The following is a 72,089-nucleotide window of genomic DNA, read 5'->3' as shown; positions in this document are numbered from 1 at the left end:
CGTCATCACCCTAGATTTCATTAAATTTCTACCTATCCACTTATGCTCTGTCTGATCATATATGAACCACAAATGTCAGAAATTTTGAAAAAAATGACATAACACACTATAGTTTAAATCAACATAACAGTGTGTTGCATAGCAATGGTTAATTACCAGATCACAGTCCTGAAAGACATCATCCTCACCATGATTACGAAATATAAGACAGAATATCGACACCAAGACATGTACGATATTCACTGTTAAAACAACGCACTAAACTTTGAACAGATTCAATGCCAAACTACTTTCTTCTCTGTTTCAATTCCTCATTTATCAAAGAAAACTCCTAACTAATAATCCACCTTCATTCAGACACGTTTTTGTATCCTATCTTGGATATTCATAGCGTCTGCATCTATACTCTCGTCATACACAATTAAAAGCAAATTACTACATTATGGTGGATATTATTATCCTTCCCCATGGACACTCTCGCCACGCGCTATTGGGCGACATTATTATATATACCCTATAATCCTCAAGACTGGCCCCTAAGTATGGGCGACATTATTATATACCCTACAGGGCACATAAATACTGCAGGATGATACCTACCTGCTCTTCTGTTCTTGGATACGGACACCAGCTCAGCTGCAATCGGCAGAAATGGTCGATAATTTGGGTTCTTATGACGAGAGGATCATGGGGAACTCAATACTACATTAAACTACGAAATGAGGAACACTTTCGCTGTGATCAGAATTTTGAGCATAAGTTTGTATTCACAACACAAGTTAATTACAAGGATTGCACCTGTAGTGCCAAATTACGTGCGCCGAAGGCTCACATCTACAAGTTAAAAAGACAATAAAGCAAATACAATCTGGATGATGACGTTATGCTGAGATTTGTCGATCTGTGAACCAAGAAAAAAAACCGGATGTGTTCTCCCACATGGAAACTACATCCCTATGTCTGCGACATAAAATGATATAATGGTAGAATTAAGGATACCTGCAGAGATTACCGCTATTATGAAAGTTTCCTCCCATACCGGGATATTTACATACACAAAGATTAGCAGCACAATAGGTAAATAAAAATAAACTAAGATAACCTACTCTAGCGCCCTCAATTACATATTTACACGGACGTGAACCCACGTCCACCAGGCAGAAACTTGTGCCAACAGGGCAATCATACCAGTAGCATAGTGCCAAGATCACATTAGTAGAATACACAACCCTAAGAACGCGAATCAAACAAGAAAGGAATACAAGGTAAAATGGATAACAATATATGACGCATAGTTTTGCAAAAGACTCCCTGCCAAAGGAGAATGACCGACCTCCAGAGCAATTTAAAAATGGCCGAGCTCACCCCAATACGGAGCAGGCGAACATTGACCTGCAGTCGGGTCTGGAGCCCCCTCCCACATCAAAAAAAACACTTGTAAACAAACCACCGCTAGACGTCTTATCCTACATTCTTTCACAAAGGGACTTTCAAGCTTCTACACATAGCAGCAAATGGCATAAAATAAGTGAGGAAAAACACATCTCACATCACGCTCCTGACTTCAATTAACCACCCACTCGGGTCGCAGTTGAATCACATAAAGTGTTCTACTATTCAATCATATCAAACCATCACTGCCAATATGCGGCGCGACAACAGTAACCTTGGGAGTCAGAGGTTCAAACCCAACGTTTGGCAGAGTAGCACAGAGTCGAATAACGTTAAAACCTGCGCCTCCGCTATAGTTTACGCCCGTCTAAGGCACGTAAATAGAGCCCCTTAACTAAATAAATACCATCAGCCTGCCTACCTTACATTACGCAGGTATATCTGCCCTTCCCCTGGAGTATAATGGGAATTACACATAGTGCTTAATCCTACAAGTAAAATGCATTTCGCGACCGACCCAAAGGAAAAATATCCGGTCTATCGTACTCAAACAAATATGTATCGCTAGGCACACTACCTCTTGCCTCGATAACAAATATTACCACATTGTCCGCTTTACATAAAGATACAAGAAATAAATCTAACTACTCTTACCCTTAGATATATCAAACACTCTTAATATGCAGCCTGATGGTCCACCATCAAATCCTATATGAATATTTACACGTTTAATTCTACTATCTCTGCGTGATACCTTAACTCTACCATATGTCTAATAATTCATTGGTCCACTTATCTTAATTAGTCTCCTCGTCTCTCCCTCCGGGTAGGCTAGCATGATTTAGCCCATCATGATAGATGTCTCAGCCAGGTTCGATTCTTGGAGTCCAGTCTTCCAGCCCCGCTGGTTCATGGTGTCGCCTTCTTCTTGAGGGATGCCTCGTTCAAGGTAGCGTCTTCGAAGCCACGTTCTGAAGTCCTTGCACCTCACTCCCCTCGGCTATATCTCGACTTGTTACTACAATGAAATATTCACTTTAAACACACCGCCACATTCTGGATATATATTTAGATTGAGCTAGCACAGATCGCTAACACTTTGCAATACACACTCCTCGTCCTCCACTCTCGTATAACTGCACACTCGCTAGCTTGTGCACTGTGCCATAAACTATTTCCTGCTCTATAAACTATCCACTCGGTTATTGTGTTTTTATGCCCGCTTAACTTGGATTCAACAGTCTATCAGAGGATAAATGTAGACCTCCTTAGCCTATTGTCCACACTTCCTCGGCACCTCGGGAGCTTCGCCCCTACCGCTATTTATCTGAGTCTACAAGTACGGCTTTCTATTGTTACTGATACCATTAAGCACACGCGATCTCATTGATAGGTATTTGAACATCGCGCCACTTACACATCCACCACCTGTAACTCCGTAAGTCTCTTATCCACTGGATCAAAGTTATCGCACTGTAATAATTACACACTGTCTTTGTTCTGAACAAAGGATTTCTGGCGCAATCTAAGCAGACGTGCGACGCGTGCCGGCAGCACTATGATAGTCAACTGGATGATCTCCCCCCATATCACTTGGCTTTTATATGTGGCAGCACCCCAAAGGACGCCAGGGGAAGTCCCGAGAAACAACTTGAGTCTGGAATGTGGCCACTACAGAGCTTCCCACGGTGGTACTGCTTGGAACATATTTATTGATCTAATCATATGTTAATAAACCTAGAGGTATCTACCGCTTCGTAAAATTCTAGTAACCATTTCCATCTTTTTATTTTCTTGAAAAACCTTCAATTACGGGAATTACGGCTCAATTTCCGTAATGTGGTGGGCCTGTCTGCTCCCGCTAAAAATCTCTGTTAAGATGGCATGTCTCTCCCCCAGACAAAATCCCATCTCTCTTTCTCTCTTCCTCACATATTCTTTCTTCGTCACACCTGACCACGCCTTGCCTCGGGAAATCACCTTCTCGATTCCCGCGTTCTGTATAGCATCACGCCCTCACAAACGGCGCCCTACTGCATAATTATCACTGCGTTAAATATCCATACTTGCGGTCATATATAATGGTACAATATCTGTTGTTGGTCTTAATGATATTAAACATAATTTTCATGCTCAACAGGAAAATTTTATTCAGACCACTGGAAGAGTCATGAAAACTACGTACACGGAGTCTAACCTGAGGCCAGTACATGAAACATATTCCTTCTTCTGAAGTGACTGTAATTGAATGGCTTCCTCCAATGGCATGCTACTTAAGGATTTCTGTGTAATAATCCAAGGGGTAAAATACCTTGCGTATCCCGCTAAGGAATTGACTAATTTGACCTGGAAATATGTGTACTTACCTTTCTGTGTAGTTAAGAAGAGAAGACGTGAAATTCTCACTCCTAAATAAAGAAGAGGATTATAACCCACTTCTCTCCAGAGCTGTTTCATAAGACTGAATTCAACCCCATACAGTCTTACAAATCATACTTAAGTTTGTGACAGAGCACAGAATCAAACCATGACCATTCAGAGAGTAGACCACCACCGCTAAATCCTCCATTACGATGCGGGGGGGGCGGGGGGATGCGAACTTTATGCCTCTAGTAACTACTGCATTGAGTATGTCACTTGAAGAACTGTGTGACTGACACACTTCAATTTTACGTTAACAATAATAATAATAACCCGTCAAGACATGTCCTTCAATGGGATGAATATTTATTGAAGGATTTCCTTACATACGTAATTCTTTCTACCTTATTTTCTCACAAATTTCATAAAATTTGCTTTACATCACACCGACATACATAGGTCTTATGGCGACGATAGGATAGGAGTGGGAAGGAGGTGGCCGTAGCCTTCATTTAGGCACAGCCCCAGTGTTTTTCTGGTGTGAAAACAGGAAACCACGGAAAACCATCTTCAGGGCAGCCAACAGTGGGGTTCGAACCCACCATCTCCCGAATGCAACCTGATAGCTACGTGACCCAAACCACGCAGCCACTGGCTTGTACAATTACATTCTGGCACTATTGCAACTTAAAAATATCACTCTCTTGACACTGCAACATTTAACTGGCCATGAATTAAAATTGGCTGAGGTAAACATAAACCTTCACGTCCCTTGAGTTCTATTGATCGTGATACAAAATGCCAAGCGAATTGGAAATGAATGCCTCTTGAAAGAAAATGGAAGTGTTTTATCAGATGTGGTTGAGTCAATTCGAGGGATTAGAACTCTCTCTCCAGCTTTATCTCCACTTATTATTTACGAATAAAAAAATTTTCGTGCATACTTCTTACAATTAGGCCCTAATCTGGTTCCGTTTAGGAGCCGTTGTGAAACGTTCAGATTTTCTAAGGAGCATAACTATGGCTCCAACTTTTAGAATAAAAATATATGGAGGCAAACCATAAATTCCATGGAATTCATGAATTATGTAGGAAGAAGAAGTAGTTAGTTTTCTTCTTCAGTATTAATCTGTTGACGTTAGTGTATGGTTTTGAACTACCGGGTGTAAGCCCAGTAACTTTCAAATTAATTAATTAGTTAAGAATGCCAACTTTCTAGAAAATGATTGCATATTTTGTAAACATGAAGGTTTTGCTTTAAATGACAATCACGATATCAAGATGTGCAAACATTCACCCTGGTATTTCAATAATATTTGACGCGTTAAATCTACAGAGCAGTAGTCGTCGTTACCGATTTCTTACACAACTCATCGAATTCCATTTCTTATGGTTTTGCCTGCATATTTTATGTAGGCAACGTGCTTTGAACAAGGGTAAAAGAGGAGAGTATTTAAATCATTTTTAAATAAGTAATTGTTCGGCGATAAGCATGTGCCAAAAAGGCAAAACCTTCAAGAAGTCTCCCCCAAGAAAAATAATTTTCGCACAAGAAGGAATGAAATATCACCTGTGATATATTTTAGAGGACGATTCACACACAGTAATGAATGACTCTATGCCATTGGTGCGTTGTACCATATTGAGCTGCGCTAATCGAACGTCGCCAGCCGGTTTGGAATTTAATTTTCATCCAGACCCGAACTCCCGTGTAAATTTGGAGGAATTGTTAATGTAATGTGCGCTGTTCAACCACTGGACAGCAAAACAGCGACTATTCCTTCCCACGTTAGTGATATAACATGAGGTCCTAAGTTGAAGCACATTTGTATCATATATCCTTAAAAAAATTCTAGTGCCTCCGGGATGGTCGATAAAAATGCATTCTCGACATTTGTGTTGTTTGGTTGGAGCACGTCAACGATTTCATTAACAATTGTAAGTTATTGTTGGTTTGTTGTGAGTACCATGTCGACCAAATCAAAATTGAAAATAGCACATTAGTATGATACGGAGGATCGATTCACGTCACTAACTACCGGACTGAAAGAAGTTCACAGCCTCAATATTAGAACTTCTCTGAAATCACTCAACCTAACAAATATATGGAGAGACGACATGGAGAAGGAAATGTTTAAATTTACCCTAAATATAGGGTCATATGGCGACGACGGGACAGGAGAGGGCTTGGAGTGGGAAGGAAGCATCCGTGGCCTTAATGAGGTACCCCCAAAAACCCCATGGCACTACAGCCCTTGAAGCGCCTTGGCCTACCAAGCAACAGTTGCTCAGCCCGCAGGCCTGCAGATTACGAGGTGTCGTATGGTCAGCACGACGAATCCTCTCGGCCGTTATTCTTGGCTTTCTAGACCGGGGCCGCTATCTCACCGTCAGATAGCTCCTCAATTCTAATCACGTAGGCTGAGTGAACCTCGAACCGGCCCTCAGGTCCATTTAAAAATCCCTACACCACGGGGCCGGCCTTAATGAGGTACAGACCCCGTAATTGGCCTGGCGTGAATATGGGAAACCAAGGAAAATCAATTTTAGGGCTGCCGACAGTGGGGTTCGAACCCACTATCTCCCGAATACTGGATACTGGCCGCATTTAAGGGTTGGTTTCTCCCTCGCACTCAGCGAGGGATCCCACCACTACCGCCTCAAGGGCAGTGTCCTGGAGCGTGAGGCATTAGGTCGGGGGATAAAACTGGGGAGAATGACCAGTACCTCGCCCAGGCGGCCTCACCTGCTATGCTGAACAGGGGTCTTGCAGAGGGATAGGAGGCTTGGAAGGGATATACAATGAAGAGGGAAGGAAGCGGCCGTGGCCTTAAGTTAGGTACCATCCCGGCCTTTACCTTGAGTAGAAGTGGGAAACCTCGGAAAACCACTTCGAGGATGGCTGAGGTGGGAATCGAACCCACCTCTGCTCATTCAACCTCCCGAGGCTGAGTGGAGCCCGTTCCAGCCCTCGTACCACTTTTCAAATTTCGTAGCAGAGTCGGGAATCGAACCCGGGCCTCCGGGGGTGGCAGCTAATCACACTAACCACTACACCACAGAGGCGGACATCTACCTAATTACGAATTTAAATTAACAAGTTAATTAAATTTCATGGAAAAAATGGAATTAAGAACTTAAAAATTTATTTTGATAAAACTGTTAGTCTAATTGTATATGAAAGCGTTGTTCATGATATTCCCACAAAGTTTCGTGAAAATCCATGCATTAGCTAAACATAGTGTTGCTACATTCGATGTTGTCACTTCTCCACATTCTGGAACATAATGTGATCTGGATGCCTGTACCTGGATATTTCTCTTCATAAAGTGCAACTGCTTATCGTTTATTGCTCTACCCAAATATAAGAAGCGTACCCACAAGTTCGTAATCCGCATAACCCGGACGTTTTGTTCTAGTGCGATTCACTAGACGGAATGTTTACGCGTTAGAGATGTTTCTACCCTGAGCAATGCATAGCATTCTCACGTGGTGTTTCAGAAAATTGAAATCCTATTTAGTCTGCAACCCCTACAATATTCGTTAACATCCATGATTTAACGTTCTTGCGTGTAGCCATTTAGTGAGTCACAATGAAAGCTCCTACAACAGACTTGTCAGACCACCCACTCTTCTGCGGTGTATGTACCTGATGCATCCAGCTATCACTTTTTGGACTAAAATACCGTACCTAACTACATATTGTATCATTTTATTCAGGTTTTCTTTTAAATATTGCATTTTTAACATCAGTGCGTTTATTTTCAGGCTGTTCGTCCGTAGGCAGTAATTTGCAGCAGCTTCGGGTTCCAGTGCAGTACTGACTGCAGAAGTATCGGTTACTGTATACCATCGACTTCTGGTGGATATCAATGGAGAAATTCTTCTTACTGTGGTAATCAGTACTGTGATCTCAACAGTCAAGAATGTTCCGAGAATCAAAGTGCTTGTGCAGGACCCAACACGCAAGTAAACATTTTCTGTGGTACTTTAGGTTCCTATCACCCTGATCCATCCGATTGTCGTAAATCATACTATTGTGATTCTGATGGCACAGCAATATTGGAGATGGCATATTCTTCTCACTACGGGTACAATGCCTGTACAAAGACATGTGATATTACCAACAACCAGTGTAATAGCAGAGGGAATGCATGTAGCAGAGCAGGAGAAGTTCACTTAGTAGCAAATAACAATCAGCTGTTTTATGTCTGCAGTGCAAACAGCCAGGGGACACTCACGCCTCTAATGATGAGTTGTTGGGACCATGAAGTGTTCGATACAACAAGACAACTGTGTGATCCAAGGACTGGTGCAGGATGGACATCGGATGGAGGAGAAACATCGTGTTCTGTGACGTGTACCACATCAGGGGTTATTGCAAATCCTTGTAACTGCGGAGGGTACTATTATTGTAGATCTGATCTCACTTCGATCGCTGTAAATTGCACGTCTGGTTACCATTTTGATTCCACCAACGCTGGATGCACCGTTGGTGACCGCACCATTACGTAAACGTTCCCCTGAATGTCTCTAATAATTATTTAGATGTAATACGTAAACCTTTGTACTGCTGTATATGAAACAACTGGACAATAAAGACTATTATAATATATATTATTATTTGTTGAATAAAAATAAGAATTTATGTGGAGCCATTGTGTCGGTGAATTCAGTGTATTTCAACAAGTAATCTCGATAAGTATAACGTACAGCTGCACACAGAAATATACTTCGTTTTATCTTCGACTACGCACTGCTAACAAATGTAAGTCCAAATTTACATTAAATATCGCATGATAATTAATGTACAATGCTGAATCAAATTCTTGATTGGGTCCAAACCACAATTTTAACAAATGAAGACAAAATATCCGTAGATTATGTCACATTGTACAAAATGATAAATATTGATGAGCGATATAGTTAACGGAGATGAAACTGGTGGAGTTTCTGGACTGATCCGGCCGTGGCATGGAGTCACCCCTTGTGCATTAATAATACACAGATACTTACAAAGGTACATTATATTAACGTGTATATACACGGGCTAAAATTTGATTGACTTCACACGATTGTCTTTTGTTAATCATTGTATCCTCACGCTGGGGATACGCCCGATTAATAGAAGATCTCATGTCTAGGAACTTCCTCGCAGTGCGGGTATTTTTCAAGAGAAAATCCTTTTGAAGCTCTATGCAAGTCCATGGATGTAGACTGAGTGTGGATAATGCCATGTGGAGAATATAGGGAATGACATCAAAACTGTTGGAAGGATTGTTACAGAACAATGTTTCCGCTTTGCTTGCGCGGGGTGGGGTTGAAGGTTGCATTGTCACTGGCTTCTCACCGAATTCACTCTGTGGTTCGAACAGCAGACAGTGAACGTTGGATATTGAAATAAAATAGCTTGTCCCGATAGTTCGGAGTCTGCGTAAAACCTGGAGGTCGTCTGGCTATAATCACGATATCAACAGTCACTCCATGTACAGAAGGTCATTGGGGAGCTCTGCGGACGATGCTCGAAGGGCAATTAGCTTATGAAAAGCCGTATCTCCCCCAGCGATCATGCTCATTTGGAAAACCAACCTTGTAAATTGGTGTTAAAACTTATTTTTGATAGTATGTAGAGGTCACCTTCACATTATTAGCGACACGGCGAATGGTTATCTTGCCAACGTAGCACTATAGAGCAATGATCATGAAACCCTTGAAAAACATTCCTGACATTCTTTATACAATGTTTGATTTTTTAAATGTCTCTAGGGCGGTAGTAAATCGAGTGCGGCTCGTTACAGTCACTAAGGTACATACATGCTTAGTCTAATGTCACCACATTTTTCCATCGGTCCGCTGCCAGATAACCCCCATAACGCTTTCTTGCCTTAGCGCGACGTTCCGAAATGTGACGACGCAGCAGCTAGTGAACTCGACGCTTATGCCGCTTTCCTAAAATTCGAGGGTTTTTTTATTATGGTGTTAACTGTTGAAACTGACATCTCCAACTTGCGTGCGATGGTACTTGTGAGGCACTTTCCTCACCACGTGGAGTACTGCAAGTGGCTGGTAGTGGATTTGCCCGTTTTCCCCTCTCGAATTAAGCCCAGTCGGCCATTGCTTATTTTATTCAATACAGCATTGATCCCGTTCCTTGATATCAAGAAATCAAGCTTCTTGCACAATCCTTGGATTACAGAATAGCTATATTTAGCATCGGAAAGGGCTGTTATGTACCACTCCCAGTTAGGGTGAACCCGATTCGGCATCGTTACAGGTAATGTCACTATACATTACACACACATTCTCAGTACAGACGTGAATCACCACTTCCCATTCTGACGTCGTCAAGTTGATGACAGCGCCGCAAGCGGCCGTCGAGCTCGTCACCAGAGATCCCGAACTACCTTCTGTATTATGATATCGTCGCTTCACCGGTAAAAGGTTGTAATCCACAAAGCTCTTCCTATCCATTATTCTCCTTAAGACTGGTCACGTCTCCCAGCCACATATGGATATGCAGTCCATCAGAACAATGTCCGTTGAGTTCGTTTTCCTATGCCGACGAGTAACCGAAAATGAACCTAACATGCATTATACAATAGGAGTGCGTAAATGCGTAATGCAAGCATACATTCGTATAGTACGGTACAGTAAGGTTAAGTTTCCTTTACACATGGGCATAGGAAAATGAACACAACAAAATTTGTTCTGATGGACTGCATAACCATATGTGGCAGGGAGGCGTGACCAGTCTTAAGGAGAATAATCGGTAGGAAGAGCTTTGTGGATTACAACCTTTTACCGGTGAAGCGACGATATTTTAGCTGCTATAGGGTAGGTTAAATACACTGACTGACAGAGCCAATGCAACACCAAGAAGGAGTGGTTCGAAAGGGATGAAAGTTGGAGAATAAACAGAGACGGCACGGACGAATAATTGATGTTTATTTCAAACCGATATGCAGGTTACACAATGCGCACGGCATCGACTCAGTAGGATGTAGGACCACCGCGAGCGGCGATGCACGCAGAAACACGTCGAGGTACAGAGTCAATAAGAGTGCGGATGGTGTCCTGAGGGATGGTTCTCCATTCTCTGTCAACCATTTGCCACAGTTGGTCGTCCGTACGAGGCTGGGACAGAGTTTGCAAACGGCGTTCAATGAGATTCCACACGTGTTCGACTGGTGAGAGATCCGGAGAGTACGCTGGCCACGGAAGCATCTGTACTCCTCGTAGAGCCTGTTGGGAGATGCGAGCAGTGTGTGGGTGGGCATTATCCTGCTGAAACAGGGCATTGGGCAGCCCCTGAAGGTACGGGAGTGCCACCGGCCGCAGCACATGCTGCACGTAGCGGTGGGCATTTAACGTGCCTTGAATACGCACTAGAGGTGACGTGGAATCATACGCAATAGCGCCCCAAACCATGATGCCGCGTTGTCTAGCGGTAGGGCGCTCCACAGTTACTGCCGGATTTGACCTTTCTCCACGCCGACCACACTCGTCTGCGGTGACTGTCACTGACAGAACACAAGCGTGACTCATCGGAGAACACGACGTTCCGCCATTCCCTCATCCAAGTCGCTCTAGCCCGGCACCATGCCAGGCGTGCACGTCTATGCTGTGGAGTCAATGGTAGTCTTCTGAGCGGACGCCGGGAGTGCAGGCCTCCTTCAACCAATCGACGGGAAATTGTTCTGGTCGATATTGGAACAGCCAGGGTGTCTTGCACATGCTGAAGAATGGCGGTTGACGTGGCGTGCGGGGCTGCCACCGCTTGGCGGCGGATGCGCCGATCCTCGCGTGCTGACGTCACTCGGGCTGCGCCTGGACCCCTTGCACGTGCCACATGTCCCTGCGCCAACCATCTTCGCCACAGGCGCTGCACCGTGGACACATCCCTATGGGTATCGGCTGCGATTTGACGAAGCGACAAACCTGCCCTTCTCAGCCCGATCACCATACCCCTCGTAAAGTCGTCTGTCTGCTGGAAATGCCTCCGTTGACGGCGGCCTGGCATTCTTAGCTATACACGTGTCCTGTGGCACACGACAACACGTTCTACAATGACTGTCGGCTGAGAAATCACGGTACGAAGTGGGCCATTCGCCAACGCCGTGTCCCATTTATCGTTCGCTACGTGCGCAGCACAGCGGCGCATTTCACATCATGAGCATACCTCAGTGACGTCAGTCTACCCTGCAATTGGCATAAAGTTCTGACCACTCCTTCTTGGTGTTGCATTTGCTCTGTCAGTCAGTGTACTTTGGGTAGGGCATCTACATGAGAAATGCAGTCTTCCAGTCTTATCGACAAATAGGTCATTTTGATTATTATTATTATTATTATTATTATTATTATTATTATTATTATTATTATTATTATTATTATTATTATTATTATTATTATTATTATTATTACAATTCTCCACTTTTAGGATCGGCTTAGCTGCATGACTGGCTAGACGCCCATTTGCCGTACAAGAGTCTATGAGATGAAATCCAGGGCAATCGATTGTGTATTTAAGAATGGTTAAGGGCGAGAGACCCCCGTCAATAGATGTACTTAAACCCTATCGGACGACCTTCTATGGTGAACTTCCATTAAATGCCAATTATGTGCCATACATTGGATGCGGGTGTGGGCTACATTGAATGTTATAATGTACTGTATACCCATGATTATAAAAGTTGCAACACCATGAAGTGAGGTTGAAACCCATGTAAAGCTCACAGCAATAAAAACAGGGTATTAAAAGCAAGTGCTTAGAATTTTGGAGTGCCGAGCAAGTGGCCTTGCGGTTAGGGTCGCTCAGCGCTGAGCTTGCATTCGGGAGATAGTGTGTTCGAATACCGCTCTCAGCAGCCCTGACGATGGTTTTCCGTGGTTTCCCATTATCGCACCTGGCAAATGGGGCTGTACCATAATTAAGGCCACGGCCACTTCTTTCTCTCTCGTAGCTCTAGCCTATCACATCGTCGCCCCAAGACCTATCTGTCTCGGTGCGACGTCAAGCAAATTGCAAAGAAGAGAAAAAAGGTGTAGAGTAATTACTCATCTCTGGGCCCAGCAGCACCCTCTGGAATGTCTCTGCTGGCTGTGGACTTGCCATGCAGTAAGCTTATCAGAGTAAAGAGGCTGTTAACTTTTCTCCAAGAGTCAGATTAAACAAACAACACAATTTCGACGGAGACGAATGATTGGTCTGTGCGAAGGGAGATTTTCTTCCTGTGATATATCACCTCGTATGGGATACCGTACCACATCCTTGACTGAGTAGTCAGCGTCACGATTTATTTATTCAGAAAGTGACGTGTTCGATTCCCAACCACATCAGAAATGTTAATCACGCTGTGCGTTTATAATTCACATTTGAGGTGGTTAGAAGCAAAAAGGGAGCACGTGCCAAAATGAAGAAGAAATGTTAGTATGCGGCAAGTGTAAAGGAAGAACCCATCCCTTTGGCGGCAAAACAGTGCAAGTTCTATCACTGATAGGTGCTGCAATGCAGCATGTTGCTTCATAACCACTTCACCAAACTTTTATATTGTCTGGTGGTAGAGGGAGACAGTGACACTTGTACCTCATTGCCTCCAAACTGCTCACCTGGAGTAAACCTAAGAACTGGCTGAATGCAGTTGCAAAGGCGCATATCGAGTTTCAGGTAATCAGAATGACTACTGAAGATTTTCATTCAACTAAAAATATGAACAAGTCCCTAAAACATACTGTTGTGGTGATCAGCAATTTTCAATGGTTCCGTTTAAAGAAGGATTGCCCATTTACATTTTACTAGGTCGGTGGGTGCAGAGTAGGTTCCGGCCTACAAGTAGCGACGGCTGGTCCGTAGTCCGACAGCTCCACATTCCGACCGACCAACCGAGCAGACGAGGAGTGGCCCCGGCTCTACCACGGCTCCATGCATTAACATTCAGGAGAGGGAGAGGGGCTGGTTCTCACCATTGGCTGTCCTGAAAAAGGTTTTTCGTGGTTTTTCATTCCCCTGTAATAACGCAAAAGCCGGGACAGTTCCTAGCATAGGTCACGGCCGGCAACCCCTCACATTCTCCACACATCTCCATCACCACCACAAATCTCCTGGCATGAGAGACGGCGTCACTGCCTCTTGAAGTGTAGTAGTGGTACAAGTGCTCGCTCGTTGACATTGTGGAGTTTGAAACGTGTGACATGAAAATACGTAAGGTTGGGTGGGCAACAACGAGTGCATTACCTTTAACCCCTTTGTATGAATTACCTCCAGAAATCACCACTGTAAAATACTGCTAGAATCATTTCTACAATATTTTCCTCCAACTCACAACAAATTAAAAAACACACAAGCGTGCCTGACAGAAGGAAAAAGGTCTCTGCTGCAATGGCGTCTTCTTCGACAACAGTGGAGGACAATGATGATGACCTCATGGAATACTTCTGGGATTCAGACTAATAATCATTCACACCTAACATATGAAGTTTACTTTCTGTTGATACTTAATATTACTGGTTTTAATAATTTAACATTTTGTAATTTTGTGACAATAAAAATACTATGCATAACAAATTGTTTTATTATCTTATAACATTAACCAAAACATGAAAGGGTACAAGTGACTGAGTTGGAAGTAAAAGGGTGCAAGTGATTGCAGGCTTGCGCTTAAAAATTATTGTTCCAAGGGTAATAATTATTATTGTTTAAGATTTCTCATACAAATGTATAACATTACATAGAATAAGTATTTCGATTAACATCCACCATAATTTAAAATAGTATGCAATCTTTGCAACTCTTTTTCTCAGAAGTATATTTTGGTACTTATACCCCTTCGAATCTAACCCCCTTATTTCATTTGCGTCACTAACCACTATATTGAAATTTCCAACTTCTATATTTTTCAACGAATTTTTACCTTTCTTAGTTACATCCCCTCTGATATAGTAATGTTGCCAAGTTTCAGTATTGTACATATAAAACCTTCTGAGTAGGAATTTATTTACTTTCATGTTATCAGCATCGAAAAAAAATCCACTTGGCATCAAATATTGCACAATTATGCCGGGTAGCTACACTAAAAATATCACTTTCAAAGATTGTTGTTTGACAGATATATTGGCATGTAGATTTGTTTTAAATATTTTTTTTTAATGTGTATACACAACATTTCGTTGGTCAAAAATAATCTTGAATCACCATCCGCCTGATATTACCATTTAAGCTACTATCTCCCTATTACTGTGTAAATTTCACCTGCATCAGACAACAATTACATGATAAGGGACTAGAAAACATAAAGACTTTGCTAAGCCATAAAATGCAAAATAAAGGTCTACGCAACTTCACTCACTTTAGAATAAGTGCTCCCTTCCGACTTCTTTTTCCTCTCCTGCAGTGATATTTTCATCACCTTCTTTTTCTTCAACTCTGCTTTCACCTGAGCTCCTTTTCCTGCTTTATTGGGGCGTGTTAAGTAGAGTGTGAAACAACTAAATGCCAGCACAGCGTCATTTAAAGGAAGCGTTGTGGACTTCTTGCGGCATTTACAAAATAAAAGCATTTCTTGATAGAGCATAATCATGGTATTTTTCGTGTTTTAAAACCAATTTCGATAGCTTTCTTGAAATTAATGAAATTTCAGTATACTGTCCACTTTTAATCCTTGCTCATAAATCCGTACAAAGAATGGGTACTTCAGGTAGCAAGAAATATGCGTCTTATATGACGAGAGCTGGTAGTAGGCCTAATATTTTTCTTCATATTATGTGCGGATGAAATGGAAGCGACAGCGGCAGGGATACGTAATCGGCTGTGGATGGAAACCCACAAAGTTTAATACTTCTGTTGATATTCAAAGAGACCGAGCAAGTGGCGGCGCGGTTTTGGTCACGTAGCAGTTTTGCTAGTTGTTTTACGTCGCACCGACCCAGATAGGTCTTACGGCGACGATGGGACAGGAAAGGGCTAGGAGTGGGAAGGAAGCGGCCCTGGCCTTAATTAAGGTACAGCCCCAGCATTTGCCTGGTGTGAAAATGGAAAACCACGGAAAACCATTTTCAGGGCTGCCGACAGTGGGGTTCGAACCTACTATCTCCCGAATACTGGATACTGGCCGCACTTAAGCGACTGCAGCTATCTAGCTCGGTCACGTAGCTATCAGCTTGCATTCGGGACATAGTGGGTTTGAAACCCACTGTCAGCCCTGTCACTTCCCAGCCCTTCGTCGTCATCAGCCCTATCTGTGTTGGTGCGAGGTACAGCAAATTCTAAACAAACAAAAAAAGAAAAAAATCGGAGACATGTTACGGAACATAACTAAATGCTGTCCAAAATGCAAAATCGCGAGTGTTTTAATTCTAATCAAGTTAGATTTACTAAGTTCCCGTGTATGCCCAATATCCCGATTCGTAAGCTTGAATTTTCAGGAAAATAGTGCGAGGTATACCCGAAGAAATACGGTATTCGTAATGTACAGACATAACTATATGTTATACAGAGTGTTAGGGGTATACGTGCAGATATTAAGCTAGTCAGCAAAGAAAAATACATCTCACAATATATGCTATGTGCTTTTTACCTTTTCCTAGTAGTTTGCCCATAACTGAGCCAAATATTTCAGGACCGAATGTGTTTGAACGGCCGTTGCAGGATATCCCGGTTACGTCATTCTGTCCACGCGTAGTGGAAGAACAGTAGCAGAGTATAGGGCTTGTTGAACCTGTTTCTTATCGCAGGCCAAAACATGTTGTTGTTCACCTCCCTTAAAGGCTTGGAAAGTAGGAGAGGATGACTCGCGTGCCAGGCCACTTGCTGCACTAGAAAACCGGTCTAGGGTATTCTGTGTGAAATGTACACAGAATCCGTAGAGTGACCTCGAAGATCCGTACCAGCACATACGTGCGAATCAAGTATTGTGTAGTTGCGTGTGATTTATAAGACGTCAATGGCATTACTCAGTGATCCAAGCTGACAAAATGAAAGGAAATAGTTAATAAGTAATTTAAAAATGGGCGCAACAATAAAAATGCTGTTATTGCGACAGTCTACGATGAATTTCTGACAATAGACAATTCGAGTTGTCTATGCTTATTCATAAACATTTCAGGTCAATGAAAGGACGGTGGACACTGAAAGAAAAGGCTGTAAGTATTCAGTGCAATTTTTATTAATGAGACAGATTTCAAAAACCGTAGTTGCAACCATGCGTGAAAATTGCTCGAAGGAAAAATAGCTATTGTGGATTTTTTTTGCTAGTTGCTTTACGTCGCACCAACACAGATAGGTCTTATGGCGACGATGGGACAGGAAAGGGCTAGGAGTGGGAAGGAAGCGGCCGTGGCCTTAATTAAGGTACAGCCCCTGCTTTTGCCTGGTGTGAAAATGGGAAACCACGGAAAACCATCTTCAGGGCCTCCGACAGTGGGGTTCGAACCTGCTATCTCCCGAATACTGGATACTGGCAGCACTTAAGCGACTGCAGCTATCGAGCTCGGTCTATTGTGGAATTGCCGCCGGGCATTTCTAAATGAAGGCTTATTCTTCCTTTTCCTAATCTGTTTACCCTCCAGGGTTGGTTTTCCCTCGGACTTAGTGAGGGATCCCTCCTCTACCTCCGCAAGGGCAGTGTCCTGGAGCGTGAGACATTGGGTCGGGGGATACAACTTGGGATAATGACCAGTACTTCGCCCAGGTGGCCTCACCTTCTATGCTGAACAGGGGCCTTGCGGGGGCCTTGCGGGGGAATGGGGTGATTGAAAGGGATAGACAGGGAAGAGGGAAGGAAGCGGCCGTGGCCTTAAGTTAGGTACCTTCCCGGCATTTGCCTGGAGAAGTGGGAAACTACGGGAAACCACATTCAGGATGGCTGAGGTGGGAATCGAACCACTTCTACTCATTTGACCTCCCGAGGCTTAGTGGACCCCGTTCCAGCCCTGGTACCACTTTTCAAATTTCGTGCCGGAGCTGAGAATGGAACACGGGCCTCCGGGGGGTGGCAGCTAAGCACACTACCCACTATACCACAGAGGTGGACAGAAGGCTAATTACTGGACAGTATGTGCCGATAGTTAATGTAACGGACCCGTTTAATTAAAACTTCCGTAATAATAATGTTACTACTACTAATAATAATAATATCTTTACGTTCCACTAACTAACTTTCACGGTTTTCGGAGATGCTGAAGTGCCAGAATTTTGTACCGCAGTACTTTTTTAAATGCGAGTAAATCTACAGACACGAGACTGGCGTATTTCAGCACCTTCAAATACCACCGAACTGAGCCGCCATCGAACCTGCCAAGGTGGGATCAGAAGACCAGCGCCCTATCGTCCGAGCTACCTAGACCGGCATTGGAGCTTAGAGTAAGTTGATCGTGCGGTTAGGGGCGCGCAGCTGTGAGCTTGTATTCTGGTGATAGTGGGTTCGAACTCCACTGTTGGCAGCCGGAAAGACGGTTTTCCGTAGTTTCCCATTTTCACATCAGGGAAATGCTGGGACTGTACCTTTATTAGACTTCGAACACTTCCTTCCCACTTGTATCCCTTTTCTCTCCCATCGTCGCCGTAAGACCTATTTGTGTCGGTGCGACGTAAAACAATTTGTAAGTACATGTTTCGGTAATTTCAGAGACATGTCTGCAATTGTAATATTAATAATAATTCGGACCTGTTAAAATTTCACTATTTTCTTTAGTGTTTTCTGACAGATTACGAGCTACGAAGTTTGAGTGAGGCGATTAACTTTCATTTTCATAATAGTAATAATAGACTAACACAGTTTTTATAATAATATTGTTAGTGGCTATTCGACGGATGCAAGCTGACAGCTGCGCTCTCCTAATCACACGGCCAACTCGCCCAGTAATAATAATAATAATAATAATAATAATAATAATCATAATCATAATCATAATAATAATAATAATAATAATAATAATAATAATAATAATAAATCTTTTCGTGCCAATGGAGACGCGCGGTGTCGGAATTTTTCCCACAGGTATTCTTTAACGTGCCTGTAAATCTACCGAACAGAAGCGGTCGTATTTGAGCACCTTCAAATACCAGCGGACTGAGCCAGGATCGAGCCTGCTAAGTTTAATTAATTTATATTCATAATATGTCTCTTACTGGTATGAAGTAAAACGTTCGATGTGTTTTGACATATCAATTCCGATACTACTAACTTGGAAATACTATTCCATGCATTCTTTCGTTGACGTAATAAACTTTATTTACGCACATGTCAACACGGGATGTTTCTGCATACGGCGAGTTGGACTCCCAAAAGACCATGATATTGAAATCGCACTGTGGGAGAATATTCCACGTAAGCAGTTCGACAATGCACTAGACCTGTCACGTGCCGATTCGGTTGTCTGCTGTACCTAGCGACGGGGATGTGGCTGGACGGGTTCCCCGCCCCTACATGAAACCGGTCTGTCTGACCTTGACCTGAATAACAGCTGTCAGAGATGCCAATTATCGTCCGTACTAGTACGCTAGTTACTTCGTAGTAGTAGCATCAGTAGTAGTATTTGAATAATGCCAGTGTACGAATACCACGAATACCATGATATGCTGCTAGTGTATCGTGTGGCAGAACAGAACACGGGTCGCCCTTCATGAATCTATCGGGAAAGGCTTCGAGCAATTTATATTTTGTTTCTTATTCACTACGAGTTAAAACAGAGGACACTTTGCGTTTTTAAGGGCCGATGACATTAAGACAGCAATCATCATCATCATCATCTTCGTCGTTGTCGTCATCATCATTATCATCATCACGTATAAATATTCAATAAAATAATTGTTTTATATTCATCATTACTGAAATAGGAACTATAAGTTAACATTTAACTTAAGAAATTTGCCTAGAGTGTTTTGTTAATTTACAAAAGAAAGTTTAAAATTTATTTTCGTGTAAGGCAATCTGTATGTTTTTGTTTTCTAAACTGTTGTACTGTAATGTTTAACATAGGTACATTTTTTGTTCACAGGCGTTTTCGTGTACGTTCGTAAATACGTACTTTTCTATTCGAGATAGTCTTGTTACCGTCCACCTGGAATTACGGAGCCCGTACCGTATGTTAGTTCATTATTTTTCTGCAACAGAGTGTTACTAATGCGACTGTAGTTCCTACGACCACGCCACTCTTATGTCTGTGTCACTAATGTGCGCTTTGTTCGGTTCTGTACTGCTTGACTATGTGGTTCTCGTTACCTTCTTCTTCCTCTTCTTCTACAGCAGCTTTATGTCTTAACAGGTATATTGTATTCTACCGACATCATCTTAACACGTAGTAGCGTAATCTGCTGCGATTTACCGAGCTCGATAGCTGCAGTCGCTTAAGTCTGGCTCCATGGCTAAATGGTTATCGTGCTGGCCTTTGGTCACAGGGGTCCCGGGTTAGATTCCCGGCAGTGTCGGGAATTTAACCTTAATTGGTTAATTTTGCTGGCATGGGAACTGGGTGTATGTGCCATCTTCATCATCATTTCATCCTCATCACCACGCACAGGTCGTGGATACAGGTCCTTATGTACCACAACATCACCGGCTTTCAGGCCAGATCCATGGCTAAATGGTTAGCGTGCTGGTCCTTGATCACAGGGGTCCCGGGTTCGATACGCAGCAAGGACGCGAATTTTAACCCCCATAGGTTAATTTTGCCGGCACGGGGGCTGTGTGTGTGTGTTGTCTTCATCATCATTTCATCCTCATTACGACACGCAGGTCGCCTACGGGTGTCAAATCGAAAGACATTCTTCCGACGAGCCGAACTTGTCCTCGAACACTCCCGGAACTAAAAGCCATACGACATTTCATTTCAGTGTGGCCAGTATCCATTTTCGGGAGATAGTGGGTTCGAACCCCACTCTCGGCAGCCCAGAAGATGGTTTTCCGTGGTTTCCCATTTTCACACCAGGCAAATGCTGGGGTTGTAGCATAATTAAGGCCACTGCCGCTTCCTTCCCTGCCCTAGCCCTTTCCAGTCCCATCGTCGCCATAAGGCCTATCTGTGTAGGTGCGACGTAAAGCCAATAGCTGCTGCGATTTGTTATTAGCACCATCATAGTAAAATGTAATATCGTTGTGGGGGAATCTTCTTAGATACATTCGACATCTGTGGATTGTGTATAATTTGATAACTCATCTGTACGCTTTGTGTTTGCTGGCACAATAAATGGTATTCTTCGAGTAATTTTAATGTCTACTCTTATTTAGGTAGCATGTTCACATTATCCATTATTAGGCCAGGTGATCAACATTCTTTCTCTATCATTCTGTCGGACGCCTGATAGATCTCCTTCCTTTAGTTCAGTAGCAAAGAACGTGCTTCAACGGTCCTCCACCCTCAGTCCTTCGGGTAAAGTTTTACAGTTCTTCTGGTATTTGTTGTCAATTAAAGACCGGACTTCTATTTAAGTCTTTAATTTCTGCAAAGTACTTGCGTCAGTCGATAGGCTTTATTTCATATGTTGCTATTCTTTTTTCTTTTCTTTTTATACACTTTGATTTACGTCGCATAGGTCTTACGGCGACGATGGGATAGGAAAGGTCTAGGAGTGGGAAGGAAGCGGCCGTGGCCTTAATTAAGGTACAGCCCCAGCCTTTGCCTGGTGTGAACATGGGAAACCGCAGAGAAACATCTTCAGGGATGCCGACAGTGGGATTCCAACCCACTACCTCCCGAAAGCAAGCTCACAGCTGTGCACCCCTAACCACACGGTCAGCTTTCCCGGTCATCAATAATTGATAATTGCTATATAATTATTATGTAGCATGGAAATGAAGAATGTCAAGTAGTAAAATATTAGTAAAAACTGTCACAGGATCAGACAAATGAATACGCCATTTCTAAATGAATACTCGTAGGAGTTACGGGAACATCATGAAGTCGTAGTACGGACATGCCTGCAAATACCTCTTATTATATGCGAAAATAAAATGATTCAATAACTCTCAACCTTCCCTTTGGCAATCATTCTTCAGAAATGATCTCTGCTGGAGTTGTAGCCTTCTTAACTTCTTAATCTGCTCACCCTCCAGGTTTGGCTTTTCCCTCGGACGCAGCGAGGGGTCCCACCTCTACAGCCTCAAGGGCAGTGTCCTGGAATTTCAGACTCTGGGTCTGGGGGATACAACTGGGGAGGATGACCAGTACCTCGCCCAGGCGGCCTCACCTGTTATGTTGAACAGGGGCCTTGCGGGGATGGGAAGATTGGTAGGGATAGACAAGGAAGCGGGAAGGAAGCGGCCGTGGTCTTAAGTTAGGTACCATCCTGGCATATGCCTGGAGAAGTGGGAAACCACGGAAAACCACTTCCAGGATGGCTGACTTGGGAATCGAACCCACCTCTACTCAGTTGACCTCCCGAGGCGGAGCGGACCCCGTTCCAGCCCTCGTACCACTTTTCAAATTTCGTGTCAGGGCCGGGAATCGAACCCGGACCTCCGAGGGTGGCAGCTAATCACACTAACCACCACACCACAGAGGTGGACACAACCATAGCCTACTGGTTTAAATACTTACTTTCAGTGAGTTTGAGAAGGGGATTGTGTTGCGCTTACTTACGGATGGAGCCACGTACATAAACACCAAGCTGCCGTCGCCCTTTGAGTGATTTATCCAAAAACGCTGCACGTAATTTGCGGTGTACATACTCTGCACAGTGAGTTTGAAATTTTCTGAATGCTGTATCCCAGTGTGGAAATATTGGCCTCGAATGGGAATACAATACCTTAAAGTCATCGATGGGCATACTGCGGTCGTGTAATATGCAGATGTTTTGAAACTTTGGGGTCGGTGGAAAATTAACTGGACGACGATAATATTTCATCGATAAAATTTCTTCAAAATGTATTGAAAGACAACACTTTAATAAGGGAATTAATGTACACTTCTACTAACTGGAGTTTCTTATGCGTCTACATACCGACAGAATGATAGAGAAAGAATGTTGATCACCTGGCCTAATAATGGATAATGTGAACATGCTACCTAAATAAGAGTAGACATTAAAATTACTCGAAGAATACCATTTATTGTGCCAGCAAACACAAAGCGTACAGATGAGTTATCAAATTATACACAATCCACAGATGTCGAACGTATCTAAGAAGATTCCGCCACAACGATATTACATTTTACTATGATGGTGCTAATAACAAATCGCAGCAGCTATTGGCTTTACGTCGCACCTACACAGATAAGCCTTATGGCGACGATGGGACTGGAAAGGGCTAGGGCAGGGAAGGAAGCGGCCGTGGCCTTAATTATGGTACAACCCCAGCATTTGCCTGGTGTGAAAATGGGAAACCACGGAAAACCATCTTCTGGGCTGCCGAGAGTGGGGTTCGAACCCACTATCTCCCGAAAATGGATACTGGCCACACTGAAATGAAATGTCGTATGGCTTTTAGTTCCGGGAGTGTCCGAGGACAAGTTCGGCTCGTCGGAAGCACGTCTTTCGATTTGACACCCGTAGGCGACCTGCGTGTCGTAATGATGATGAAATGATGATGAAGACAAAACACACACACAGCCCCCGTGCCGGCAAAATTAACCTATGAGGGTTAAAATTCGCGTCCTTGCTGCGTATCGAACCCGGGACCCCTGTGATCAAGGACCAGCACGCTAACCATTTAGCCATGGATCCGGCCTGAAAGCCGGTGATGTTGTGGTACATAAGCCCCTTGCGATCCAGTTTTATGCATCCCTTCACATTCACTAAAATTGTGAAAGACATCGGTCCCTCTACCTATACCGGGGTAATATAACGAGACAGCAGGAATCGTGAGCGCCACTATCAATTCATTATGGTTACCTCGAATGAACCCGTAAAACGAGTACAGATACGAAGAACACGTACTTTAAAACAAGTGGTGGACGCACAGACCGGGAGCACGGTTCTGTATAGGCTGAGAAGTGGGCGCCGTAGGTCGCGTGTCGCAGTAGCTCACTTGGCAAGCGGGCGGGGAGGTACGTGATTCGAATCCCACATAAGAAGTTTTTTAACAGCCAGTTGCCTGGGATGCGGTAAGGTTGCATACTTGATAGTTTCCAAGGAATGATTTGTTTATTTGACCCTGTAAAAGACCGTGTGTGTCGTTCCATTGTAGTCTATTGTAGTAAATATGAAAGGATGCATAAAACTGGATCGCAAGGGGCTGTTGGACACTCGGTTTATACCAGTGGAGTGACCGAGCAAGTGGTCACGTGGTTTTGCTCACATAGCTATCAGCTTATATTCGGGATGTAGTGCGTTCGAACCCCACTGTCGGTAGCCCTGAAGATGGTTTACCGTGGTTTCTGATTTTCACACCAGGCAAATGCTGGGGCTGTACCATAATTAAGGCCAAGGTCGGTTCCCTCCCACTCCTAGCCCTTTCCTATCCCATCGCCACCGTAAGACCTATTGTAACAGAAAATCAGAATCATCAACAAACCTCGGGAAGAAGATTCTTAAAGAAATGGATAATTCTGAACGAAAAATCAGTTCACTCACAAGGTCAAAAATAGGAGCTTAAAAAATTCAAATTCGTTTTTCGAAAATAACGTGGCACTTGAAATAATACGTCACGTTGCTGCAGATTTTAGAAGGTGAGAATGTTACTGATATACCACTTTTGAAGTACGCCAGGTTAATATCGTGTGATTTAGATTAGTTATTTTCACAGTATCGGGGTCTATAAAGGGACAATAGGTGGAGATTTCACGTGGAAAACTTGGAGATGGCGTTCATTTTGCACTGCAACGCCCAGAAATTCTCAAGAAATGAGGCTTGGTTGCCGAGTATTGGACTTTAATTTGCCTGATAGAAGACCTCTGGTCAAATGGCATTGGACCGGGTGAGTTGTTTGCGCGGTTGGGCCACGTAGCTGTGAGCTTACATTCGGGAGATGGTGGGTTCTAATCTCACCATCGGCGGTCCTGAAGATTGTTTTCCGTGGTTTCCCATTTTTTATGTCAGGCCATAGTTGCTGCCTTCCCAATCCTATGCCATCGTCACCATAAGACCGGTCTGAGTTGGTGTGACGTAAAATAATTAGCATAAAGAAAAGTCTTTGGAAGAAAACATCGTGAACTTTTTAGCAGATGTGCAAACACGCCCCCTAAATTTAGTTTATTTAGCACAACTCCTTGGTTTTTGGATTTCATTTTCAGACAGTTTATATAGTTCCATAACCAGTATCTATTACCGAGATTTGAGCCTTCCATATCTGATGGTGAGCAGCCGCCACTGACTTGCAGTGACTACCGGTGAGTGTGAGAAGGGCCCAGGGCACACCAGCTAACAGCGAAGAAGAGTCAAGGTGGCCTAGTAACTGGCTAGGATAGCAAATAAATCCAGTCAACACAGCTTGCGCGTGGCGAACCAACCAGCAAGCAACCTTCCCACCGAGGCCCTATCTGTCACCACGGTTCCCTGCGTGACCTGATCAGCACGCAGGATGCCAACTGTGAACCAGTCAGTACCCGAGCCAGGACTTGAAAACAACGCGGGCCAACCAGAACTCGTTGGGTGATAAACTTTGACGAAGACAGCCACCTCAGTGGAAAAGTATATCGAAGCTGTAGACAGAACGTCTGAAAACAAGAGGAGTTCAAGAGGCTTATAGTTCTACAGCCTGGAAATCATTCTCTCTTAAAATCACCAGCCGTGAAGGCTTAGATTGTTTCGTTAATCTGATAGTTCCTTGTTATGGTTTATACATTTTTGCAGTGATTTTTATTCCTTATCTGTTGTCTTCCAGCGAAATGACCCTGGAACTCCTCTAGATGAACGGGCTAACATCTTGCTCACCATGATCTTCATGTAGGAATGATTCAATTTCACTGCCAGTTGGGATAAATGGATTTTACAAACAAATTATGAGAATGTCATGACATTTATTTCCAAATTATAACTGTAGAAATACAATCATGCCATAATATTTCTAAAAGGAAGTTGGCTATGAGCAATCGTGTTGACATTTCTGGTGTCAACATGATGCCCTGAAATTGTGCAACAAGCTGCAGCTTGATTCATTACTTTTCACACACAATCCTAATGTTTCATTAAAATAACCTGATGGGCATCTGTTCATTACGGGGAAAATAAGCCCGTCCGAACCCACAGCACATGTATAAAATATCCCTGTGTTTCTAACAATAGCCTTTGTTTCACCGAGGCTATTGCAAACCTGCAAATAGTTATCTGGACACATGTTTTTGGAGAGTTGTACATCACATTTACCAGTGCAAGGGTTATACCCGAAGTTACTATCACATACTTTACACGTGGTGGGTTCAGCACCTGGTGAACAGTACAAAGCCTTGCGACAGTCTAAAGGGTCGGGATAAATACCTTCCACTATGCAACTTATTTTATTGGCTTTCGGGAGACCACATCCATAAGGATAATGAACTGGTAAGTCAGAACATCCCGTGGGAGTACAATAATTGGAACAGTTTACAATCGGATGCCAGGATAATCCATCTCCAGCTCTCTCTTCATAACAGTATCCGGAGGTCTTGCAAGTTAAATCGCAAGTCTGGTAAGCTTCACTGCCGCTACATGGCATGTACGGGAATTTCTGAGTCTCCAACAAGTAGGCACTCGACTGTGAACTAGAAACTTCCTGCAAGAGAGAAACGCCGATTGTATATTAGCATACGAAATTAGCACATACGTACTTTATCACAAGTTTTAAATAATATTAAGTCAATAATGTTATGAAACAGAGTCACTTGGCTACACGGTAGGTGTCGTGTTTCTGGAACACGTCGCTAGCAGTCCTGAATGTAGTGTTTCGTGGTCTCCATTTACAAACCGGAAAATATGTTGTGGCTGTACTTTAATTAAAGTTACGATTGCTGCATCACTAATCCTAATTTTTATTAAATATTATTATGATTTTTGTTTTTATAATTTGCTTTACGTCGCACCGACAGAGCTAGATCTTACGGCGACGATGGGATAGGAACCGACCGTGGCCTTAATTAAGGTACAGCCCCGGCATAAGTCTTGAGTGAAAATGGGAAACCACAGAAAAACATATTTGGGGCTGCTGACAGTCGAGTTGGACCCACTATCTCCCGAATACAAGCTAATAGCTACGAGATCCAAACCACGCAGCCACTTTCTCGGTATTATTATTATGATTATGATTATTATTATTATGATTATGATTATTATTATTATTATTATTATTATTATTATTATTATTATTATTATTATTATTATTATTATTATTATTGAAAAAAAGAAATATTTCATCGTCTCCTATGTCCTGTAATATATGGAATTGTATAAGGACCCTTTATAATGAGTGAATCAATAACAAAGGGCAACGATTGGAACACACATTCCTGGATGTGAGGTACGGAGCAAACACACAGTTTTCTGTAATGAGAACGGGAGACTCTGAGAAAATCCACACTCGGGGTATGTCAGAATAGCAACTGAAATTGCTTTAACTTGGTATGGAACACGCCCACTATTTTTATATGTTTTAGTAGGGAAGCGAACAGTGGTGGTGGGATGGTGGTACCTTTCCAAATCTTCCATTGTAGTCTTTCGTCTCCATCAGTCGGGCCCGTTGGCTGAATGGTCCGCGTTCTGGCCTTCGGTTCAGAAGGTCCCGGGTCAAAATCCCGGCCAGGTCGGGGATTTTAATTGCTTCTGATTAATTCTTCTGGTTCGGGGACTGGAGTATGTGTCCGTCCCAACACTCTCCTCTTCATATTCAGACAACATACCACACTACCAACCACCACAGAAACACGCAATAGTGATTACATCCCTCCATATAAGGTTGGCGTCAGGAAGGGCATCCGGGCGTAAAACAGGGCCAAATCCATATGTGCGACGCAGTTCGCACCCGCGACCACACAGGTGTGGGCAGGGGTGTGACACTTCATAGGGAGCGTCCGAAGCAGCTCTGAGATGGGCCAATCGATCTCCGCCAACTAATGAAAACTAAAATTCTCTTTTAGAGGGTTAATTTAGAAGGCAGAGGTTGGCATTACACATTCAGTTGCGTGGTACAGCAAATTCAAAACACAACACCACAACACCGTTATCGTTGCGCGCTAAGGGACCTTGGTCGTACGGTATGTAATAGTGCTTGTTAGACGAAAATTTGTTGAGATTCTTTCGTATTGAACGAGATTTTTGATCCAGTTTTTTGAGAGTATGGTGTGAAATTATAATAATGCGCGTTCTTAGTGTGAAGAAATAGTATTATGATCATGAAAGTACTTCACATTGAACTACCTAGCTGTTGCGAGTAAACGTCTGTGTGATTGTGCTTCTTACCTGCTGTTTGGAATAAATACATTCAAAATATAAACTGTGTGCATTATGCTGTGTTTTACTTTCATCCTTTCCTTCTCGTGTTTTCCATTCCCATTCATAAAAGTCGTGGGAAGGGTTCAACGAACGAACAAAAGAATGAGGTTATGATAGATCGTGTTTTAGGCAAGTATGGGCGTTTTGGGGTTTTATATGAATTGCATTAACATTTTCAGTAATCAATGTTGCATTTATCACTTAATAGATGTAAATTTACATTAAAATGCGAACGGTGAAACAACGATACAAGCTAGCGTTATAACAGTATTGCCAACATACAAATACGGTAATTGCAATTTACTTTTCAAGTAAAAGACACGAGAGAAGCTTTAGATACAACTTTCCTACCGAAATACAATCATTATCTCTATCACAATTAAAATTTTAATAAGTTAAAACAACTATCATCATCGTGTTTACTACAAGGTACTATCGTGGGATTTATTTCCTTATGTTGGCAGAGAGAAAGTGGCCACTGTAGCTTCCATGACCTGTTTTCTCAGCCAACTTTATTATACAGGAGTGACGTATCTATTTCTCTTATATGATCCTTGGGTGTGAGAAAAAGCGGTAGCAAAAGAAGAAGAAGTATACTTAGAAATCGACTGAAACTTTATTTTTATTAGAACAATCCCAAGGGAACAACTTAGAATCGATCGGCAACTTCAGTGATGTGCTTATTTTGCATATCCGACGAGTAATTTTGCAGATATTAAGGGTTTCACCCGTTAAAAAAAGACAAAGTTGCTACCGATTTCTCGGTAATTACGTACGTGATGGAGGCGAGTTGGAGATATTTACGAGTCCCTTAATAGAAATTAAGAATTTTAAGACAAAAGATATTTTAAGGTGGACAATTTAGATGAATAACCACAAATGTTCAGAAGATTCGTTTTTTTTCCTCAGAAAACCGACCACTACGTCGATCTTCTCCTGTGACCACTAGGTAAATACCTCGACCATTTTGCAAACATTTTGTGCCAAGGTTCTACTTTACCCGAATTATGTAGCTCTACGCAAACTGTCGATGTAATTACAACCTATCCGATGCTTTAATTTGAAGCGAACTCACCTTCTTTGTTTCTCAGCAATAAAACGGGGAAATGAATTTATATATTTTCATTTATTTATTTATTTATTTATTTATTTATTTATTTATTTATTTATTTATTTATTTATTTATTTCATATGGCTTTTAGTGTAGGAGCCGATGACCGTAGATGTTAGGCCCATTTAAACAACAAGCATAATCATCATCGAGCTTTTAGTGTCTGGAGTGTCCGAGGGAGCGGGTGAAACCCGGTGTCGGCACATAGCCTATTCCTCTCGAATAACACCAAGAGCTGTGCTCAAGACTTAACGTCACCATCCGACGGACGAACATCATCACTCCATATGAACACCGCGGAAAAGTTTGGAATTGAATTCAGGCTTTTGTCACGCAGTCGAGCGATTATTGTATTTCTACAGTATACCACCAGCCCTCTTGCCCTGCCGGCAAACATCCTGATGGTGAACATTACTCCCACCAACGGGACCGAACCGGCTAATCACGGAGTCAAACTTAACGATCGTGGTCACCAAGTGGGCACCTTCCCTTGCAAGTACAATTAGGTTCCAACACTGCTGTTAGGCACTTTATTGTTAACGTGATTCCCCTTAGTGGAGTGGCTTTTAATCAAGAATAGAGCTGTCACGATTCTGCAGTAAAACTTACCTTAATTCGAAATCCTAGGGACGTCTGTGAAGAGTCACATTCAAATTACCCTTTAGTATGAACATTTAGGCAAATGATTCGCAATGCTTTATTAACTTTAAAATGTGCTACAGTACACCACTTTATAGAACCATGTTACTAGTTTGTAGTTGATTTATATTAGGAAATGACGTTTCAAATATTTCCCGTGCACGAATACAGATTTCAATGAATGATTGATGGATGAGAAGGAAAGGAATTCAATTTCTATAATTAGCAAGCAATAAGCGCGCAAGATAAATCTAAACGTACGAAGGGGATTTAAATCCTTTGACAGGTGAGAATCCTGTTAATCCACAATGCTAATTGCTTACTGTTTGTTATTTGATACTGAAGCTCTTATAAATGCGGCTTCTCTAATCAGTTGTCATCCTGCCTGATTTCTTCCTTTTGCGATGCATTTACTTGACATTTCCAGTACTCCATATCATTACCAAACATTGTTGTCTAAATTTCGGAAGGCGTAGACTGTACTCTCATGATACTGACAATGCACAATATCAGGCCGTCTCAGGGTGCATGTACTGGTGCACTGCGCGGTGAAAGGTGCAGAAGACGACTTCGCTTGTTTGACCAGAGTGAAGACCATCTCCTCCTCGATTTTCAGCAATAGCGCTGTCTCTCTCTTTCCCTACGCCTGTCTCGCTCGCTCCGCCCCTCTCCCCCATCCTGATTTGAAATGCAGTGCTCAACCATCCGTGTCGAATTCAGCCGAGCTTACCCGAGTCGCCCCGACACAAAACACTGCTCCGAACCGACCCGAGTCGAACCGTTGCACAGTGCACAGAACCTCTGAGCCTCAGTTTGCACGCGTGAGATTTTGTGCGTTTGAGAGGTCCTGCACTATGCAAACTGAGACTGATCCAACTATTTATATATAGAATTCGAATTCATCATTTTAATTTCATTCATTCATACAAAGAGAACTTTCAAGAGGAAACCAGTCAAGTTCGAAATATCCAAATTTTGCAATGAACTAGTTGGAAACATGTGCAGTTTGACTGCGTTTCAAACATAGAAATAGCCTGTTGCTAGTGGAGAGGAGTAGTTTGTCGGTCACCATCGTGGTCCATCCAGCATGGAGGGCCGATGGAAAACACAATAATAGTGTGTGGAATTGCTGGAAATAATTTAGTCATAAACATTCCATCCATTTCTTAATGGATGCAGTACTATTGCAACTGTCTGTTGGCACAGTCTCATCCATGGCTGAGACAATAAGGAAGCTGCTGGGGTTATGAAAAGTGTTGTTCATGGGATCAGTTCTGCTGCAGTAACACTTTCTGGCTCAGTGAGGAAAGCAACGGCTAACCACCTCACTGAAAAACTTGCGTAGTACGCCTCATTTTGGCGCCGTCATCGGTTGTTGAAGTTTCCTGGTAGCCGAATGACCTTTGGTGGTGCTATTCAGTAGCGTAGCCAGCATCGACCTATGATGGGAGGGGGTGGAGTTTATAGTTACAAAATGATGGTAGAATATAATGAAGGTGCTTGTGCGTGTTAGGTGCGCGCATGCATGAGTGATACAAGTGAATTATGTTGATATTCAGATTGCAGTACGGATACACTACAAAATCTTATATTAAAATACAATATCATCAAGGTGAATAGTTTTACAACGAATTGTATGTTCATATTACAATATAAAATCCAAACTCTGAGGCTTCTTAGAAAATAGATTCAAGAGTAATGCTGGTTTTACAATTATGCCTCTGTGAATGTTCGAAGGACCAACCCGTTGAGTCGACTTACACCTCGTATATTTTCTTTCTGATGACCTAACAGACAGAAACGTCCACTGAACACCGTACAAAACAAGTGAAGATTGCCCAGGAATACATCTCATAAAGTAATTTAAAACTATATTACTCTAACTTCTGAATTGAATATTTAGCTTCCAAGACCGTACGATGTCAGAATGGGAATGACTTAGAGCACTCTAGCTGAAATAGGAGAATATTGGACGGGAAATTCGGAGGTTGTGTGTTTAGTTCCCAACGGTGTCCGGTTTGCCTTTTGTGTTCCATACCTAACATATCGTCGGCTTGTACAGTATTACGTGTACAAAATTAGCTTTCACTCGGCCATGCCACGATCTACTGCTTATTCACGTGTACAGTAGTACGCTAAATCTGTGAATCCTCCATTAATCGATCGATCAGTCCTTGGTTATACACCGGTCCCCTTCGCTCTGACGTTCCGTGGCTTCATATGTGTTGTACAGTATTTTTCGTTCGTTAATTTAATGTAGCTTTCTCCCTATTGTTTTGCATTTGCAGTACGTAACCTACAAATTCTTCTCCGAAATTCATCTTGTCCTGTCAGTAATGCGAGACTCGTATGATGAATATACTCAATCCATTGACATACCCATTGTTTTCCTAACTGTCCTCTACCCACTGCTTTAAACAAACTCTAGCGCCGCCTCACCCAAGTGCAATCACATTTTGAGTAAGAAACACTACACGGCAAAAAGTATACTATAGTATACGTCCATAACTTACCGCACGAGTACTACTTAATACACTGATTTACGAGGCGTAAATATCTGACATGATGTTTACTGTTCCAAGTGCAGTTTTTCATGCTGAAATCAAATCCGATAAACGTTTTGCTCTATCATGTCAGATTTTGAAGATGGCGGCAACGATTTATTTTTCCTGAACAGCGTCCATCGATAATTTTTTTTCATCGTGTTTCATTATTTTTCATACAAAGCTGAACAATCTCATTTGCTTTTCTTATTGTCAGTGAAAGTGCACACTATGGCGTCCAGAGGTTGCATAAATTCATCAAATCTGTTTTAGTACGTGTGACGCTACGTAACAAGCAAATCCAATATGTGCCATTTAGTGCATTTGCACTGATCTTACCTAAAGCCATGTTCATTAATATTCCCTGTAACAATCACTCATCTAGTGAAACTTCTGTCTTGACCGAGCTCGATAGCTGCAGTCGCTTAAGTGCGGCCAGTATCCAGTATTCGGGAGATAGTAGGTTCGAACCCCACTGTCGGCAGCCCTGAAAATGGTTTTCCGTGGTTTCCCATTTTCACACCAGGCAAATGCTGGGGCTGTACCTTAATTAAGGCCACGGCCGCTTCCTTCCCACTCCTAGCCCTTCCCTGTCCCATCGTCGCCATAAGACCTATCTGTGTCGGTGCGACGTAAAACAACTAGCAAAAAAAAAACTTCTGTCTTGACTTTTATTCCTTGATACAATGTTAAAAATATGTAAATGGTTGATGTCATATATCTCAAGAACGGTGGGTGATAGAGACAAATGGTTTGTATATGTTGAATCAACATGTTTCATTTGTCTTAGAACGTGTTTATGATATTATGATATCCACAGAAAGTCATTTTTGTTAATCAGTGTTATTTGTTCCGAGCGATCAACTTCCACCATTTTCCCGGCCACCAATACTTGTCTTGATGGCATTCGCTTTTTCTGGCCTATTTACAAGAGCGAGCCTATATAAACCAAATCACTAAGGCGTGAGAAAATCGAAGACCGCTTCATATTATGACAGGACACAGTTACTTGCAATTCTGATTAAAAAGCTGCCACAGTTTCTAAGTGACACTCCTCTATACATACGGTGAGTTATGTGGATCCCACGCAAGAGTCAGTTGGTGGATTAGTATCTGAACACAACATTGCATCAATTAATGTACTGAGTGAAATGATCCAGTTAAGTCGGCATGACAATAATCACTTCGGAACCCGTTGTCAATCGCTTCGATGTTTACCTACGGGATATTATGGAGGAGTTACTCTGCAGTAATGAAGTAAATGATTTAGAATATCTGGAAAGACGTGTATATGATTCTGTACCCACGATGGGAAGCGAAACCGTTACATAAGAACGAGTATGATCAATATAATCATATATGTTAGAACTACAAGAAAATTATAGTTTATATATGAAATGACGTTCTTGATTTTCTTTTATTTTGCTCATCCCTGTAAAGATTAAATTAGACTATGTACGAAATATTACTTCTTCCTCGTTGTAAATATAATATTAGAATAGTTCAGATATCAAGTTATTATACTAATTTGATACCAAATTATGGTTCTTATCTACTTGTTTCTTGTAAGGATAAGATTTGAAATATTTCTTTCTCATTGTAAATATAATATTAGAACAGATTTGATATTAGGTTATAATACGGATTTGAAACTTTGAAATCCAGTTTAATTGGCATTATAAATCATGTAGTGCGGAATAAATAAATAAATAAATAAATAAAGAAATAAAGCAGAAGTTACACTATCACTCTTAAGTTTGCATATTACTGCATAACTTCTCTGCGAATGAAGTTTTACAAAACACCTCCTTCTTTCGGAATATTTTCACTCCCTTTATCTTACGTCATAATATTGTCTCGCAGCTGTTGGTACTGCCAGAGAACATACCACCTTAGTTCGCCAACCTATTGCAATAGATGTTAGTTCACATCCATAACTCAAGTTAACCAGATAGCAGATATCTACTGCAGAACCGTGCGCATATACAGTAAATGTCTAGAATTCAAACTAAAACGCAGAATTGTAATACACTTCCGGAAAAGCAAATGAAAACGCGCTAAGGGTAGTGAATAGGAAATACTGTATTTTCACACGACAATAAATGAGAGAGCAGCACTGCGATTACGATCATGAAGAGTGCGATATTGTGAAAGAATCAGAAATCTAGTATTATCCATCGAATACCTGAAGGGCATCAGCTGTTCAACACTTACAGATTTCGCAGTCTCTCTCACCGTGCTGTGCTGTATTTGTAAGGTGCTGCATGGCGCCGGAATGTGAAGGTGCGTGCTGATTATGCAAATAACAGGCTGTGAGCAAACCTGCACAGTAGTTCTTCAGAGAATTCTCATAAGAATAATTTTTTAGAGTTCTGTATACATTTGGACCTGTTTCTGCATCAATTCACTATCTCCGTGAAAACTATCTAAATAAATTGATCCACAAAATGTACTTCAAACCTTCTACATTAAGCCCTATCCCATAAATATAATCATAAATGTTAGAACTAGAAGAAAATACCGGATAAAGGATACCGGAGAATTGTGCCACTCGGTGGATGATATGTGTCAGCAGTACATTAGTGCAGACACTAGTTTCATTATATTTTAATCATGAGCAGTCCAAGAATAGTATCCGTTCAGGGAAATGCCCAGGCATTTCTCTGTAGATGAACCTGGTACTCTACTGCCAAAGGTTATAGTAAGGGAGGATTCGCTCGGTCAACTTTTAATAAGAATTTGGGATATCCAAGGTGAACAGTTTGAAATTTAGTGAGGTTAATATAATGACAGTACGATGAAGACCATGAATAAATGGGAACGGTTGACTAATTTTATAAGTGGCTATCAATTTTGCAGCATGCAGGAGAGGACTTACAATTTACGGGGCATGTAACTTACACGAACATGAATTTCCATTTTTACAGCTAAGGGAATTTCACCCGCAGCCACATGCATAAAAACCTATAGGTTTCTAGCCGGGTGCAGCCCTTGTAAGGCAGACCCTCCGATGAGGGTGGGCTGCATCTGCCACGTGTAGGTAACTGCATGTTATTTTGGTGGAGGATAGTGTTAAGTGTGGTGTGTGAGTTGCAGGGATGTTGGGGACAACACAAATACCCAGCCCCCCTAGCCATTGGAATTAACCAATGAAGGTTAAAATCTCCGACCCGGCCGGGAATCGAACCCGGGACCCTCTGAACCGAAGGCCGGTACGCTGACCATTCAGCCAGCGAGTCGGACAATAATAATAATAATAATAATAATAATAATAATAATAATAATAATAATAGTAATAGAATATAGTTCTTTCAATCTCGAAATTCTTCAAGTGAACGTAGATCTGCGAGTATTGATGGTACTCAAATATCAAGTCCTGAAAAGCCATCGCAAGTACCATCTTGTGTATCTGCCCTTCTGGAATCTTCGTCCCGAATCTTCATCAACTGCAGCCTTTGGGGCAGTGAAGCAACAGTTGCTATCATCGTTTTTATCAGTACAATAGAAACTGACTGAAATACAGAAGAGGAAGAAGAAATAAAAGCTGACAAGCCACTTCAACAGTTGTGTACTGCAGATTTCTATCCCTTTTCTGTGGTGGAAGGCGAAGTTTGTGTACCTTTTTATACTGGATTTACTGAGCGAGTTGGCTAAGCTCGCATTTGAGAGATGGTGGGTCCGAAACCTATTGTCGGCAACCCTGAAGATGGATTACAATGGATTCCTATTTTCACACCAGCCTGTTTCTTAATTAATGCTATGAATGTAGAAGAACTGGCTGTGACTGACTACGAGGGAAAGCTTCTCTATTTTAAGACAGCAGTGTGTGAAAGTGTGGAGATTGTCCCTGCCCACTTGAGTTTTTGTTCGTACGTGAGTCCTTTTCCACTTGCTCTCTCTTTCCACACTGTCTTGCCATGGTGTTTAACCTTTTGTGTGTTACATTTCGCATTCCCAACTTTCTATATGACTACAAAATGAATCGGTTAACTAATTAAAATTCTTCTCCTCATATGAGTCTAATTTACATTATACCTCATGACGAGTAAACATGAAAATTTGGTGAACATGCTCTGAAATATTTCTTGAGGGCATATATAAATTCCTGAACCTGAAACACTTTGAAACAAATCTGATGTCACATTTCGTTTCTGTTGTTTGTTTGTCCAACCCTTGTCCTGTTTCTGTACGGGGTCGGGTATGAGGTGAGGTGAGATAAATCTGTCGTGGCGGTTTTTCATGACCGGATGCCCTTCCTGACGACAACCTCATTAGAGGAGTTAATGAGATGAGATGAATGATGTGATATATATGATAGTAGGAAGAGAGAGAGTGAAACCCGGTTCCGGCACATAGCCTACTCCTGTCGAACAGCACCAAGGGGTCTGCTCAAGGTTTAATGTCCCCATCCGACGGACGAATCACTATGAACAGCGGCATATGCCCTCACTCCATATGAGCACTGCAGGGAGGTTTGGAATTTAATCCAGGCTTTCGGCTCGCAATCTAGTGATTATAAATTGTATACCACCACCTCCCCTACCCTGCCGGCCAACATTCTGATGGTGAACATTTTTTCGAACAATGGGAGTCGAACCGGCTTACCGCGGTGTCAGACCTTTTAGACTTCAACGCCTTAACGATCATGGCCACGAGGCGGGCTACATTTCTTTTCCGACATACAGTAATAAAATTATGGGCAATATTTGACATCAGTATATCCGCAACTATGTATTATAGTACTCTTACCATTAGGAACAGCACGTAGAGTAGAAGTGCGTGCATACTGCAGCAAGTGGCGAGGACTGTTTAAATTATTCAGCATCTTGCGTGTCTTATATAGCATGACTTTCTATGTGAAGTTGGAATCTACCTACCATCTGCTGACATTGCTGTCAAGGTCCCGTCAAGAAATTACTTGATGGTTTTTAAATGAATTGTGAATTAATTAGGACTTTATCCAAAGCAATGGAAGTACATTTCAATATTTTTTTATATATTTTGTGTTCATATCCATAGTGAACCATGTCTATCTTGCAATATTTGAAGAACTTAAACCTAAAAGTTTTTACAGATAATTAATTAAACCGAAATAGAAACGTCATTACAAATATGGCATTATACAATGACAACTATTAATTTCTTACTATCGAGCGAGTTGACCGTACGTTAAGGATCGTGTAGCTGTGAGCTTGCATTCGGGAAATGGTGGGCTCGAATTCAGCCTGTTGTATTGTATTCGTAAACCCAAATATACAGCTATAGTTAGCTTGTAGAACCACAAGGAGCGTTCTTTGTAGATTGCCCATTAACCACTTGTTACATAAAGCTAAATGATTAAGGGCTAACAGACTACACTGTATTACAGGGTGGAAGTGAATTTGTTCAAGGATGTTGGCTGAGAGTTTCAATATCGGGAACACTTAGTCTCCGATGACTCATTACTTAGTGATTGCATTTCGTTCGTCTTTTTTTTTAAATTCAGCTGGCTTTATGTAACTATACACAGAATTTGTTTCTTTTTTTTCCTCATTGAACTACCATTTTATATGTTTACCCACCGCAGTGTCATTTGAATAATCGCGATAATACTTGCTGTGGTGCGTAATGTTTACATTTCAGTCTACCATAACAATAAGAAACACAGTGCTTATTATTGCCTCATGGAGGTCAACATTTTGAACAGCTGCTTTAGAGAAACTATACAGAGGTGTGAAAATTATTAGACTCAAAGGAGGAGAGCCAGATTAAATTGCCTTAGTTCTTGTTTTTACCCTCACTTGTCTTTATAATTTGCTTGAAGGAACTCCCTATCTTTCACTCAAGTATTCGTCCTACTTAATAAACTTGATGCAAGTGGCCGCGTGGTTTGGGTCACGAATCTATCAACTTTCATTCGAGAGATAGTGGGTTCGAAACCCAACTGTCCGCAGCCCTGAAGGTGGTTTTCCGTGGTTTCCTATTTTCACACCAGGCAAATGCAGGGGCTGCAACTTAATTAAGGCCACGGCCGCTTCCTTCCAACTTCTATCCCTTTCCTATCCACTCGTCGCCATAAGACCTATCTGAGTCGGTGCGACGTAAAGCAGATTTGTTGTAAAACTTCATGAAGTACTATATTATTCCCATTTTTTTAAAGTATTACGCTGATATTAAATATTTCTATTTCGTCTCTTGCTAATACTAAAACATCAGTTTCCAAATAGTATATACTACAAAGCACAGCGAATTATAAGAACGCTCAAGTAAAGCAAAATATCACAGAACCACACCATGTTATTTCATTTTATCTTATTACACTCAAGAGAGAAATGAAAAATCCTCAACATTGGATTGAAAAGAAATGTAACTTGTGCGCTATAATTTACTTTATACTGACAACTAACACTTAAAGGGCTCCATTGCAGCATACAAAGATTCTTATTGTCAGGCAAATAATAGGTAATGCGACAATAGAAATATTTAAAAATTACTGTTGAGTCTGATAATTTTGACACCTCTGTACATCTTGATCAGTAGGGTATGCAGGTACAGTATGGGTACTGTTTTATTCCAGAGTCACTTCATTTCTCATGTATCATTGGTAATTTTTGTACTCTTTGGTTATCTGTTGCCTTCTGTTGTATTGTTTTGTTGTTCATGATATACCAGTATGTCAAAAGGCGATGGTATGTTGATTTTTATTTCTTAACCTATCAGAAACAGTCTATGAATGTCCAAGGTCCAAATATACCTCAAATGACTTTTCAAAAAGGTACAGGATATAATTGGTTCTTTACATCAAAACACTCAGCCAGCATCACTGACAACATCTGAAAGTTGGTCAGTAGAGTTCACTTCCTCCGTGTCGGCTCCATGGCTAAATGGTTAGCGTGCTGGCCTTTGGCCACAGGGTCCCGGGTTCGATTCCCGGCAGGGTCGGGAATTTTAACCATGATTGGTTAATTTCGCTGGCATGGGGGCTGGGTGTATGTGTCGTCTTCATCATCATTTCATCCTCATCATGACGCGTAGGTCGCCTACGGGAGTCAAATCAAAAGGCCTGCACCTGGCGAGCCGAACATGTCCTTGGACACTCCCGGCACTAAAAGCCATACGCCATTTCATTTCATTTCATTTCATTTCATTTCATTTCACTTCCTCCGTCCACTCTTCAGTCTGGATCTTTAGCCGAATGGACAGGATATTGGTGTTCGGTTCTGAGAGCTGCAGGCTAGATCCCCGGCCAGATGAAGGATTTTAACTGCGTACGGTTATTTGCTCTCGCTCGTGGACTGGATTACAGAAGTGTTGAGACTGAAAGTAACACCTGATGCTCTCTCTCTCTCTCTCTCTCTCTCTCTCTCTCTCTCCCTCCCCAGTTGGTGGTTATCCGTGACAGGGAGAGAGACTTCTAAATCCAGATCATTCATTTATTCACTCAGTCACTCATTTATCCACATTGGAGTGTTCTCGCCTTATCTGATGGGTCTCCGTACATGTAAGCATAGAGCATTCAATTTTTTCAATCATACAATCACTCATTTAATTATGAATGCTGCCCCCGCAGTTGGTGGCTATCAGCGACTGAGAGAGAGGAGTGTTTATTCATTCATGACATATGAATACAATCCAAGTATGAAACCCATCCAGGCATCCATTCATTCGTACAGTCGTTCTATTAATTCATAATGTCTATTGTAAGCTATGGAGAAATCTCTTCGGGGTTGTAACAAAGCAAATACATGCACTAATTAATAATAAGCGTAAGATATATTTTGTCCTAGACTGTTAATATTTGGACAAAGTAAATAAATTGTTAAAAACTACAATTGGGATTTTGGGTGTAAATAGTGATTAGGCGTAAGTGCAATATTTAACCTAGTAGTATATAAATTAAATTCAACAAAACAAGCATACATGCATCAAAAATAATTTGGATTGGAATAAATGATTACTCTCTCCTCAATTCCTGGCGATCCGGAACTACGAGATGAGAGTAATATATTCTGTTCTATTCAGCCTCAAATTATATAAACAATAATTCTACTATCGGGATTTAAGGTTAAGTTTGAAGAAAGAAACATTGAAAAACGAATTCTTCTTTTTATGGCACATTATGTTATTCCATATATTACATAAATTTCCAAGTAGTCAAAAATCAATTAAAGAACTGGCGAGGTACATCTCAGAAGCTTACCCTCTCACTGTAAATGTTCATATACGTAATATCACATTTACAAGGTATGGGTTTACGTAGCAATAACAATACTTGAAGCAGTGCATGTTTCTTTGATCGCAGGGACATCGTGCCTCCCACGTGATGCACATACCCGTAACGAAGAAACGAAATACTCCCCTGGGGGGCATTTACTCATTAGCGGTGACAATACGTTATTAATCAAGATGCATGTGTAGTAAAATCTAGCGTCGTTAACAATTGGTGAAGTATATCCAACAGCTGGACAAACAGTCACTATCGATACCGGACACTGTCCACTGATTAGCTTGTCCTCACATGATCCAGTCAATGAATTATAGTATGCATTACCGCAGACAGTGCAGGGATATGTACCATTTTTCGGTGAACAGTAAAATGATCTTCGACAATCGTAGGGATCAGGATAGATGCCCTCTTCCGTGCAGCCTATCGTACCGGAATTTATAGTGCATCTCAGAGTGGGGTCGGGATCGGGCTGCTCGGAACAGCCAGTGGCAGTACAGTACCTACGCACGGTACAGTTTTCTAGAGGCACGAATATGTACTCTCCTTCAGAATTCTTAAAGCACGATCCGTATACTGTGCACGTTATATCACAATACAGTTGCCCTTCCAAACTTTCATTACACACCGTCAAGGAAGTTGGATCAACAGCAGATGATCCGTAAAATGTTCCAGAAACAGTCACCTGTAACAAACAGAAACAGAAACCAATCACTTTGAAAATAAAATATACTCGTTTGTTGTTCTCATAAGATGTAGTATTAATAGAAACAACTATTAAGATGACTATGTACGAGATGAACCAGCTTACGTTTCTTGGGGTGAGGTTAAGCTGGCAGCATAGTTCCATACATCCTAATATTCGTATTATTTTAGACCACCTTTACTCTCAGCGTTCAGTCTGCAAGCCTCTCTGAATTAACTACGCACCTCCGTTATCCTGTGTTTGTAAGTGGCTGTGTGACCTTGTTACCTTCCATACCTCTTTTCTTTAAATCGTTAGAAACCGAGTCTGAGCATCGTCGTTTTGGTCTTCCTCTAATCCTCTTACCCTCCATGACCGATCCATTATTTTCCGTGTTCTGAAACCACTGATTGCAACTTGCATTGCAAACTGCCTGTGAACATCAGTGAAATACTTGGATAGTTACTGTAATCATGTCTATTACCTTGCTTGTAGACAGGTGCAATCACACTGCCTTCGTCGTACTTCACTCTCGTTCCGTGCTAATCCTGTTACTCTATGAAGCCACTTCCTCTCACCCTTGGAACTATAATCCACCATTATTTTTAAGTCAAATTTATATTTCTGCTGCTTCATGATACTGCAGTTTATTTACCAGCAACCAAGAACTCATTTACTCGGGACTTCCGCAGAAAGATTTCCGTTTACGCTGAGGAGATTTTTGAAAAACATATTTCCATTTGTCCTGTGATTGCCTTGCATCTACGATGAGTTCGGCCGAATTTACCCAAAACAATAATCACTTCGCCTTTTTTCCTCCCTTTCAAATATTTATTATTATAGTCCAGAAATATTTTCCTGTCACCTCATCAAGCCTTTCCAAGTCATTACCGAAAGGTTTCCAGGATTTCTTCTTGGACTCTACAATGATATTATTCAATCTGTTTCCTTCATCTATGTACAATTTCCTATCTACGCCGGTTCTTGGTGGAGTCATTTTCGCTACGCCTTCTTTTCACACAGTTGCCCCTACGCACGCCCTTACCATTCCTACTGTAGCGGTATAATTGTGAAGATTATGTGAAATTACCGCTACACAGCAAATTTGCTCGTGAGGAAATTAAAAGAAAAGGTGAATGGAAACTATTGTTTAACCTGGCTCAAAGGAACGGAACTCGGCGTTAACTAATTGTTGGACTGTTAACGTTCTTATTGGTGTGCAATTGTATGATAACGGTGGGCTGATCCCTTGCCATTGGATATTCCATGGAGCCTTGTTGTTCTGAAGTTGGTATTGGTCAGCGCTCGAATTGACTGTCGCTGCTTGACACAGCGCTCCCTCTCGTAGCTGTGAGCTCTCTGGCAGTTGTAGCAAGCTTCGCTTGAAGGCAACATGTCGTGCTTACGAGCTCCTGTGATTATGGCCAGTAGACGGCTGGTGTGTGTGTTCAAACCACCCTAATGTATTAAATTACTGTTTGTGATGGGTGGATGCTATAAAATGACTAGTTGTGTGTTGTTCTTATTTTAAACGTTTTGAGAAGTGACGGTTCCATTCACATCCAAGCATGCCGCTATTCTGGGATATTACATCGCCATGGACGTAAGTTTTAAAATTTAACAATGTAAGAAGCCTCATCACCTCGGTAAGTCCAACCTTATATGTTATATTAACCGTCTCAGCGAGATTGATGTGCATTGCTTCGTCAAGCTTACAGGTCATCTAATTTCAAAATGTCGGATCGGCATAATAATAATAATAATCACGTTTTCTTGGACCAAAGGTACCATTCGCCTTCGATCATATTATGTGTTTGAGTGAACTTTTGTGGCAGAAAATTATTAATCCCGCAAAAAACAACTATGCCCAAGCTGTTGTGTCATTTTCGAGCAAGATATTAATTTAAATGCAAGGACATATTTCTTCGTCACAAGACCGTGTGTTTTAAAACGACCTGTTATTTTAACAGGAGCTATGACAAGTTAAATCACTGTATCTGTTGTTATTAATTTAATATTCTTCCCGGTGGAAAAGAAAGAACCCAAATGGAGGGTATTTACTAGTCTGGTTGTATAGTTACCCTACTAAGGACGTCTGAAAATTTAATATTTATGTAACTGCTGCTGATTTTAAACCCAAGTGAATACTGAAGCGTGTTTTGGGTCGAATCGGGTTAAATTTCATTTTCCTTTTAAATTAATTGTCATTATTATTATTATTATTATTATTATTATTATTATTATTATTATTATTATTATTATTATTATTATTATTATTACGGAGTTATCCGTGGAAGGCAGAGGTGAAAGAAGGTGCGGGCTGGAATGGGTCTAACTACACGTCCGAAAGATGAATTAAAATTTAAATAAAGGTTATATTTTCAATAGACAACAAGATTTAACAAATTTTCACTAGGTGAAATAACAATGAAAAAATCAGGTACAATTACAACTTTAAAAACGGAAGCACAAGTTAAGGGGTCCTTACAAATCCTGGGCTTCGAGCCCTAATTTCACAATCCTTGAGCTCTCAGCTCACAACCACAAATTACCAAAGGGCAGAAAACCCCTAATTACATGGAGCATTTGCTCCCGCCTAGTAATGTCAAGCCTCCTAGAGGCACCTTTCAAAACTCCATAAAGAGCTGACCCGCTCTCAATCTTTCAAGCCTATTAAAGTAAATACAATGCTCTACAATCACTTGCCATCGAGGCGCAACTTACAAGAATTAAACAGGGGTATCTCGTACCCAGCCTACAGGGCCTTAAAAGAAAAATAATAGGTTAATTAAATGGCCCAAAATACCAATATGAAGGGAGGCGTTGCTTGCGCTCCTACATGAAACCTTGTAAAACCTAAGGGGCACTAGGCCGATGATACAGGGGCTATTCCCAAACTCGGGAGGTTACTCGTAAAAGAAAATTTTAATACATTAGGAGAAGAAAATCGGTTATGAAAACGTAGTCACCTCAACTAAAAATGAAGGGGAGCTCTAGAGGGTAAAGCACTCTCTATCCCCGATTTACAGTTAAATAATAAGACACTTTTATATAAGCCGGCACTAAGTTACATTTTTCGAAAGGTAGGTTACATTGAAAAGGTTTCGGACCTTCCCCGAGGGCTAAACTGCTGAGCTAGCAAGAAATAAAGATGTTAAAAGGCCATTACCTTGTAGAAGAGCTGCTGTCGGATGAAAGAGGCGCTTCCCGCCTCCTGCTAGATGTCCATACACTAATCTAGAGGTTGTACGAGTGGCCGAGAGCCAGGAAAATCAGCAGTTTTTATACTCTCGGGGAAGATTCGAGACCTTTCATGAATGATTAAGACACACGCACAGTCGTTTATTGGGTAGCTAACAGTTACACATCAACACTGGGGAAGAAAGACGCCATTGGCCGAAAATTAATGAAAAAAATTTACGATTGGCTAATTTCAAAACTGGCGGAAAGAAAGATTAATATTGCCAACTCACAAATGAAGGAACAACATTTAGTAAAGAACAAACTTATGAAAACAAAATCTCTTCAAGAAAAGTTCCTTCACTTCGCACCAGAGTGCATGACCATAGTTTTTGGTAGAGACATCTGTGAGAGAAGGTCCACACTTCTTGCTAATTAGTAAACAAAAACAATTCGAAATTAACGCAGTGACATCTTCTGATAAACGGTTGAATTAATTCAGTTTTAAAGTTCAGAGTTTCAGCTGTAGAGGAGTACTTTAAGGCGGAAAATTCAAATGTGCGGCATGTAGGGTGTACCAACCGGTACAGACCTCCCCCCAAAAAAAGTCCTTCCAAGGGGTGACACAGAAGAATGTTGAAGAAAATTATTTTCCAAAACAAAAGTCCAAGTTTTGTTTAACCCAACATTAACCATCACTTGAAGAAAATGTTTGCTTCCTTGCAAATTGGTTTGTTGAAGTACATGGAAGAAACATTAATAGATGAAAAGGTCTCTTAACGTTGAATAGGAGAAGAATTTTGAAGAAAGGCATTTTTTTGGATAACTAGATAAATTCCAGACTTAGAGTGTCTTCCTTGTTGTATACTGCCAAATACATGTTGCTAATTTTGACGGCCAGACCAGTCGCCGTTGCCAATGTCCAGTCGAGGTCGCCCGGACCCCTCAAGTACCCTGAGAAACCTTTCGCCCGCACGATGAGAGGGCTAGTCGTGGTAAAAGACGCCGCAGATGTGAAGTTTGTTTACAGTCCCCAGATAAGCTTGCGGTTGGTGCGCCGCACTTCAGCCTGTGCCGGGAGATAGACTCCGGCGCGCCGTACACTGTAGGACCTCACGGGAGTGGAGTGGAACCTTACCCGACCACGGTGGCGGTAAGGCGCCGAACGGCTGCGGGGCACTGAAACAGTAAGATCTCGGCGGCAGTATTGTTGTTGACATCTGATTTCTTATCTTAAGGTACGATCTTGTTGGTGAGGCAGAGGGGTCAGCGGCGTGGAAATTTTTTTAAGCCACTGGTATGCTTTAGCAGGAGACGGGAGCTTGGTAATGGCCGCAAGGAAGAGACAGATGAGTAACCATAGGAGAAGGTCGTACATATTTATACAGAGCAGATGAGAAAACAAAGGGCAGAAGGACTAATATTAATGTAAAATATAACATTTACACCGTTGCAAGACACAGATGGCAAGTTAACAATTACATTACACCGGTTTCACCTGGGAGATGTGAACCCTAAAGATCCTCTCGGTGGCTGGGTTGCTCACCAATAAAATTACTGGAGTTAGAAAATCTAAAATGAAACACGGCCCATGAAATCTGGGGGGCAAGCTTGCCCGCGGGAACAAAGTTTTTGGCCATCACTTGGTCTCCTTTTTTTAAAATGGTGAGCCTCCGTCTACGATCATATATTTCCCTAACTTTTTCATGAGAAATTTTAAGATTGGCCTTAGCCTTCTTCCATAGATCTCTAATATTATCTGGATCTATTGTCTCAGGTAGAATATAACTAAGAGACCAAAGGTTAGAGAGCGGCGTGTTGGGTACAAACTTAAACATCAAGGAAGTTGGAGTAAACATATGAGATTCATGAACCGCCTAATTCGAAGCGAAAGCTAACCAATGCAAGGACGTGTCCCACCTAGAATGATCATCATGATGATAGGCAATTTGAGCCGACCTCAGATTACGATTGACCCGTTCAGCTAGAGATGGTTGAGGATAGTATGCAGAAGTTGTTACATGTGAGATGGATAGATCGAAAGAGAATTTACGGAAGAGATTGGAAGTAAAGGCTTTAGCATTATCAGAAACGATATATTGACACGGACCAAAAGAAGCAAAGATGGAATTTAAACAAGAAATAGTGGACTGAGCGGTAGCCAGCTTAGTCGGAAATAACCAGGAAAATCTTGTGAAAACATCTACACACACAAGAATGAATTTGTTGGCGTACACTGTTGTTACGTAGTCGATATTGTTACGGAGTATTGTGGATGTGCAGAGGTGAAAGAAGGTGCTGGGTTGAACAGGTCTTAAAATACGAAATTAAAGTTAATTTAACAAGGTTATATTTTCTTTGCGAAATCAAGAAATAACAAGAGTGGCAGGTACAGAGTAGCAAAGCAACCAATCGAGAATGTACAATTACAGTGTTACAGGATTTGGGCTCCGAGAGCCAGACACATAATTCTTGAGCAATGAGCCCAACTTTACTATATACAAGATTCAACAAAGGGGCAGAAGACCCCAATCATGCCCAGGAGCTCTTGCTCCCAATTACACAGTAAAGCCTCCTCGAGGCACGCAGAAACAAATTTTAAGAAAGAGCGACCCGCTCTTAAGTTCAAGCCTATCAAAGGCCACACCAAACTCCACGTTCGAGTTGACCTCCAAACACAAATAACACAGGGGTAAAAATACCCAACCTACTGAGGCCTATTCAGTGAAGAAACAGGACAATTACGTGGCCTCCAAGATACAAACTTGAGAGGAGGCGAAACTGCACTCCTAATATACTTTACTAAAACCTACTTGGCACTAGGCCGCTAATGCAAGGGCTAATCCCATACTAAAGAGGTGACTTATATAAGAAAACGATTAACATTACATTAGAAGGGAAGAAACGGTTGTGAAAATAAGTTCACCTCAAAGCAATATGAGTGGGAGCTCGAGAGGGTTAAGCACTCTCTATCCCAATTTGTAGTTTAAGAAGATAGAATTGATACCAAGTGTCTTAACATTTTAGAGGAAAGTTACATGGTCAAAAGCTTCAGACCTGCCCCGAGAGTTAAACTGCTGAGCTAGCAAGAAAAGAAGTTATTAAAAGGCCATTACCTGGTGGTTGAACTGCTGCACGAAGAAAGAGGCGCTTCCCGCCCCCTGCTACATACTTTACACAATGATAGATGTTACTGAAGTGGTCCGGAGACCCGAAAATCAGCAGTTTATATACCCTCGTGGAAAGTTCGAGGCGTTTCGGGAATGATAACACCCGCCCACAAGCATTTTGTTGGATAATGGCAAAAACTACTACACTAGACGAAGAAGAAACACCTTATTTTTGGAAAATTAATTACAGAAATTCCTTACTGGTCAAATTCAAAACAGGCGGAAAGAAAGGGTTAATATTGCCAACTTAAACAATGACTGAAAGAAATTTAACAAAGAACAAACTTATGAACCCAAAATTTCTCCAAAAACACAGTTCTTTCACTTCTCACTAGGGTGCATAATTGAAGTCCTTCAGTAGTGCCATCTAGAAGAGAATGTCCACACTTCTTGCTACAGGCAAAACAAAAATACATCGCAAACGATCCAGTCCAGAAACTTCAAAATTTACAAGTAGGGACATCTTCTGAGAAACTTGAGAATTAACACTGTAGATAAAGTTCAGGCTTCCTCCAGTAGAGGAGTTTCAACTGGCGCAAAGTTTGAATTAGCGGCGTGGAGGTGTACCACCTGGTACAGATATAATGGCGTTCCATTGGGCGCGACGCTTGATGAGAAGACAATAGTCCAAGCTTAGTGGACATGGTAGGTTTACTCAGCCAACAAGATTTACAGGCTTTTACCAATTCACGAATTTCACCGTCCATACCTTTCCGCATGAACATTTCTCTGATCTTTTCTCGCGTTTTGAAGATGCCTAAATGCCCCCCTAATGGGGTCTCATGGTAATACTTGAAGATCGCAGGTACAAGATCAGCTGGAACCACAACATTCATCTTCTGATCATGCCTCGATGGGCAACATAAAACACCATTCCTCAATACATAAGGGACTACATGTTCCCCAGAAAAAAGGGTTTCCATAATAGGAGCCAGCACAGGACCTTCACTTTGATATTTTTCAAGGTCCCTAAACAACATGGGAGCATCCGTTAGGATGGCATTTACACCAGGAGATATGGACTCGGGAAGTGAAGAACTGTCTTCCTGTTCAATGGGCTCTACATCATTGGAAAACATACGGCTTAATCCGTCAGCCACAACATTTTCAGTTCCTCTTATATGCCTAACATCAAAATGGAAGGCAGAAATTCTGATGGCCCAGCGGGCTATGCGACCAGTGCGACGCTGCCTACCTAAGACCCAACTTAAGGCTTGGTTATCTGTCTCCAAGTCGAACTTGACATGATCCAGATAGAGGCGGAACTTTTCTAGTGCAAACAAGACTGCCAAACCTTCACGTTCATAAATGGAATACTTGGCTTCTTGGGCCGATAAAGTTCTAGACGCATAGGCGATGGGTCCCCTCCCTAGTTCAGTCTCTTGAAGAAGGACTGCAGCCACCGCCGACGACTACGCGTCGGTTTGGACGATGAATTCCTTCCAGAAATCAGGCATGGCAAGACAGGGGCATTATACAGCGCTAATTGGAGATCTTCGAAAGCGGCTTGTTGAGAAGATACCCACTAAAATTTAACGCCTTTCCTACGGAGTAAGTTCAAGGGCGCCGTTCTATTAGCGAATTTAGGAATAAATTCCCTGCAAAAATTCACCATACCAATGAATCTGGCAATTACTTTGATGTCCTTGGGAGGTTTGAAATCACGGATAGCCTGTGTTCTAGAATGATCTACAGCGACACCATCGGGCGACACAATATGCCCTAGAAATGACATGGAAGGCTTAGCGAAAGCCACCTTGGACAACTTCACCGTTAACTCTGCCTTACGAAGGCGACTCAGGACCTCTTTCAGATGATCTAGATGTTCTTCAAAGGTCTCAGAAAATACGACGACGTCATCAAGATAATGGTATAGATACTCAAGTTTGATGTCGGAGAAGACCCTGTCTAGCAGTCGCGTAAGCACAGCTGCTCTCGTATGGAGCACGAAAAGCACAGGGTTGTACTCATACAAGTTCCAATCCGTGGCAAAAGCAGTCAGATGTTTAGATTCTTCAGCTAGAGGAATCTGATTATACGCGTGATTGAGGTCTAAGATGGTAAAGAATTTAGCTTTCCGAAACCACGAGAAACAAGTGTGAAGGTCTGGAAGGGGCACAGATTGTAACACCACCTTCCGATTTAAAGCCCTATAGTCAATCACAGGCCTGAAGCCAACTTGAAAAATAGGCGATGAATTACAGACTTAGAGGGTCGAATTATACCGTCTATTAACATCTGATCTATGATCTCCTTCAGAGCCTTCATTTTAGGTGGAGATAACCTATAAGGTGGAAATCGAACAGGAATCGAATCCGTAACTTCAATCTTGTATTCAATAAGGTCAGTAACACGAAGAGTATCGGAGAAAATATCTGGAAACGACTGACACAACTTACGAATACTATCAGCCTGCTCCTCAGGTAGATGTCTAAGGTCTAACAACATCTCATCCTGGGTAGGCGAAACAGATGAACATGACACAGAACTACATTTAAGTAAGGGGATTTTGAAATTACTAGCAAATTTGAAAGTGCACGACTTGCTCTGAATGTCGAGCACTAGACCGGAGTGAGACATGAAATCCGCTCCCAATATAATGGGGCAGGACAAGTGCTTAGCCACAAACAGTTTAACTTTCCACATAAATTTAGCTATTCTAATTTTGGCATACAGAAAACCTAAAATTTCTAACGGAGAAGTGTTAGCCGAAATGCATTGAACCGATGACGAACAAAAATCGGAAAATTTACAAGCAGATTTTAATTTGGAATACCATTTAGCCGAAATAATGGAACAAACACTGCGTGATTCTAATAGAGCAGTTACAGGTTCATTATTAAATTCACTTTTGAGAAATGGTACAGGAGTGGGGGAATCCGCCGCAATCCTAAGACATTTTTTGGACCTTCAAATGATAAATTAGAAAACTGACTAATCCCTGAGTTTTAGTCCGATTTAACAAGGGCTGAGCCTGAAGAATTTGGGCACGCCGACTCAGCCGATGCCGCTAGTCACCTTTGATTGTTGTTGGAAGGTGCACCAGAAGTTGAGCAGAAGGGGGTGCTATTAGTATTACGACAATTCTTAGCAATATGGGAAAAGGCACCGCATTTAAAACAACCTCGAGATGACCCTGCTCCATTCTTTGCCCCGTTGGATTTGATCAAAGGGCACTTGTTCCGGAGATGGTCTGCAGACCCCCAAGCATAATATTTGCGGGTTGCGATGGTTCGGCGATGTGGAGGCCGAAGATTACTTAAAAGAGGAGGGGCTCCCTCGCCACACGTAGTGTGTCAGCATATCTAACTCCATCGGTTGAGACAACCATAGCTTCTAATTCGGCAAAAGTTTGCGGACGCGACGCAAAACACAAGTATGACCTGTAGGATGGTGAAATTCCTTCCACAATGCCGTGTACAATTTGATCTTCAGGGAAATGTAGGGCAAATACCCTAGTGTAAAACTTAATATCTTGGATGAAGTCTGCCAAGTTTTCATCCAATCGCTGTACTCTATAATAGTACTTCTGTATGAGAAAGGAGCTTGCCCTAGCCGGAATTAAATTAGCTAACAAATGGGCGTGGAAGTCTTCGATGGAGGATTGATCAGCAATGGCTCGTACTATTTTGTCAGAGAGGACACTCATGAAATAGGATAAATAATCTGCAGAATTTGACACGGAGAAAGAGAAAATTAAAGGGCGTGATCTTGGAACTCAACTAAAAACCTTAGGAATGAAATAACATCACTGGTAGAGTTAACAGAAAACATAGAAATACCCCTGAGCAACATTGCTAATGGGTGAGGCAAACTACTGAACCCGAGTGACATAGTAGGTAACGGCCTAAGGGGTGGAGAAGCAATTTCAGAGGGTGCATTATTCAAAAGAAATGGAGGGATGGATGTATGACGACCTGACTCGGTTTCCAATGGGGCAGATATTTGTTGAGTTGCCACGGATTTTCTACGTCCTTCACCCGTGGGAGAATCCTCCTCGCTAACTATGTTAACCAGAGTGGATTGGTCGGTTTTGGGGACCGCTGCCACAGTTAACAATTGGCTAACCTTACTGGACAATTTGGAATTGTTTTCGAGAAGAGCACTAGCCTCCTTCCCTTGAACATCATTTAACTTAAGAGACAATAGATCAGTAACCCTATTGTAAAAATGGAACAATCTAGCTTGTACACGTTTAAGTTGATTAGGTGATGGATCACCCCCTTCAAAAACCTAACTACAGAAGCTAGCTCAGTAGTATTATCAGTGATCGTGGAAAGAGCGTCGTCACTATCTTTCTACCCCAAGGTGGGGATACCAACCGGCAAATCAAGAGAACCTTTAAGCTTAGTGGTATCGGCCGCAACCGTGCCTCCAGATTGAACATTTCTAATAGCTAATTCATAAATTAATTCCTCCTTACGCAAATAGCCGGGTTGGAACACATCGCGAGGGCCGGACATGATGACAAAGGATTGACAAATTTAGAAAATAAGAAAGAAAATTCCAGCGACGGAGAAAATTGTTAGAGTTCAAAACAAAAGCAATGTTTAGCCGTCAATAGGGGCAAAATTGAGACCCATTCAACCACGCTCTGCTACCACTTGTTACGGAGTTATCCGTGGAAGGCAGAGGTGAAAGAAGGTGCGGGCTTGATTGGGTCTAACTACAAGTCCGAAAGATGAATTAAAATTTAAATAAAGGTTATATTTTCAATAGACAACAAGATTTAACAAATTTTCACTAGGTGAAATAACAATGAAAATATCAGGTACAATTATAACTTTACAAACCGAAGCACAAGTTAAGGTGTCCTCACAAATACTGGGCTTCCAGCCCCAATTTCACAATCCTTGAGCTCTCAGCTCACAACCACAAATTACCAAAGGGCAAAAAAACCCAATTACATGGAGCACTTGCCCCCGCCTAGCAATGTCAAGCCTCCTGGAGGCACCTTTCAAAACACCATAAAGAGCTGACCCGCTCTCAATCTTTCAAGCCCATTAAAGGCAATACAATGCTTTACAACCACTTGCCATCGAGGCGCAACTTACAAGAATTAAACAGGCGTATCTCGTACCCAGCCTACAGGGCCTTAAAAGAAAAATAATAGGTTAATTAAATGGCCCAAAATACCAATATGAAAGGAGGCGTTGCTTGCGCTCCTACATGAAACTTTATAAAACCTAAGGGGCACTAGGCCGATGATACAGGGGCTATTCCCAAACTCGGGAGGTGACTCGTATAAGAAAATTTTAATACATTAAGAGAAGAAAATCGGTTATGAAAACGTAGTCACCTCAACTAAAAATGAAGGGTAGCTCGAGAGGGTAAAGCACTCTCTATCCCCGATTTACAGTTAAATAATAAGGCACTTTTACATAAGCCGGCACTAAGTTACATTTTTCGAAAGGTAGGTTACATTGAAAATGCTTCGGACCTTCCCCGAGGGCTAAACTGCTGAGCTAGCAAGAAGTAAAGATGTTGAAAGGCCATTACCTTGTAGAAGAGCTGCTGGCGGATGAAAAAGGCGCTTACCGCCTCCTGCTATACTTCCATACACTAAGCTAGATGTTGTACGAATGGCCGAGAGCCAGGAAAATCAGCAGGTTTTATACTCTCGGGAAGATTCGAGACCTTTCATGAATGATTGAGACACACCCACAGTCGTTTATTGGGTAGCTTACAGTTACTCATCAACATTCGGGAAGAAAGACGCCATTGACCGAAAATTTATGACAGAAATTTACGATTGGTTAATTTCAAAACTGGCCGAAAGAAATATTAATATTGCCAACCCACAAATGAAAGAACAACGTTTAGTAAAGAACAAACTTATGAATACAAAATATCTTCAAGAAAAGTTCCTTCACTTCGCACCAGGGTGCATGACCATAGTTTTTGGTAGAGACATCTGTGAGAGAATGTCCACACTTCTTGCTAATTAGTAAAACAAACAATTCGAAATTAACTCACTGATATCTTCTGATAAACGGTTGAATTGATTCAGTTTTAAAGTTCAGAGTTTCAGCTGTAGAGGAGTGCTTTAAGGCGGAAAATTCAAATGTGCGGCGTATAGGTGTACCAACCATTACAATTATTATTATTTTATTTATAATTTGCTTTCTTGAATTTTGAGTTGTAAATTCTGTTCTGAATCTACACTCTATTTAATTACATTGTTGGAGGTATGCTTTCATCTGTTGTTTTTTGATAACAGTTTTGATTAGTTCGCATTATCGCGGCGTGTCAGTGTTGTAACAATGCTTGAGTCGTGTGGACGTTCTTTGTTGTGCGGCATACTTGTACCCATGGTGTGATGTACTGTCACGAGATGAGTTTTAATTACTTCCGTATTATTGTGTTACTTAATTATTGATATCTTTATTGTTTTTCTCTTTATGTGGGCTCCTTTTAAATTTTATTTTTGCCTTCCTAATGTTGCTTGTGGTCATTGTCGGTCTGTTAGGCGACGCGGTTAGATGTTTTAATTTGAAACGCTTCCGTGTTCACTGAGGAAACTCAACTTGTAATAATTATTGTTTTAATGCCTGTCAGCTTTTAATTGTTCTATAACAATGTGGAAAACTGTTTGGGTAATTTGTAAGGACGCGCGCGGACCTAGGTGCACCTAGAATATTAATAACTTGTAATATTAATAATAATAATAATAATAATAATAATAATAATAATAATAATAATAATAATAATAAATATTTCCTCATTTAAAGAGAGATGGTTTCGAGCTCGAGACGGGCAAATTGTAAAGAGAAAGGGATAAATTGTAAAGCCCCTCTAAGTTAATTTGAAGTTAATTCCATCCTAAGAATACTGCTGAACTCTTAATATTGATTGAAATAGTTGATATTCATGCTTGGTTACCTCGCTTGGTAATAATATGAAAATGAGTCTTATCATTAGTTTTCCTCTTTTTAAACTTAATTGTTTTCAGTTTTTTATTTATTTTTAAAATTGCACCACCCATCTGACTTATTTTCTTTTTACATTATATTAAATTTTGGTCTTAAGTGTGACTGGGTGTGTCATTATTGTGAATTGCTCTACCTCATACTCCTTCCACCCTCTGTTATGGTTGTTAACCTATTGGCTTCGCTCAGATTCCCATCGCTTCCCCTTTCCTGTGTTTGTGTTCTATTGAGGCCCTTCTCTAAGTAGCTGGTGTGATTCACGCTGGGAAGACCCTCTTATCTCTCTGGTGGTTGCGCAGACGGTCGTGGACTCGGGCTGCGGTGTTGTGTCGCCTGTTGTTTGATTGCCCCCTTTTGCGATTGTTGATGTGCCACACTACAATGACATTCCTCACCATAAGATCTATCTGTGCCGGAGCAATGTAAAGCTAACTTTTTTTTAAATTCTACAATAACATCCCTGCATGTCACATATTCTCTTTCAGTTCTCTTTGGAACCTTTCATTAATCATATCCATGTACTTGTCTAATTTCCTCGTCCTGGAAATGTCCGTCTGCAAACAAATTTTGCTTTTCCCATTCTACGCGGAGTGATACTTAATTCACTGCAGATCAGTGGTCTGCATCATCAAAAAATTCCCAGATTACCCGTCCATTTCTAGAATTTAAAGTCCGTGATATAGTCGATTATCGACCTGTTTTCCCTACCATCACTTGTGTAACGGTGAATAGCCTTATGTATAAAGAACGAATCTGCAATCGACAATCCCATCGGATCACATAAGTCCAGTAAATGCTTCCCATTCTTATCTGCTTCCGCCTCTTCCCGTCATCTACCTATCATCTTCTCATATCCTTCAGTTCTATTTACACACGTGACATTGAAATAGCCTATTAGTACCGCCATAATCGTGCTGTTGATTCTGACTAGGAAATCAAACAGTGCTTCAGGAAACTAGTCTACATCATCCTCATCTTCTCTCTCACGTGGTGTATACACAGAGATAATTCTTGTCCCAAACCCTCGACATCATTTCACATCACTCGCTCACTTACTAGCCTTACAAAAACTTTGTCTCGTGCTACTTAATTCCTTATGAGCAATCCTGCCCCACACTCTGCCTTTCCTTTTTCGAACACATCAGAATCTCCTGTCTGTTCCTCGGTATCTCCACTTATCCGAACATAATTAACTCCGAACTTATCCAGACGCATCCTCACGCAGTTCTACTTTCTTCCTTCCTTAAGCCCAGATAATATTGATAGTAACCCACTGACTCCAATTTCGTTCGCCAAATTGCTTCCAAGGAGTCCTTGGCCGGTGAAATGTAAGAGGTATTCCATCACTCCCATTGTTCCGAAGCTTGCTTAAAATATCCTGAGCCTGGTGAATTTATGTGAAGATTTAGCAACATCGCCTCGTCAAGCCCATCTGAAGTCGCCCGCGAAGCGATTTGATTGGCTAACCTACTTACACATAGTCCATATAAGTCGCATCACTCATGTTATATATTCCAAATAATACTGAATTATTTGTCTTACATTTGAGCTTTCCGTTATTGAGAATAACAAATTTAGTTCATTATTTTCACATATGACAGGTGATTCAGTTGCCGCTTACTTTTCTTGAATTTCAGCCTCCCTTTTAACGCCAAGACTACGATCGTCGATAGTCATTTGACACCCTCTGATATTGTTCCAAGACTCTGCGTATGCACCTTGCAGAGCATGATAGTCTCCAGCTATGGGCCGCTTCCTAACATAGAGTTCGTTTTAAACACGTGTGTACATTAGGTAGTTAAATAATACATCGATCTGTCATATTATGAGGCTGAGGAGAAATCATACCGTCTGGTATAGTGGGATATGAAAGCAACGCTGTATATTGTGATACAAGCGAGATGGACTAGGTTAAGCGGTGGTGCGATGTATAATCGTACTCTACAGGGGTTTCGGAAACAACGTGAACGTTAGAGCGTTGGTCCTAATTATAGGTAATTTGAAAAAAAAACTTCGATATGTCGCGCCATTGTCATTTTAACAGCTGTTGAATGTAGCCAATCAAATCACTTCGCGGGTGAATTCTAATGGGTTCTACAAGGCGATGTTGCTAAATATGCACATGGCTTGTTCAAGCTTGAGAGCCATGCCGAGAAACGAGCATCAAACACTAACACACCGTGGGTTTCAGCTAATGCCACAGTAGCATGCTTGTTATCAGCAGGGAGAAGTTTAATCCTTCTACTGGCTCCCTCAAGTTTGTCAAAAGCCACGTGCAGATTTAGCAACATCGCCTCGCAAAGCCCATCTGAATTCACCACGAAGCGATCTGATTGGCTGACTTCAGCAGCTAGAAAATTACAACGGCGCGAGTTATAGACGTAATTTCTTCAAATTGCTCATCATTACGACCAACGCTCTCACGCTCATATACCCGTCCACGTTGTTTACGACCACCCTGCGTATCACCTGTACGCAACACTGCACCTTTTCTTTAAAGTGTTATGTCATTGACTAACTTCACGATGTATTTACATTTTTGTACACAAATCACTGAATAAGCACTATCTTTGAGTAAAATGTATCCACATAACAGCTTTAAAATTCGTAATTATTCACTTTATTACACATCTACAGATAAAACACTGTTTCATGAGCATAGTATAAGCACCTGAAAGCTTTAAAATTCGTTTTTTGGTCAAAATAATTGATTCATTACAAAAATGTACACACTTTCGATGGGGTTTTAATTCAATATTTCTGTTTCCAGCGCATTCTTTGGTCTTTCTTGGTCACTTTTTACGCAAGAAAAAAATATTTCCATGGTTCAACATACATTTTACCCAGCATTCCCTTGCCATTTCTACTATGACGTTCCCGTACGTCACCATTCTTAAATCCCTGAATTTCTTCAAACTGCTTATCAGTACACTAATTAAATCCATGTGTGTACTGTATGTCTACCTCTTAGTCCCGTTTCTTGATACAACTTAGGGAATGAGGTGAGATGAAAGTGTATGACATGTTTTACGGTCGGATGCTCTTCCTGATGCCAACCTCAGTTGAACAAGAAATGAACGATGGTGAATGAAATTGGTCACGAGGTAGAAGAAATCGGCTGTGGCCTACGAATAGAAACTGTTCCGGCATTGAAAATTATTTGGGAAACACAGAAAACAATTCTCAGGAAAGCCGACGGCGGAGCCTCCAACCCACGTGCCTTCCGAATGCAGAGCTTGTCTTCACAGATGTAGCACCTTAACAGGCGTGGCCACTCTATGAGATAAATTCACATATTACACGTTCCTCAAAATAATGCGGAAAATGGCATTTCACGATAATGTAGTTAATTACCACACTCAGCTTCTACAAATACAAAAACGTGCCATCAGAAACATTTCTTCAATGCATGTAAAACAGTTACTTAGCTACTTGCCACATGGCTACACTGCATCATATATGCTTAATATATTCGTTCAAATATTTTGCGTTTTCCATTGATTTCAAGAACGAAATTGCGCATAGACCTATGTAGATCATAATTGTAATTAGATAGTGATCATTTGCAATTACGTTCCTCGATTTATCTACTTAGTAGAGTCTTGAAGTTCGTGAACTGGCCGTCTAGTGTCGCTCTGGTGCACTACAGTCGAGTGTTTGCACAACAGGATGGTGTCCAGACAGTTCTTAGCTAGCCCCAGCAAGAGGCAGTTGCGTACTTACGCCGTAAGCAGAACCATGGTCTCTGTTGTGAAGGGTAGTTGAATGTGAGCAGCGGAATTTGAGATTTTAATATTTTGAACAATACGTACATTTCATGTTCTGCGAATAATTACTCAAATCCAGTAGCGAAACGTTCGAGATAATGAAGCCGAAATGTCCGTATCACCACGACGGAAAACAGTCGCGAAAAGTCAGGGCAAAAACTAGGTGGTCCTTGATCTGTTTGCGCCAGACAACGAACATATTGACTGTATTATAAAGGTGTACGCTGTGTTGCCTACACTGCAGGCGCCAGTCCAAGAACTTCTTGACTGTTGTATATAGGTGTACACTGTGTTGCCTACACTGTAGGCGCCAGTCCACGAACATATTGAATGTAGTACATACATATACGCTGTGTTGCCTACACTGAAGGCGCCAGTCCATGAGCATCTTGACTGTAGTACACAGGTATACACTGTGTGTCCTACACTGTAGGCGCCAGTCCACGAACATACTGACTGCAGTACATATGTGTACACTGTGTTGAGTACACTGCAGGCGCTAGTCCACGAACTTCTTGACTGTGGTACATGAGTGTACGCGTGTTGCCTACACTGTAGGCGCAAGTCAACTAACTTATTGACTGTAGTAGTAAAATATTTTTGGAACATTAACTCCTACATCTGAAACTCCCTCCGTGGTTATTACATCTATCGACTGTTCGAATGGTGGGCCCTTAACAGAGAAAAATAACCTTGTATTATATCAATCGATTTCTTCATGGATGGCGGCCCTAAAATGAGCAAAAAATATTCGTATTAGTACTATTTATATATAAAAGGAATTCAGCTTGTTATGAAATACGACATTGTTACACACGGATAAAGTTATTTCAGGAATTTGTTCCGAAATTGCAACTGAGCCATCCCCATACTTGAAATCTCACAATCGGCTCCTGTATCTTAAATAACTGTTCTCAGGCAGACTTGTATTATTATTCATGTAATACAGCACTTTCTGTCTTTTTTTAATCATTTTATTCTTCTTCTCCTACTCTTCGGCAGTTCATTGCATTGAATGGGCTGTGAGAACTGATATCAGCACATTCATCATACATCTTCTCTCAATAACACTTGATGTTAGAATGGGGTTTGTGTACATTGTTCTTACGCAATTCAACAACGTCCGTAAGTAATAATAATAATAATAATAATAATAATAATAATAATAATAATAATAATAATATTGCTTTTCTTACGTCCTCTAACTACTTTTGATGTTTTTCGGAGACGCTGAGGTGCCAGAATGTTGTCCCACAGGAGTTCATTTACGTGTCAGTAAGACTACCGACGCGAGGCTGAAGTATTTAAGTCAGGATCGTACTTGCCAATTTGGGGTCAGAAGACCAGCGCCTCAACCGTCTAAGCTACAGAGCCCGATTCACGAAACCGAGAACAAGCAACTTCTGTTGACTTGATTGATAAATAATTGTATTTTGAAGAAGTGGAATTATTAGTAAAAGTCCGATAAGTCAAGGTTCAACTTTTTTCCGGTGATTGGCTGGGTTTGATTTGGCACAAACTAAATACGATCAAGGCTTCAGGTTTTCAAATGATCCACGAAGGCTAGTAGCGGGTAGCGGATTGATCCGCTGATTCGTAAAATTTCGTCGATGAATGGCAACCACTACAAATCTTCCTAAGTGGCCATTTTCAGCCCCTAATGTTTAGTTACAAAGATGGATAATGTACTGTTACATCGGCCTGATGTTGTGCATGAATGATTCGAGTAGATTTCAGAAGAGTTCTAAAAAATGGGATAGCTCGTGGATCAAATGGAACATTCGTGGAACGTGGTGGAGTGATCTATTCACAACCGAGTTCCTGCAAATAACAGAGACTGTGATAAATTTCTTTTAAAGAATGCTTTGACATATCTATAGGTCTATCTTGCGCTAGTCAAGTCGAGAGCCTTACAGTTGTTTAGACAACTATCCATGACTCCCCACACGTCAATGTAATGTGTCCACTGAGAAGGGAGCACATCTGGTCACACGAATATATAATTCATGATTATCATTCTCAATAACAGTAGCAGAATTCCTTTATTCTTTGGTACGTTATTGCAACATGACTGCATTCCAAAACTAGGAAAGTCGATATTCCAGGATATCGTTTCGTTAATATTGGTACATCGACTGTATAGCATTTCTAAAATTTATTGGCTGAATTATTCCAAAAATAATATCCGGTTACTTTCAAAGGATATAATAACACGGTTAAGAGTGTAGTCTCTATTCACAAGAGAACTGAAAATACACCTCACTAGAAGTCTAACAGTGTCTACATTGAGTGTAGATCATAACCTGGTTTCTCCAGACTTGTTCTAGTAAACTCCCGGAATATCTGTAATCAAATTTAAGCTCATTTTTGTATTTTATGCACTCTAACACAAAACCTATTATAACACAGATTACCAGTTCCTGAGTATACAACACTTACCTGATAGCAGGGGATTTTAATACTCCACAATATTAACTATTGACAACAACAATAACTCAGACTAACAGAATATGTGTGTTATAAGAGCAAAAAATTGAATTAAATGTGTCTTGTGATAAGTGAGATGATTTCGAAGATCGTTGATAAGTGGAAGAGAAAAAGAAGCAGCTTTTGTGACCATTAAAAATTACATTGAAATACAACATGTACAGAACACTTGCTGATCTGACTTCATCAAACTGGGCATTCAGTGAATCAATTAAAGTTGTCTGATAACGTTCGTTTTTTATTGCCTAATCAGTACATATAAAGTTTAACTGTGCTAGGAGCAACTGAGGTACACATTGTAGACGAGATTGAGATGTTTAAATGTGTTTGATACAATTTATAACCAATACCTTATCGTACAGACTGACAAGTCACCAGGATCACCAAGCATTTATCTAACATTGGCACACACGGACTCGCCTCAACGACTGTGATGCTGAATCATAGGATATACTGTAGACTTCATGGTTTTATATCCGTATTGAATTGTGATCACAATAATAACGAAATTTATGTGGTAATGGTCCACCTTTTGAATACTATATTAAGCTATGTCTACATTACATTTTTAATCTAGGAACTAGTTTCGGCGTACAACACACAACAGTAGGCTGCGCATCACATGCAGCAACGAAAGGCTAACTTCCTGGACACCGCAGTGAACTGCGAGCCTCTACTAGCTGCAATCTAAGAATGTGCCAGCTATTTAATCATATCTTCGTGTGCCGTCCTTAATTCAACCATTGACAATTTCCAACATAGAACCTTTTCAGCATTTTCATGATATTTTAACAAGAACCACTACTGGAACATTTTTAACATGATGCAACGCACCTAGCAATTTTAGAGCCTGATTTTAATTTCGTCACATTGTACGTGTTGTACACATAGTTCATCCCAGATGATTTTAACAACTTTTAACGTCATTTGTGTGTGTACATTTGTTCTAGTTATTAGACGTTTTTGTACAGTTTTGCATTAAGGATGATGATGGCCAGCCAAGTCCGAAATTATTTCCTAGATTAGAAATGTAATGTAAACATTGCATAATATAGTACTGAAAAGGTGGACACTACGATATAAATTTAGTTATTAATGTGATGCTGAAGTCACGAAGCCCACACTTTCCCTCACAATATGTCTCGTTACAAGGTGCGAATTTCGCCCACTAACCAACAATTTACCCCAAAGGATGACTCGTTACAAGAAGTGTATTCCATTCGTCTAACCAACACTTCCTCTAACTGAATGACTCATTATAAGAAGTGTATTCCACATGTTTAACCAATGCTTCCTCTCACTGAATTACTCGTTATAGGAAGTGTAGTTCAGTCGTCCAACCACACTTTCTCACACTGAATGACTCGTTATAAGAAGTGTATTTCAGTCGTCTAACCACACTTTCTCTCACTGAATGACTCGTTATAAGAAGTGTATTTCAGTCGTTTAACCAACACTTCCTCTGACTGAATTACTCGTTATAAGAAGTGTATTCCAGTCGTCCAACCAACACTTCCTCTCACTGAATTACTCGTTATAAGAAGTGTATTCCAGTCATCTAACCAACACTTCCCCTCACTGAATTACTCGTTATAAGCAGTGTATTTCAGTCGTCTAACCAGCACTTCCTCTCACTGAATTACTCGTTATAAGAAGTGTATTCCAGTCGTCCAACCAACACTTCCTCTCACTGAATTACTCGTCATAAGAAGTGTATTCCAGTCGTCTAACCAACACTTCCCCTCACTGAATTACTCGTTATAGGAAGTGTATTTCAGTCGTCTAACCACACTTTCTCTCACTGAATGACTCGTTATAAGAAGTGTATTTCAGTCGTCCAACCAACACTTCCTCTCACTGAATTACTCGTTATCAGAAGTGTATTTCAGACGTCTAACCAACACTTTCTCTCACTGAATTACTCGTTATAAGAAGTGTATTCCAGTCGTCTAACCAACTCTTCCTCTCACTGAATTACTTGTTATAAGAAGTGTATTTCAGTCGTCTAACCAACACTTTCTCTTACTGAATTACTCGTTATAAGAAGTGTATTCCAGTCGTCTAACCAACACTTCCTCTCACTGAATGACTCGTTATAAGAAGTGTATTCCAGTCGTCTAACCAACACTTCCTCTCACTGAATTACTCGTTATAAGAAGTGTATTTCAGTCGTCTAACCAACACTTTCTCTTACTGAATGCCGTATTACAGGAAGTGTATTCCAGTCACCTAACCAATAATTTCCCTCACAGAACGACTCGTTACAGGAAGTATATTCGAGTCATCTAACCAAAACTTTCTCTCTCAGAATTAACTTATTTCAGGAAGTGTATTCCAGCCTTCCAAAGAACACTTGCTCTGACTGAATGACTCGTTACAAATAGTTATCTAATTCTTTATCACAGAATGACCCGTTACGTAGTTTGTACAACATTCATCAAACCAACTTTTTCTCTCAAATAATGACCCATTACATGGGGTGTATTACATTCTTTTGAACAATTCATCTTGCAGAATGAATCGTTACAAGGAGTGCATCACATTAATCTAATCAACCAACTGCCTCTGTGGATCAGTGGTAGAGTGTCGGCCTCCGGATCCCAAGATAGCGGTTTCAAACCCGGCAGAGGTAGTCGGATTTTTGAAGGGCGGAAAAGAGTCCATTCTACACTCCATGTCGTACGATGTCGGCATGTAAAAGATCTCCGGTGACACATTCGGTGTTTACCCGACAAAATTCATTAAATCTCAGCCATAGATGCCCACGAGAGTTCCGGTTTACTCGGTCTGCCTAACGTCGAAATTGACGAGCAGACAGCCAGATGGCGTCAAATTGAAATGTCTGCACACAATAGCTGAGGCCATACGATTATTATCTAATAAACCTATCCTCTCATATAATGACGCATTTCTTGGGGTGTACTACATTCATATGACCAACTATTTCGTACCGAGAATGATTAGGTAAAACGTGTGTACCATAATCACCTAATTGGCACGTTACCCTCGAGCAGACAATACGTAATATCAGTCAGGATGCTGCACTACACTGAAACTTACTTTTTAACTTGGTCTGACGGGCAGAACCGTATTAATTATACCTGAATGTCGCAGGAATGTCACCTACTTTGATGGTAAGTAATAGCATTGTAATGATCCTCATTGCCTAATACCTGACACTATCTTCCTACAGTCAAATTACGGCATTTCCCTTGAAAAGGAATTAAACTTAATAACAAGTAGGACTGAATCCTGTTTTTCGACAGCTTTGTACTTTCCTTTCAATTTGCATTTCGTCTGGGTACAAAAATGCTTCTACTCCCGGCACAGTTTAAGGGTCTGAGTGTAAATCACGGTCAATAGACATGCAATGAGTAAGATATATATGCAATTTATGAGACTATGACCACGTGTCATCATCCTTCCTAGAACTAGAGTAGTCGCGACTCCATGTTCGCCGTAGCAATCATACTTTACCTCTCCTCAACCGAGTTCTTACTACATCTTCCTCATCTTACCTTTCTTCGAGTTCCCATTACATCTCAAATACTCATAACACAGATACAAGGGCTCAAACATCACATCTGCTCGTCATCCTTCACCGTCAAACTTCCGTATTTAACAAGTTATTCTCTGTGTTTGCCGCACGAGAATGGAACCTTTTACCGGATGACGTCATACGAATACCAATCACTGTGTCATTTAAAAGGGCTTTAAGAGGTACATCAGGATACGAGTGAACTGTGTATTTCTGATCATGCTCTTACAATAGGCCTATTATTATTAGTTATTATTATTATTATTATTATTATTATTATTATTATTATTATTATTATTATTATTATTATCAGTATTATTATGATTGCTGTTGTATGTCACACTGAGGCAGAATTTCATTTCAGCTATAATATATTTTATTTTGTTTAATTGTGCCTTATTGTTACTAATTACGCAAGTATTAATTGTGACTCTTATGTATACTAATTGGTTTCGTGTAAGAGAAGGCCCAATAGCCTTTACTACGTGTATAAATACATTTGTCTATCTATCTATCTATCATTTATTTAAGCGGACATTTCAGAATGCAGGAATCTTGTGAGTAAAGGATGCGGAATAGATTTGATTGCTGGATGCTGGACGTTTAAAAAGATTCAAAAAGATATATTCATTCTTACCGTTAAGGTTATGATCAAAGTAATGAAGTATTCCTGCATCTTCGTCACAAACTCGTACTTTGTTTCCCAACTTCTGAATTATCTTATATACCTGAACGGTGCTACGATAAAAGTAAAGGCTATCTGCAAATGAAAGTGCTCATTACTGTTTATCAGTCTTAAGAAAGCTGAATGAAGTGGATTGCAGCACGCTGTTGTACACAGTCTTATCACATAATGTATAGTCGTGTGACCTCTGGATTTTTAACTTTGGAGTAGTGGAATACAAGTGATAGAGTTTCTCAATAATAATTTCAACACTTTACCTTATCTGTAACTCTCGCCATGCACCATGCCAACAACCACCCATTGACACGGTTGCCTTAATCTAAATAACAATGTTCCTGGTTACAAAACTTACAATACAGAGATGGGTAAATCCGATTGACATGATTACGGGCAGAATGCGTAACACATAGATCACATTTACGCAATTAACTGCCTAGAGCGACAGCTTAATATGCGCGTCACTCACGCTTACAGAAATAGTAAATACATGAACGATGGAGATCCACATTCATGGGGTGAATTTTATGCACTAACAAGTTATGTAACCTGTGTCTTGCTCAAAATTACAGCAACCGTCCCAACAGATTCCTTATGCCAACCGCAGGGAACTCTGGCACATAGAGATTGATTATATATCATATTTCCAAGTTCCTGGTGAACATGTTCGATGATATGTGACTACAGTGATGTGAATTATTTACGGGCGTTTGAGGCATGGTGTGATATGTTGCGCTTTCTAATCCATACCCTTCCCTAGCATTCCATTTCACCCTACCATCAGAACCTGACTGGCACCATTTACGAACAAAACAATACATGACAGCAACGAGTTAATGTCCAACAATTCTTGGGTAGCCACCACTATGTTCCATTTCGTCTTTGACACGCGCGTCCACGTGATCAGCTCCATGGCAGCGCTGGCACATAATAGACCATCCACAGCTACAGATGTAAATGATGGTCCTTGGCTACGTGAGCAGCCACATGAACCGACCTATCTGAGATTCAAATCCGACCTCCTACCAGTCTCCGGCGCGACGTGTGACAAACGTTACTGCCACTAATGACAAGACTCTAACTGCTACACGTCACACAAGTCGAAGCGAGCGATATGTAACGATTTCACCATCACCGGAACCAATTTGAGAACTCTGAACTTATCCTTTTCTTTATGTGCTTGTGACTAGCACTAACGCCTTTAACGTTCTTTATGCTTGACGATGCCAACGGCCGTAGCCGTGTTGAAACACCAGATCCCGTGAGTTCTCCGAAGTTAAGCAACATTGGGCGTGGTCAGGAGTTGGATGGGTTGCCACGCGCTGTTGATGGGGGTAAGGGAATGGAGGAGCGGAAAAGAACTGGCCACCCTACCGCACGTAAACTCCGGCTCAGGAACACCTCTGCGGAGGTTCTGACCTGCTTTCGGGCAGAATAACCCTTACTGTATGCTTGACGATGCCGAAATATAAATATTATATGCCAGAAAACTGAATCCTAATGAGGCTCATTACAGTTCAAATTTCATTATGATACAGGTTCTCCGCCAATCAGAGTTCAGATTTTAATTATGATACAGGTTCTCCACCAATCAGAGTTCAGATTTTAATTATGATACAACCGTTTGACCACTTAGGTAAGGATAGCTTCGCACTTGTTTCCGAAACCAAACATGTCGGAGACACATATTAATATCAATGCACCTTCTACATCCAATATTCCACAACCACATGGCACATTTCCGCAAATTAACTTCACCAACTGTACAAAAAAAAAAAAAAATGTATTTGAAATAAAGCTAGGTTATGATAACCTTCTATCAAAGGTTTGAAAACATATGACATTGTCAAGGTCTCTGATCCACTCACGGAAAATCAATAACCCAGCGCATGCGCTCTGCGCTCTGTTCAGTCAACTCAACTGTCGAGCGACATCTCAACAGAAATTTATGAGTATTTAAAAAATAGAGTTACAATTATCGTCGAGCGTAAACAGCCGTGTGCAACTCGCCTATAATGGTAAATAAGACACTCGTATGGAAACATACTAGTGTCATAATTGTTGCCATTTTAGGCCTGTTGCATAATGTACTATTGCCAATGTTAGTGCCAAAAAAATACACTAGTTTGGTCCATTCCCGAAGTAATGTTAATTAGGTGTTCCTTCTTAGCGTATCTCCTGAGGAACGAATGAACGAAAAATTGCCCAAGTTAATCAATATTCTGCACACTGCATGATTAACAGCAAACTAAATTGGGGGGAGTGCAGTGTCACTACATTGATGGCGAGAAATATAACTGACCCAGTGGGTACGATATACGGTCCAATGAATCGAATCTTTGTGTGATTTGCTACCACTCAGCAATCATGTCAAGAAAATTAACTAAAAAGCATTACCAACCAGCATTTGGCTGAGAATAGAAACCGCTTATGCAAGTACATCACAGGCTAGCAGATTGATAACAAACAATTAATTTAACCCTCGTTTCTGTCCCAGTACATCAACAAGTACACAGTTCGTAAATGCATCGGTATATAACACTTGTATTGATTAACAGATGCGGATTTTATATCTTTGAATGTGACTGTGATTTGAGGAATCTGAGGGTGTCAACTTCGTTGGACGAAATTTGAAAAATACACAAGCAAGCTTGTAGTTTTACGTGACAGTTAGTGTCGTGATCATAGCTAACGGCCCTCTAGTTTTACGTGGAATCCAAACCACCAACATTAAGGACGTAGGTACTTTTGTGCACAGGTGATGGCATGTTCCTAATAGCTCAAAACACACTTAGGCCTCGTAGTGCTTGCCCAATACACCTCATGACTCTCCTATTTACAGATAGTACATGACGTGTTTTCCCTACATTGCACTGTAGTAATATTTAAGTACTTCTAAACGTGATACACACTCAACTGTCACTTTACACACCAAATATCCTAAATTGGTTAGGTTAACTTCCACAGTTTAACCATACACACACCTAAGACATTCCCATAACTCACGAATCTGCATAAAAGTGTATCAACCCAGGCCACAATCACCTTCAACTCCAAATTTTGAAGTAAACTTTTCGCCAGCTACACTGAGGTTAGTTGTCGGAGCATCATTATTGTCACTCACTGCTTGGTTTTCAGAGTGCTTGTGCTTTGAAATACTGTTTCTTAGCTTTGTAAGATACCTTTCGATCACCCATAATGCTGTATACTTGTGTTTTCACACCACATCACATAACTGATAGTCCACGCCGATTTCATTGTTTATAAAACACTATTGAACACATGGGACTTAGTACCATGTAGATTCTATAATATATATTTAACGGACTCAATGTAAACAAAACCACAGACGATACTCGTAAATATAAATATCGGTATTACCTACGGCGCGTTGTTTAGAGGCCGATAAATTAGAAAAATAAAACCAGGCAAGTGTACGAGGAAGAGAGCGTGGGAGCAATTGAATTGGCATATGCAAAATGGTGAATGTGACATTTTTGACAAAACTGATTAATTTTTCAATAAACTTAAAAATGTTACATACAAAACCTGTGTAAAAATCGGACATTTTTTGCTATTTGCTTTACGTCGCACCGACACAGATAGGTCTTATGGCGACGAGGGGACAGGAAAGGCCTATGAATGGGAAGGAAGCGGCCGTGACCTTAATCAAGGTACAGCCCCGGTATTTGCCTCGTGTGAAAATGGGAAACCACGGAAAACCATCTTCAGAGCTGCCGGCAGTGGGGTTTGAATCCACTACCTCACGGTTGCGAGCTCACAGCTGCGCAAAGTCGGTCTTGTAATGCCGTTGTTTATGTGTTGAATAGGAGGTACCGTTAGTACGAAAGATGTAAAAAGGTGACATGAGCAGCACATATCTCGTTTATGCACTGTTTAATTCGGCTGCCGTGTGTTTCACATGGTTCAAGATCGCGGGACTGTGAATACAGCTGTTTCTCATGAGTGATAAGTGGCCCTGCAAGTGAATTCGTTACATGTTTTATTTATTTATTTATTTATTTATTTATTTATTTATTTATTTATTTATTCATTTATTTATTTATTTATTTATTTATTTATTTATTTATTTGGGAAACCAAAACAGCGAGAAGCCGAATTACAGAGTTTCACTGATTTAGTGTATTTATGTGGAGTAGTTATCAAAATTATTGCATTATGGTGACCCAAATATTATAAGCGAAATTTTGTTTCACATGAATGTTATGGCAGACATATCCCAAGAAGTAATAAAATGTCATTTCAAATAATTAAATTCAACCATCTGTTTTATAATACCAGGCAAAGGTTGTTGCACGGATTTTCATTGATGGCTTCATATCACATACATTTACATTGAAATCTCGTGCTATATTCATCATTCTACCAAAAGAAGAAGCTTAAAGTCAGAGAATATCAGTTTAATAGAATAAATTGACAAACAATACAAAGGTAATGAAATACTGTCCAGAAATGGACTTCTGTAACGAACTCTTACAGCGGCCTACAACATCAAAATAGGACAATGATCAGGAGGTTGTAATAGATGTAAATGAGTAATGCACAAGATCAAAGATGTTTTCAAGGCAAACTGAGTTGTATGGACATATTATGTTAAACATGTGTTCCATTAGTGTTTTAATGTGGTGTAATAGTAATAACGTCACTATTGTTGTTTATGTTAATATTTGTGGTGTATTGCATATACGTTTGATTTTTTAAATGTGATCACATTATTTTAACGGAAATACGCAATACAGTTCTCTTCATTAAAATGAACATTTGCATAAAGGTGATTTGAAGACAAATTAAAATATAATTTTGAGCCAGAATTGCTGGTGAAATGAAATCCAAGTTTCATGGCATTGTAAGGAATGCATATGAGAACTAAATAAACTATTTTCCATTCTGTACTTGAAACGCTAAAATAGATATTCAGTGTCTTGTGTTTCCTGTAAAATTTCACTTTTTGTCACATGTCACCTTTCTACATGTGCCTTTCGATTGCCAGCTGCTCACAGTTTTATGCATATCTCTGGAACCAGGGTAGATTTTTCAAGAATTCTTTCTCAGAATTAAACCTAAAACTTAACTGAACCAAATACATTCTACTATAAAAACGCTGATTTTTGGCCTGGCAAACTGTAACCCCCACACTTCTCTTACATTCCATTATCAAATCCATTTTTCTTCCAGGTATCCTATCCTTCTCCACTTGCCTCATACGACCCATTCACCAAAGCCAAAGCGTAACGCTTCATCCACCGAGTTCATTCCTAACTTAGCTTTGTCTCCTCGTTCGGAATACCCTTCGACCTTTGATTCCACCCGTTCGTACCAGCTGTCATTCTCACTACGTTCATGCCTGTTACTTCTAAAAATAAGATATCCAGAGTCCTCCCAGCTATCCCTCCCACCCTAAGTTAATTGTCGCAAAAGAGACCGGCAAAAAGATAGTTTCGCCTGGGAGCTGACTTTCTTACAGAATATTGTTGATCGCAATTGTAAGCCCAGTGCATTAGCTGTCGTGCACCTTGAATCATTTTCACTTCACTTCATCCTGAAAAGTACTGGAGTGCAGTCGAACGAAGTCAGGTGATGCAGGAATTATTAACTTAGGAAATGGAAGTCTTAAACAAAGTAGCTGAATATCGTTTACTTGGGTAGTAAAATAACTAATGATGGCAGAAGTAAGGAGGTCATAAAGTTCAGACTAGTACAAGCAAAGAATGTTTTTCTTAAGAAAATAAAATTACTCACTTCGAGCATTGATACAGGAATTCGAAAGATGCTTTTGAAGACCTTTGTATACAACGTGGAATTGTGTGGAAGCGAAATATGGCAGATAACTATAGACTATATCATAATAATAATAATGTTATTTGCTTTACGTCCCACTAACTACCTTTACGGTCTTCGGAGACGCCGAGGTGCCGGAATTTAGTCCCGCAGGAGTTCTTTTACGTGCTAGTAAATCTACCGACACGAGGCTGTCGTATTTGAGCACCTTCAAATACCACCGGACTGAGCCAGGATCGAACTTGCCAAGTTGGGGTTAGAAGGCCAGCGCCTTAACCGTCTGAGCCACTCAGTCCGGCAACTATATGTCATTTCATGTTAAGAAAACAGTATTGCTCTTAAGACGAGGTTGCCATATCGAACAGCTCTGTTCAACAGCATCACGGGAAAAACGTGGCATACATATTGGTGTGCCTCAGTACTAAAGTTCAAAATAAAAGAAGGAAGAAATTAAGCAGCAATTATTTTGAACATCTAAGGTACGTGGGTTGTAAGGGGGGAGGGGGCAGCTTGTTTATGTTTTTACAGCAACGTGGGTAAACTACTGTACATACAAAACCTCAGTATTGAAGAAGGCAAACTGGGAGAAAATAGACAACAGATAACGTTACAGGCTCGAGGTGGGGGATACTGTTATTTGAATTTAATAAATTTTCCCGGGTAACGCCGGGTACTACTGTGACGTCATATCGCCCCACGAAAGGAATGGTAATAATTAAATTAAGGGATATTGAATCGAATTGGTGTGAGGAAACTGTTTTGGCTAAATTTGGCAAGAAGAAGGGATGGAATGATAGGACACATCTTAAGACACCCAGGACTGTTTAGTTAGGTTTTGAGGAGAGTGTAGGCGGTAAGAAATGTAGGGTTAAATTAAGGCATGAATATGACAAACGGATTAGAGCGAATGTAGGATTTAGTAGTTACGTAGAATTGAAAAGCTTCGTACAGGATATGAATGCATGGAGAGTTTCATCAACCAGTCTATTGACTTATGACTAAATTAACCAATAATAATAATAATAATAATAATAATAATAATAATAATAATAATAATAATAATAATAATAATAATAATAATTCTCATTCATCATCTTCATCATCATCTACCGCTTTCCTCACATCGGTGGCGTCTTAAGTGCGAACTGTGTCGCACATATTGGTTTGGCCCTGTTTTACGGCCGAAGGCCCTTCCTGACTACAACCCTATATGGAGGGATGTAATCACTATTACGTATTTCTGTGGTCGGTGGTAGTGTAGTGCGTTGACTG

General features: G+C 41.0%; 1 protein-coding gene across 2 annotated transcripts; it reads right to left on the bottom strand.

The window, feature by feature from the left end:
- Nucleotides 1–25,623: 25,623 nt before the first annotated feature.
- On the bottom strand, nt 25,624–65,112 carry LOC136863351 (uncharacterized). Of its 2 annotated transcripts, XM_067139736.2 has the most exons (3): nt 64,974–65,112; nt 41,209–41,265; nt 25,624–26,372 (listed from the first exon to the last, which is right to left on the bottom strand). In XM_067139736.2, exons 1-3 carry the CDS (start codon nt 65,010–65,012, stop codon nt 25,734–25,736), a joined length of 735 nt encoding a protein of 244 aa, XP_066995837.2. In that variant the 5' UTR covers nt 65,013–65,112; the 3' UTR covers nt 25,624–25,733. The 2 variants fall into 2 exon arrangements, 1 of the variants encoding a protein (XP_066995837.2); XR_010859206.2 differs by lacking the exons at nt 41,209–41,265; nt 64,974–65,112 and adding an exon at nt 37,127–37,221.
- Between the last annotated feature and the right edge of the window lie 6,977 nt (nt 65,113–72,089).

This window comes from Anabrus simplex, chromosome 2, assembly GCF_040414725.1.
Source record: "Anabrus simplex isolate iqAnaSimp1 chromosome 2, ASM4041472v1, whole genome shotgun sequence".
NCBI lineage: Eukaryota > Metazoa > Arthropoda > Insecta > Orthoptera > Tettigoniidae > Anabrus > Anabrus simplex.
Note: the sequence above shows the minus strand (reverse complement) of the source record. Positions and strands in the feature narration are given on the sequence as shown.

What these genes read in the sequence shown, in the direction of transcription:
- LOC136863351 (XM_067139736.2), bottom strand. Translation starts at nt 65,012, where the DNA reads ATGCAGGAATACTTCATTACTTTGATCATAACCTTAACG. An exon ending in CTTTGATCATAACCTTAACG is followed by an intron (nt 41,266 to 64,973) that starts GTAAGAATGAAT and finishes TGTTTGTTACAG; the next exon opens with GTGACTGTTTCTGGAACATT. An exon ending in TTGATCCAACTTCCTTGACG is followed by an intron (nt 26,373 to 41,208) that starts GTGTGTAATGAA and finishes TCTCTCTTGCAG; the next exon opens with GAAGTTTCTAGTTCACAGTC.